This window comes from Oncorhynchus nerka, linkage group LG23, assembly GCF_034236695.1.
Source record: "Oncorhynchus nerka isolate Pitt River linkage group LG23, Oner_Uvic_2.0, whole genome shotgun sequence".
Lineage (NCBI taxonomy): Eukaryota > Metazoa > Chordata > Actinopteri > Salmoniformes > Salmonidae > Oncorhynchus > Oncorhynchus nerka.
In genome coordinates, this window is record NC_088418.1 from 35,738,089 (window position 1) to 35,810,177 (window position 72,089).

The 72,089-nt window shown below is 42.5% G+C and overlaps 2 protein-coding genes and 1 pseudogene across 10 annotated transcripts; all 3 read left to right on the forward strand.

The window, feature by feature from the left end:
- The first annotated feature begins 4,318 nt into the window (after positions 1-4,318).
- brca2 (BRCA2 DNA repair associated) lies at positions 4,319-40,369 on the forward strand. Of its 9 annotated transcripts, none has more exons than XM_065008073.1 (28): positions 4,319-4,415; positions 10,562-10,636; positions 10,762-11,010; positions 13,669-13,729; positions 13,903-13,952; positions 14,038-14,066; positions 14,161-14,272; positions 14,361-14,422; positions 14,661-14,751; positions 14,861-15,616; positions 15,749-19,474; positions 22,732-22,830; positions 22,942-23,011; positions 23,197-23,717; positions 23,986-24,164; positions 26,048-26,232; positions 26,595-26,765; positions 27,235-27,363; positions 27,612-27,870; positions 29,417-29,572; positions 29,886-30,033; positions 30,448-30,599; positions 31,123-31,327; positions 31,550-31,719; positions 33,898-34,036; positions 37,628-37,902; positions 38,099-38,215; positions 39,488-40,369. In XM_065008073.1, the coding sequence occupies exons 2-28, from the start codon at positions 10,585-10,587 to the stop codon at positions 39,794-39,796; spliced, it is 8,472 nt and encodes a 2,823-aa protein (XP_064864145.1). In that variant the 5' UTR covers positions 4,319-4,415; positions 10,562-10,584; the 3' UTR covers positions 39,797-40,369. The 9 variants fall into 9 exon arrangements, with proteins under 9 accessions (XP_064864145.1, XP_064864144.1, XP_064864143.1 ...); XM_065008072.1 differs by lacking the exon at positions 4,319-4,415 and adding an exon at positions 4,638-4,737; XM_065008071.1 differs by lacking the exon at positions 4,319-4,415 and adding an exon at positions 4,768-5,523.
- A 2,525-nt stretch (positions 40,370-42,894) lies between these two features.
- LOC115106222 (breast cancer type 2 susceptibility protein homolog) lies at positions 42,895-45,850 on the forward strand. Its single transcript, XM_065008079.1, has 3 exons — positions 42,895-43,387; positions 43,585-43,701; positions 44,967-45,850. Exons 1-3 carry the CDS (start codon positions 43,073-43,075, stop codon positions 45,345-45,347), a joined length of 813 nt encoding a protein of 270 aa, XP_064864151.1. The 5' UTR covers positions 42,895-43,072; the 3' UTR covers positions 45,348-45,850.
- A 2,020-nt stretch (positions 45,851-47,870) lies between these two features.
- Positions 47,871-48,493, forward strand: LOC135564001 (putative uncharacterized protein DDB_G0294196; annotated as a pseudogene).
- The last annotated feature ends 23,596 nt before the right edge of the window (positions 48,494-72,089 follow it).

Genomic DNA, 72,089 nt, shown 5'->3' on the forward strand with positions numbered 1-72,089 from the left:
AGAAACTAAAACAAGAGGCTCCCACGCTGAGGACTGTCCAACGCTGGTCAGACCAAGCTGCTGACTCTACACTCCAAGACTGCTTCCATCACGTGGACTGGGACATGTTTCGTATTGCGTCAGATGGAAATATTGACGAATACGCTGATTCGGTGTGCGAGTTCATTAGAACGTGCGTCGAAGATGTCGTTCCCATAGCAACGATAAAAACATTCCCAAACCAGAAACCGTGGATTGATGGCAGCATTCGCGTGAAACTGAAAGCGCGAACCACTGCTTTTAATCAGGGCAAGGTGTCTGGTAATATGTCCGAATATAAACAATGCAGCTATTCCCTCCGCAAGGCTATTAAACAAGCTAAGCGTCAGTACAGAGACAAAGTGGAATCTCAATTCAATGGCTCAGACACAAGAGGCATGTGGCAGGGTCTACAGTCAATCACGGACTACAAGAAGAAACCCAGCCCAGTCACGGACCAGGATGTCTTGCTCCCAGGCAGACTAAATCACTTTTGCCCGCTTTGAGGACAATACAGTGCCACTGACACGGCCTGCAACGAAAACATGCGGTCTCTCCTTCACTGCAGCCGAGGTGAGTAAGACATTTAAACGTGTTAACCCTCGCAAGGCTGCAGGCCCAGACGGCATCCCCAGCCGCGCCCTCAGAGCATGCGCAGACCAGCTGGCCGGTGTGTTTACGGACATATTCAATCAATCCCTATACCAGTCTGCTGTTCCCACATGCTTCAAGAGGGCCACCATTGTTCCTGTTCCCAAGAAAGCTAAGGTAACTGAGCTAAACGACTACCGCCCCGTAGCACTCACTTCCGTCATCATGAAGTGCTTTGAGAGACTAGTCAAGGACCATATCACCTCCACCCTACCTGACACCCTAGACCCACTCCAATTTGCTTACCGCCCAAATAGGTCCACAGACGATGCAATCTCAACCACACTGCACACTGCCCTAACCCACCTGGACAAGAGGAATACCTATGTGAGAATGCTGTTCATCGACTACAGCTCGGCATTCAATACCATAGTACCCTCCAAGCTCGTCATCAAGCTCGAGACCCTGGGTCTCGACCCCGCCCTGTGCAACTGGGTACTGGACTTCCTGACGGGCCGCCCACAGGTGGTGAGGGTAGGCAACAACATCTCCTCCCCACTGATCCTCAACACGGGGGCCCCACAAGGGTGCGTTCTGAGCCCTCTCCTGTACTCCCTGTTCACCCACGACTGCGTGGCCATGCACGCCTCCAACTCAATCATCAAGTTTGCGGACGACACAACAGTGGTAGGCTTGATTACCAACAACGACGAGACGGCCTACAGAGAGGAGGTGAGGGCCCTCGGAGTGTGGTGTCAGGAAAATAACCTCACACTCAACGTCAACAAAACTAAGGAGATGATTGTGGACTTCAGGAAACAGCAGAGGAACACCCCCTATCCACATCGATGGATCAGTAGTGGAGAGGGTAGCAAGTTTTAAGTTCCTCGGCATACACATCACAGACAAACTGAATTGGTCCACTCACACTGACAGCGTCGTGAAGAAGGCGCAGCAGCGCCTCTTCAACCTCAGGAGGCTGAAGAAATTCGGCTTGTCACCAAAAGCACTCACAAACTTCTACAGATGCACAATCGAGAGCATCCTGGCGGGCTGTATCACCGCCTGGTACGGCAACTGCTCCGCCCTCAACCGTAAGGCTCTCCAGAGGGTAGTGAGGTCTGCACAACGCATCACCGGGGCAAACTACCTGCCCTCCAGGACACCTACACCACCCGATGTTACAGGAAGGCCATAAAGATCATCAAGGACATCAACCACCCGAACCACTGCCTGTTCACCCCGCTATCATCCAGAAGGCGAGGTCAGTACAGGTGCATCAAAGCTGGGACCGAGAGACTGAAAAACAGCTTCTATCTCAAGGCCATCAGACTGTTAAACAGCAATCACTAACATTGAGTGGCTGCTGCCAACACACTGTCATTGACACTGACCCAACTCCAGCCACTTTAATAATGGGAATTGATGGGAAATGATGTAAATATATCACTAGCCACTTTAAACAATGCTACCTTATATAATGTTACTTACCCTACACTATTCATCTCATATGCATATGTATATACTGTACTCTAGATCATCGACTGCATTCTTATGTCACTAGCCACTTTAACTATGCCACTTTGTTTACTTTGTCTACATACTCATCTCATATGTATATACTGTACTCGATACCATCTACTGTATGCTGCTCTGTACCATCACTCATTCATATATCCTTATGTACATATTCCTTATCCCCTTACACTGTGTATAAGACAGTAGTTTTGGAATTGTTAGTTAGATTACTTGTTGGTTATCACTGCATTGTCGGAACTAGAAGCACAAGCATTTCGCTACACTCGCATTAACATCTGCTAACCATGTGTATGTGACAAATAAAATTTGATTTGATTTAATTTGTCCTGGGATGTAAACGTTGAGTTGTTATTTTACCTGAAATGCACAAGGTCTGACAATTAATCCACACATAAAACGGTCAACCAAATCGTTTCTAGTCATCTCTCCTCCTTTCAGGCTTTTCCTTCTTTGGACTTTATATGGGGATTGGCATCTTAACTTTCATAATAAGGTATATTACCACAGCCGACCAACCGATCTCAGTTCATCTTCAATCACTCACGTGGGTAAAACCAATGAGATGGCATGTGGGTATATGCTTCTATAAACTAGGAGATGGGACAGGCAGGACTTGCACCGCGTTCAGCGTCACAAATAGAACTGACTTCTATTTTAGTGCTTGGAAACGCAGACACTCGTTGGCGCTCGTGAGCATTGTGGGTGCAATGATTGAATAACATGTATGTGTACATTTATTTGGAACGTGAGCGGTGTGGTCAGCATATAATGGTCATCACGCGCCAAACTGCATACGTAAAGGCCGTCAAATCAACTCAACTGCATTCCTTCGATATAAAGTTGTTTTGATGAAAATGAAAATGTGTCAAGTTTGTTACTTTCACAAGGTTGGAGTAAAAACATGTTAAACTGCTTTAGACATTGGCTCAAATCTAGGTTTTGCCTTTGGATTTCAAGAAAATTAACAGCTAAAGGGGGAAAAAATATTTATTTATTTATTGTACCTTTATTTAACTAGGCATGTCAGTTACGAACACATTGTTATTTATAATGACGGCCTACCCCGGCCACACCCGGACGACAGTGGGAGAAGTTAAGTCAAAGACAGTGGTTAAATGTTCTGACTATATTTTTTTCATTCAAGTACAGTGGGGCAAAAAAGTATTTAGTCAGCCAGCTATACTTATTTTCCACCATCATTTGCAAATAAATTCATAAAAAATCCTACAATGTGATTTTCTGGATTTTTTTCTCATTTTGTCTGTCATAGTTGAAGTGTACCTATGATGAACATTACAGGTCTCTCTCATATTTTTAAGTGGGAGAACTTGCACAATTGGTGGCTGACTAAATACTTTTTTTGCCCCACTGTATCTCAGTTTTTCGCCCACTCAGTTGGTGGTGGCAATACATCTTTCTGGATGAAATCCAATAAAATCTTGAAGAAGAAGAAGCAGCATGTTCTGACTAGAGGTGAGGCCAAATGTGAGACAAGAGCCTTTTTGATAGACGTGTGGCAGGAGAGACAGGACTCTGAGCCCAAGGGCCGGCATTTATATGCCCTCCAAGAAAGGTCGGTGGACCAAAATTCAAAGGTCAGATTAGGAAGGAAGAGGTGGCATTTGCTAGATTGCGCCTAGGACATTGTACAAAAGCTCATAATTAGTTATGGTTGGCAAGCATGTGAATGGCACAGATAGAACAACGAGACAGATATTTCACTGGATGTATAAATATGTAGCATCCGCTTGGTGTTTCCACCAAATATGGTAGTGAAAGGAGGCCCAGCGGCCAGCAGTTGGAGAAGACAGATTTTGGCCTACATTCTGCAAATGTCATAGATTAAACATTGGATATCAATAGTTTTCTGTTTAGCTTATGCCAAAGTATATATTTTTATTTTAAATGCGTTATTTAGGAGTGCAAAGAGGAATTGAACTATTGAACACGAGTATTTCACAGACTAGGTGTTCCCTAACGGAAATATGCAGATGTCTGCTAGAACGGGCCAATAAAATCCAAGCACTAACTAGCGAGATCTTATTGGCCCGTTCGTGCTTGCCTTTGCCCACCTCCTTGATTGTTCTGCCCACAAGGACTAATTTGTTACCATTGGAAACGACAGGCTGTGGTCTATCTTGGTTTAGTTATAAAACATGTTTGTTAATATGTCGTTATATTGTTGTAAGTATTTTGAAGTGACTGAAAGATTGAAGTGAAGGGTCACTGAGGTTGGACGAGATTTTGAAGATGGGCCTATTTGAAGAGTAAGGGCTCTTTTTTATTTTCTCAGAAGTATTGAGTTAGGTAGGAGGATTTAGAAATGTGGCGCTAATGTTGTAAATCGTAATTGACCCACACACTCCAGCAGAGTAGGTGTCGGCATGCACCTTAAACGTATGTTTGCGGACCGCCCATTGCACCATAGAAAAAGAAGGTTCTGACTGATACAGTCTGACAAACATTTTACGTTACCTTATTAAGCAGTCAAAGGAAGTCATAGCTATCGGTCTGTTTTCTGTGTAAGGACTGCTAGCTACAGTGCACTCTCATGTTTACCCCTGCTGTGAGGAGAAGGAGAACGAGACAGTTATGTAATTTTTTAAATGTTATCTCTTGCACCTAGCGTAGCTTGCTAGCTGTCATCACTTTTTTTTATCAGTGTTGGTTTGTTGTTAGCTAACGTTAGATGTCTTTATGTAACGTTACCAATCTTCATATCGTTAACTTTTCAGCTTACTAACGTTAGCTCTCTCTAGCTAAGTATGGACTAACAGTGGTAACTCGTTATCTGTTCTTAGCTATCTTGCTAGTTATCTTTAGATGTCTTTACGTAACGTTACCAAGCTAGTAAAATCTCCATATCGTTAACTTTTCAGTTGACTAACGTTAGCTCTCTAGCTAAATATGGACTAACAGTTAGTGGTAACAACTCCTTGTGACAACTTTATTAGTTAGCTACTAAGCTAGGTGCGTTTTAGCAACGATAGTATTTAACTTACGAACTAGTTGTTTGACCCCCTGAAAAGTCTGCCGGAAGCCAGCAGTGAAATACAGTTCAATTTCAATTTACTATGTGGATTGTGTATATAGTTGATCATTATGCAGGGGGAATATGGAACATATACCGTGGGTCTTGCAGTTCCTCCGGGAGGTCAGTTCCTTACTGCTTACCTCAAGTCAAAGTCCCCCACAATGTCTTGCTTTTTTTGTGCCGTTTATGGCGCACTTGCAGGACTGTTATTTTGACATGAGGGTAAGCGGAGAGGAAGTGGGTCTACAACTGACCCATGTTTGGAAAGTTTAATGTTCTATTATATGCTTTTTCTCAACTTCCCCCCATCATAAGGACCAACCTTACGGACAATTGGCAGAGTAAGTTGAAATTAAATTTTTATTTAACGAATGGCTTCCGGCTATGGAACGCCGTTTGGGTATTTGCGTGTCAAACAATATACACGTCAAAAAATATATGCCCGTCAAAACACTATTTGACTCGTCAAATAACACAATTCTATTATAGAAGGTTGTGTGTACTGAATTTTCACGTGCAGGCCACATCTAAAGACGTGCACGTGCGCCACCACTGTCAAAGCTGTACAAAAATACGCCTGTAAACAAGTACACCATCCACGAACGATGTGTTTACCATACCGTGTTGGTAATAAGTAATTATTTGTTCGACCGAATGGGATAACGTCTGTGTGAGCATTTTTAAATAAGATAAGGATCCAACGAACATGATCAATGTTTGCAAGTATATTTGATAATGATGTTATTAGCAACTTCTGGGGTAGCTAGCTTTAGCTTGGTACCTAGCTTGCACCAATGCAACCAGCTTGAAAACAATGACCAGTAGAAACTGCAGTCATTATACATTTTTTTAGCAATGATTTAGGAATCCATGTGAGTAAGTGTTTGCTAGGTTGTCACTTGTTGTTCTATTAAAATCGAACTTCAGTTCATGAAAATAACTAGCTAGCCAGCTACTTAACCTTGTTGCCCAAAGCTAACGTTATAAACAGCCAGCTAGCTGAATTTGGCTAGTGAGGCTTGACCAGACCGGGTTATTGTGTTGTGAAGTTAGCCACAATAGTGGAATTTGCTTTTCACCTTCAAAATAAGTCCCTTTTGAAAGTGACGCAGAAGGTTACAATTGATGGAATCATGCTTAATTTAGACAAAATAATGTTAAACAAGGTTGGAATGTGGAGCAATGAAATGGGTTATCAGTCTTCGGTGACACCCACAGAACACAACTGAAGAGTTGACGCAAATATTAGCATCATAGCTCTTATTAAATTAAAGGTTAAATAAAATAAAAAGTAAAACATATACAACAAAAAATGCAGGACTTTGACTGTGGGAAATTACCTCCCCGGTCAGAGTATTGACATTACTATTGCACTGTACCGCCTTACCCCCTCAGAGTAATCAGACTCCAAAACATCCACATTGAATTGTTTTTCCTCTGGAATAGTGTTCAATACACATAGTAGGTTGACTGGTACAATAAATGTGGCTCAATTCAGTGGTTTCAGAGTCCCGCAATAAAAACTACAACGTTAATGTTCTCTGGTTGTCACTGAATAGACTGATAACCCACGTCATTGACCCACAATCCATAGGTAAGGCTGTACAGTTAAATAAGTATGCCTTCAATGGAATTTGAAAGTCTACATCTAGTGTGATTTCAACAGATTGTCAAATTAACAAATTGTCTTGTTTTAATTGATATAACATTCCAACCTCGTTTAGCACGATCTTTTCCATTATGGCATGATACCACTATTTGTATTAAATTGTATCACTTTTAATGAGACTTATTTAGAAGTGAACTGCAAATTCCACTATTGTGGCTAGCTTCACATAGGTGGGTCTGACCACCATTAATCAAATAAGAACTGTCTTATAAATTAGGAGTATTTTAGATGACACCCAGCTAGATAACTATAGCTACTGAAACGGATTGTGGTTTTGCTATGTTTTTGAGGAAGAACATTGTTTGCATCCATCAGCTAGCTAGCTTTTTTTTAATGACCAGCACTGTCCAGAGTTTAGGAAGTGTGTCTGCATTCTTGCCGCAGGTGCAAGAGACAACTTTACCAGCATCATGGCATTCGTATCATTGTGACAATTGAAATACGAGTGATGGTTTAATGAATGTATAACAACTATGCAAAACATTTATGAATGTGTTAAATTATGTGACTTATTCAGGGCCTGATTAGTCAACAAGCTTATATGACGAGTCAGTGTTATTTGATGTATTTTTTTGACACGTAAAGACCCGAACGTTGTAATATTAGCATTTCTCAAAGTATCTATCAGTTACCTAATATTAGCAAGCTAACTACCTTGCCTAGCTTGCCTTGTAAACATCATGCAGTGAGGTAGCTAGCATACCAACCTGGTCTCAGCATTTCATATGATTCTGTACGTAAATCCGGGACATCATACTAAATGAACTGTTACATTTCAAATGGTAGGTATTATTTTGTGAATGTTTATCACAATTCATATTATGTTCCAAGTTTGCAAAATGTACAATATGTTGTACATTTGCAAAACATATGTCACAAATTCTAGTTAGGTGGCTATGGTTAGCTGATATTAGCTAGAGAAAAGGGTTAGCTAACATGCTAAGTAGTTGCAAAGTATCTTAAAAGTAGCTAATAAAATGCTAAAATTGTCTGTGAGATTCTAACTTGCAAGACGTTACTGTTATATGCCCACCTACCCACCCCGACCAACCACCCAGTAACCATTTGTCTTATGTTATATTTGGTATGGTTATATTTGGTATGGTTACATATCAAACTAATGTGAGTGTCCCGGATTTACATTTACTATGTCTCGTCTATAAGAACAGGCTGAGCTAACAGATGGCTTGCCACAGAGTGTATTTAGAAAGTATTCAGAACCCTTGACTTGTTACAGCCTTATTCTAAAATGGATTAAATAGTCTTCCGATCACATCTACACAAGTAGCTTTACTCAGTACTTTGTTGAAGCACCTTCTGGCAGCGATTATACAGCCTTGATTCTTCTTGGGTATGACACTACAACCTTGGCACACCTGAATTTTGGGAGTTTCTACCATTCCGCTCTGCATATCCTCTGTCAGATTGGCTGGGGAGTGTCGCTGCTCAGCTATTTTCAGGTCTCTCCAGAGATGTTAGAACGGGTTCAAGTCTGGGCACTGGCTGGGCCACCCAAGGACATTGAGACTTGTCCTGAAGCCACTTCTGCATTGTCTTGGCTGTGTGCTTAGGGTCGTTGTCCTGTTGGAAGATGAACCTTTGCCCCAGTCTGAGATCCTGAGCGCTCTGGAGCAGGTTTTCATTAAGACCTCTGTACTTCACCTCTCTGACCAAGGCCCTTCTCCCCCGATTGCTCTGATTGGCCGGGGGGCCAGCTGTGAGAAGAGTCTTGGTGGTTACAAACTTCTTCCATTTTAAGAATGATGGAGGTCAATGTGTTCTTGGGGACCTTCAATGCTGCAGACATTTTTTGATACCCTTCCTCAGATCTGTGCCTCGACACAATCCTGTCTCAGAACTCTATAGACAATTCCTTCGACCTCATGGCTTGGTTTTTGCTCTGAAATACACTGTCAACTGTTGGCCCTTATCTAGACAGCTGTGTGTGCTTTTCCAAATCATGTACAATCAATTGAATTTACCATCTCAAGGATGATCAATGGAAACAAGATGCAACTGCGGTCAATTTTGAGGGTATACTGCGGTCAGTATTCAGGGTCTGAATACTTACAGTACCAATCAAAAACACATATGGAATCATGTTGTAACCAAGAAAGTGTTAAACAAATCAAAATATATTTTATATTTGAGATTCTTCAAAGTAGCCACCCTTTGCCTTGATGTCAGCTTTGCACACTCTTGGCATTCTCTCAACCAGCTTCACCTGGAATGCTTTTCCACATATACTGAGCACCTGTTGGCTGCTTTTCCTAAACTCTGCGGTCCAACTCATCCCAAATCATCTCAATTGGGTTGAGGTCGGGTGATTGTGGAGAACAGGTCATCTCATGCAGCACTCCATCACTCTCCTTCTTGGTCAAGTAGCCCTTACACAGCCTGGAGTCAAATGATATTCCCGCTAAGTGCAAACCAGATGGGATTACATATTGCTGCAGAATGCTATGGTAGCCATGCTGGTTAAGTTTCCCTTCAATTCAAAATAAATCACTGACAATGTCACCAGCAAAGCACCACCACCTCCATGCAGTGGGAACCACACATGCGGAGATCATCCGTTCACCTACCCTGCGTCACAGGCACGGCGGTTGGAACCAAAAATCTCACATTTGGATTCAACAGACCAAAGCACAGATTTCCACCAGTCTAATGTTAATTGCTTGTGTTTCTTGGCCCTAGCAAGTCTCTTATTGCTGTCCTTTAGTAGTGGTTTATTTGAATCAATTTTACCGTGAAGGCCTGTTCCACACAGTCTCCTCTGAACAGTTGATGTTGAGATGTGTCTGTTACTTGAGCTCTGAAGCATTTATTTAGGCTGCAATTTCTGAGGCTGGTAACTGTTGAACGTATCCTCTATAGCAGAGGTAACTCTGGGTCTTCCTGTCCTGTGGCGGTCTTCATGAGAGCCAGTTTGATCATAGCGCTTGATTTTTTGCGACTGCACTTGAAGAAACTTTCAAAGTTCTTGAAATGTTCTGCCTTGACTGACCTTAATATCTTCAAGTAATGACTCTGTTGTTTCTCTATGCTTATTTGAGCTGTTCTTGCCATAATATGGCCTTGGTCTTTTACCAAATAGGGCTATCTTCTGTATTCCACCTCTACCTTGTTACAACACATCTGATTATTTCAAATGCATTAAGATGGAAACAAATTCCACAAATGTAATTTTATCAAGGCACACCTGTTAATTGAGATGCATTCCAGGTGACTACCTCATGAAGCTATTTGAGAGAATGCCAAGAGTGCAAGTCTGTCATCAAGGCAAAGGATGGCTACTTTGAAGAATCTCAAAAATAAAATATATTTGGATGTGTTTAACACTTTTGGTTACTACATGATTCCATATGTTAGTTAATAGTTGATGTTTTCACTATTATTCTACAAAGTGGAAAATGTTAAATAAAATAAATACCTTGAATGAGTAGGTGTTGTCAACCTTTTGACTGGTACTGTATGTAAATAAGGTCTTCGTTTTTATTAATGTCTAAACTTTCGCTTTGGCATTATGGGGTAGTGTGTTTAGATTGCTGAAACATTTTAATTGATTAAAGTTTAGAATAAGGCTGTAAAATAACAAAGGGTCTGAATAGTTTGCGACTGCACTGTAGGTTTGCCAGTCGTGAATGCTGCATATAGACTAGCTATTTGCTTATCTAGCCAAGTAAACTTTAATAATCAACTCGTTTCAGGCATACCACAGATGACCTAAGACATGAACATAAGGAGAAACATGTTTGATGCTTTCAAGGATCAAATATGGGAAGGTAGCAAGTCATATTTTTAACTTTGCATCTAATTTTCTCATTATAATCATTAATGTACCTGCTAGCAATGATATTGTCATATAATTTATACTGACTCTTCTCTATTCCATATCCTCTCAATGAAGAGTTGGGACCTCTGAACCCAAACTGGTTTGAAGAGCTCACTGCTAAAGCTTCCAGTCGGGATTGGGGTGATACAGAGAAAGATAATCCCAGTACTGCAATATCTTGTGGACAAGATGGCAGTTTCAAAACACCATTGGGGAAATGTCCCCTTGATGGTGATATGTTCTCTACCCCGAAGATTTTCAGGCAGAGAAGACTACAGTCTCCTGAGACGTTGATAGAAGATGCAGTGTTTTTTCCTGATCAAGGTAGAGAAATATTTGTTTGCACTGTTATAATAAACTATTCTAAATTTCATCATTGACTTACCCTAGCCCAACATGTACTGTTAAGGATTGTTGGCAAGCCTACTCCTTTCACATCCAAGGACCTACACTACTGTTCAAAAGTTTGGGATCACTTAGAAATGTCCTTGTTTTTTAATTTGAAAGAAAAGCATAACAATTGTCAATTTTAAAATAACATCATATTGATCATAAATACAGTGTAGACATTGTTAAAATTGTAAATGACTATTGTAGCTAGAAACACCTTTTTTAAATGTTTTTTTTTTTTGAATATCTAAATAGGTGTACAGAGGCCCATTATCAGCAACCATCACTCACTTCCAATGGCACGTTGTGTTAGCTAATCCAAGTTGATCATTTTAAAAGACTAATTGATCATTAGAAACCCCTTTTGCAATTGTTAGCACAGCTGAAAACTTTTGTCCTGATTTAAAGAAGCAATAAAACTATTGAGATGCAACTTACATCTTGATGTTGGTCACACAGAAAACATTGGTGAAGTTAAATGAATAACTTATTTAAAAAATGGAAAAGTGATGCATGCATATGTATTCACCCTTTTGCTATGAAGCCCCTAAATACGATCTGGTGCAACCAATTACCTCCAGAAGTCACATAATTATTTAGATTGCACACAGGTGGACTTTATTTTAGTGTCACATGATCTCAGTTTACATAGTTGAAGTCGGAAGTTTACATACACATTAGCCAAATACATTTAAACTCAGTTTTTCACCATTCCTGACATTTAATCAGTTAGGATCACCACTTTATTATTCTGACATTTCACATTCTTAAAATAGAGTGATTTCTTTCAGCTTTTATTTCTTTCATCACATTCCCAGTGGGTCTGAAGTTTACATACACTTAATTAGTATTTGGTAGCATTGCCTTTAAGTTGTTTAACTTGGGTCAAATGTTCCGGGTAGCCTTCCACAAGCTTCCCACAATATGTTGGGTGAATTTTGGCCCATTCCTCCTGACAGCTGGTGTAACTGAGTCAGGTTTGTAGGCCTCCTTGCTCACACACGCTTTTTCAGTTCTGTCCACAAATTTTCTATAGGATTGAGGTCAGAGCTTTGATGGCCACTCCAATACCTTGACTTTGTTGTCCTTAAGCCATTATGCCACAACGTTGGAAGTATGCTTGGGGTCATTGTCCATTTGGAAGACCCATTTGCAACCAAACTTTAACTGATTAACTGATGTCTTGAGATGTTACGTCAATATATCCACATAATTTCCTGCCTCATGATGCCATCTATTTTGTGAATTGCACCGGTCCCTCCTGCAGCCAAGCACCCCCACACCATGATGCTGCTACCCCCGTGCTTCACGGTTGGGATGGTGTTCTTCGGCTTGCAAGCCTCCCCCTTTTTCCTCCAATCATAACGATGGTCATTATGGCCAAACAGTTCTATTTTTGTTTCATCAGACTAGAGGACATTTCTCCAAAAAGTACAATCTTTGTCCCCATGTGCAGTTGCAAACTGTCGTCTGGCTATTTTATGGTGGTTTTGGAGCAGTAGGTTCTTCCTTGCTGAGCGGCCTTTCAGGTTATGTCGATATAGGACTCGTTTGACTGTGGATATAGATACTTTTGTACCTGTTTCCTCCAGCATCTTCACCAGGTCCTTTGCTGTTGTTCTGGGATTGATTGCACTTTTTGCACCAAAGTACGTTTATCTCTAGGAGACAGAACATGTCTCCTTCCTGAGCGGTATGATGGCTGCGTGGTCCCATGCTGTTTATACATGCATACTATTGTTTGTACAGATGAACGTGGGAGCAATTTCCAAACGCCTGAAGGTACCAAGGATGAGCCAGACTTGTGGAGGTCTACAAAAAATATTTTCCCCTGAGGTCTTGGCTGATTTATTTTTGGAATATTCCATGATGTCAAGCAAAGAGACACTGAGTTTGAAAGTTGGCCTTGAAATACAGCCACAGGCATACTTCCAATTGACTCAAATCAAAGGCTTCTAAAGCCATGACATTTTCTGGAATTTTCCAAGCTGTTTAAAGGCACAGTCAACTTAATCTATGTAAACGTCTGACCCACTGTAATTGTGATACAGTAAAATAATCTGTCTACACAATTGTTGGAAAAATTACTTGTCATGCACAAAGTAGATGTCCTAACCGAGTTGCCAAAACTCTAGTTTGTTAACAAGAAATTTGTGGAGTGGTTGAAAGACGAGTTTTATTGACTCCAACCTAAGTGTATGTAAACTTCTGACTTCAACTGTAGATAATTAGAACTGATGGGCGCCTCTCTTCCGTAAAGCTTTAACATGGAAATATTCCTTTGTGGGAATCTTGTTAAAAAGGTGTCGTAATTTTACAATTTCTTTCATGAAAATAAATGAAAGTGAAGTTCCAAAAGTTTCCAAAACCGTATTGCCAGTGAGGATCTTAAACATGTGGACAGAGTGTCAGAACAGTTGTACAAATTCCTGCTCCGTCATAAGTTCTTTAACTGAGAACCCTTCTTTGGTGAACGAGTGCTAGACCTACCTCTAACCAGTTGGCCTATCTCCTTTTTCCTGATTTTCTATGTTATCCCTGATTACGTGGCTGCGGAATGTGTGCACTGGTATTTTCCATTTTGCTGCTCAGGAACCTCTGCAACTGAAAAAATGGACACAAGCCCATGCTTATTTGGAAAATCAATAGACAGGTGAGAATGTCTGTCTCTTTTGTGCTGATACGTTGGCTTTTGACAAATGTGCTACTCTAAAACTATACCTTGCTTTGCTAATGCCTGGATCCTGATATTCTGACCACCTGCTCAGAATGTGATGTCAGAACACCTGCTCTTGTGATGGTTGACATCAGTGGTTCTATTTTCAGCGGGACCCCTAGTAAATCCTATAGAACAAGGCTGCATGGAGACAGTTTTGGTAAGCTGACTGGTGACTTTTCAGTGTTGATCGATGTTTATATTTATTATATTGATTTAAAATTTGCACAACTTTCTTTTTACAGGGCTGCTTGACACACCGAAACACTCTACGGTAGGTGCAGCTGTTCTTGGGAAATCTTTTTAAAACCAAACTAGTGTTTTAAAAGTTCCAATACACTTTTTTTATTAAGATCTTTTTATTTCAGCAGGCACACTCTGCCAAACGTATATCTGAAAGTCTTGGTGCACAGTTAGACCCTGATATGTCCTGGACCAGTTCTCTCAATACACCTGTCATGTCGCCCACCATAATTTTGAGTAAGTATGATACTGTATGAATTTGGGGTTTTATTATAATGGGAGTTTTACATTGGTTGTCTAAAATGGCATGTCCTCACCCTTGCAGCTAAAAGTGAGGAGCATAGTCTTATGTGCCCAGTAAGAATTGCTACGGAAGAGCAGGTTATGGTGAGTATTCCATACAATCCTAGAAAAACTCATGGCAGGTTAAGGATAAACAGATTTTTCTTCCTCTAAAGATGTCTAATGCTATTGACTTGCTGTAATTTTAAAAACTAAATTGGATAAATAGTACAATATTGCTCCAGTACATTGGTGTCCCCTTGATTACACTTGGATACTCTACCCATGCTCAAGGCATTTGTGTATCAGACTTGTAGAGAAGGATTTGTCTGCCCTCATATAGTTTGTGCGAAAGCTTTTCCCTTCGGCCAAGGAGTCTAGAAGCACAATGCTGTCACCAGAACAGAATGATAGACCTCTCTGTCAACACAATGGTGAGTATTTGTTGACTGGTAACTACGGTAGTAAATATTGTAGAAGTTACTCTGCACAATAACACTGTAACAGCTACAAGTACTGATTATTTCTCTGATATACCAACAGGACTGGATTCCCACTTGCCTGGTGTGATTGACATCTCCCCTGGCTTTCAAGACACGTTACCTGGTGACAGTGGCAGCCATTGGAAACAGACTTTACCAGATGCTATTGAGGACGGAGAAATCTGCAGCACAATGACCGGTGTCGTAGATGGAGCCGAGGATGTCCTCTCCATATTCTTCAGCAACAAAAGTTTGGCTTTACAACGGGTGAAGACCAACGAGAGAATCAAAAGGAAGCCAAGTGGCGCAACTAAGGAACACGTACCTACTTCTACAACGGAACATGACAAAGTATCCAGTGAGGGAGCAGGAGAATACCAACACACCAGGGAAACCTCTGAGCCTCTTGAGTCCAGGACTGACATGAAGTCTGGGGATTTGGTGACTTCTCAGTGGACTCCAATAAATGTACCTGACTTTTCAGGCTATGATATGGATTCATTTCACCATGAGGGGTCTTCCTCTACTAAACACATACTTCCAAAAGGTGGCAAAGGTGAAACATTCCGTGACTTCACTGGAAGCCAGCAGGAAGCCACTGTCCAGGTGGAGTCTGCTCTTTCCAGAAGAACATTACTATGCACCAGCCAGCCAGAGGGATCTCAATTGACAGGGTCTGTAGTCGAAAGCTCTCTAGAACACACCTTTCCCAGGAAAACAAGGACATTTGTTTACTGTGTCCAAAATCCACTTCTGTCAGTGCAAGAGAAATATGTTACTCAGATGTTACCTGCATCACCTGGAACTGCTCCCAGAGGTAAGATTGTAATGCTGTTTTTTAATCTCATTCCATTTATTGTATTGATTTCTTTCATTCAATGAAACGATTTCACTGATATATATTTATATATATTGATACATATGCTTTTATTCTCTTCCATCATGTTAGGTGAAAATCAGAACATGAAACAAAGTAAAACCATACCAGATGAAGCTGAGTTTAATAATCTTAACAAAACTGCCTTGGATGGGAAAAAGCCGCTAGTTCAGAAAAGTGCAGCTGAAGAAAATATTGTTTCACAAGCACCAAGCAAAGACCCTGATCTTGATATGTCACAGCTTTGCAGGGTATTTGCGCAAGATTTTAGCCAAGTAATTGACTACAGTCAACCATGCAGCAAAAGAGCAGATGCTATTAAAAATGGCTTCTCTGCATCAGCTTGTCTCTCAGCAATGAGACTAAGGAACAGAAAACTGTTGAATAGACTAGAATGGGGTCAGAAACCTGAACATTTTAACTCTGGCATCAGTGATGAAATGCATATTCCTGGTTCTCAGTTTAGCAACTCTGCAAACACATCTAGAATGAAGAGTACAGTGTGTGATAGCGGCTTCCCCCCCTCCACCCTTTCTGATGTCACACAAACAGAATCATCCAACGTTCACCCTAGCTCTGAAAAAAGTTATGGAAATCAATCATCTAGAGGGTTTAAAACGGGTAACAACTGGATTATCTCTTTGCCTCCAGAAGCAATAAAGAAAGCGAAAGCATCATTAGATTACTTAATTGAGGAAAATATGACTGATCTTGTTACTGCTGCCAGTGAAGTGAAACCTGTGTTGTCATGTGTGACAGGAAGCCGACTGTCCACAGAAGTGAAGTTCATTAGTCCACTCAACATTGCCAAAAGGTCAAAGCAAACCAGCGTAAAATTTAATGGTCAAGTTCATGTTCCGACCCATCAGAGCATCAATGTTTCGGTTTCCTCACACCCTGGGTCTGGTTTCAAAATGGCCTCCAATAAGAAGATACATTTTTTTTCAGCAAATCTGGAGAAAGACGAGGATCTGTTTAAGGAGATTGAGGATGAAATACCTGCAGTCAATATTCCTGAGATAAGCCTTCCTGAGGAAGGTAACATGTCATGTGGATTGGAGCTTGTTGATGGATCTCATTTACCACCTCTACTCTATACACGCCAGAGGTCTGTTAATAGCCAAGGTCCATTGACAGCCTCACAGAGAGCTGATGTTTCAGAATTGTGCAGTCTCTTAGAAGCTGCAGACAGCCAATTTGAGTTCACACAGTTTAAACCAGCAAAGCTGAACTTTTATGTTCCAGATGGTAGCCCCCCTCGTCAATCTGAGAAAGAATTGGATCCCGACTTTCTCACAGGCATAGATTTTGATGACAGTTTCAACTCTGATGTTGAGAAGCAATCTGTGAAGATGGTCACCCCTGACAAAAAGATAACTATTTCTCATTGCAAGGAAATTTGCCAAGTAACCACCAAAATTAAATCTAGTGGGGCATCATCCAGCAATTCAACAGAGAAATCCAAAGAACATGTTATCCACAGAAGAGTACTTTACATTCCCAGTTATAGCTCTGAAAACATAGCTGAGCATTCCTTTGGTTTGTTGACAAAATCCACAAACAAGAACCATCTACTCGATATGGATACGAACACCAGTGGAATGGAGTGTGAACGCAAAAATCTCCCCAAGTTGGATGTGGGTTTTAAAACTGCTGGCGGAAATGCTATGATAGTTTCAGAGAAGTGTCTGAGCAAAGCAAGGGCCTTGTTTGCAGATTTTGAGGAAAAAAACTGTGCCCCCAAGTGTGCAGTGAAAAATACGGAACAAGTTGAAATTTCACCTGTTCAATATAGAGGCGAAGTTGACACACATGTTGATTCAAATGTGACACATTTTCATGGCCCTGAAAAGAAAGTAGATCTGAAGGAACCACATGATGAATACATTGACAAGATTAAAGTGGACTTTACACATTCTCACACACATGGGGATGGTGGTTTCCAGACAGCCAGTGGTAAAGGGGTGACCATCTCGGCAAAGGCCCTTCAAAAAACAAATGCAGTCTTCAAAGACTGTGACGCTATGGAAAGTTCAGGTTGTGCGTCAGAAAAGCTGAGCAAAACAAGTGTTGTATCAGAGACTGGCAGCAATAATTTTGAGAGAAACAATTGTGGCTTCAGCACTGCTCGAGGGAAGAGACTTGATGTTTCTGCAAAATCTCTACTGACTCTCCTGAATGACTGTGGTGAATTGGAAAATTCTAAGCCAGGGAAAATCCCCAGCTTGAATGCAAAGATACCAAGTCAGAATATTCAGCAGAAAAGTGACTGTGATTTTAAGAAACCCAGTATTAAAGCAGCCTCTATATCAGCAAGGATCCCTTTTACAGCAAAAACTCAATTTGATAGTGGCATGTCACATGATGTTCTAGGGGCAAAGAGCAAAATGCTTGAACCAGAAAATTCTCAAACCCATGCTAAAGATCCTTTGAAAAATGGATGTGGGTTCAGCACTGCCAGTGGTAAAATGGTGTCTGTGTCAGAAGGGGCGCTATTGAAAGCACAGGCTCTTTTGAGTGAATGTAATGTAGATGGAGAGGAACTTTCTAAATCAAAGAAAAAGATCAGAGTAGATCTTCATAACCCAACACAGAAGCAGAGTGGATTTAAGACTGCTGGTGTCAAAGAAGTTACCATATCACCTAAGGCCCATAAGCAAGCACAGGCTCTTTTCAACAACTGTGATTTCAATATGGACAGCTTAATCAGTGCTGAAGCAAAGCAAGGGAATATAGACGTAAAGTCTGCTGATGGTCTGATGAACAATCCAGGGAAAAGCTATTGTGCCTTCATGACAGCTGGTGGAGAGAATGTGCATGTATCTGAAAAAGGTATTTTGAAGGCGAAGAGCATTCTGAATGAAAACCTTGATAACTGCACAGACTCAAATGCCATTGAGGAGGCTTGGTTTTCAGATGGTAGATTTTTGTTACTCACTGAAGATGGTACAGGTGTCAAAAAAGGAGCAAGGAACAAATCAAATTATTCTGACCTCAACGGGGATGAAAAGAGCTGTGATTTCAGCACTGCCGGTGGGAAGACTGTGCATATGTCCGATGGAGCACTCCAGAAAGCAAAGTCTATTCTGAACGAATGTGATGTAATTGAAAATCCACAACCTGAGAATGGCCACAACGTGCATCTGGAAAAGATTCCAACAAAGGAAACGCATGAAATCTCTCATGGTAGTGCAGCCAGTGGGAAAGGGGTGTTTATTTCAGAAAAGGCTCTTCAGCATGTGAAGTCTGTGTACGTTCTGGGTGAGACTGGTAATGTAAAATATTCAGTTGGCAGTAATCCAGTCGGAAGCCATTTTGGTTTTAGCACAGCCAGTGGTAAAGGACTGTCTGTTTCAGAGAAGGCACTTCAAGAAGCGTGTGATGATACCCTTGCCAGGGATACTGACCCTCACAAAAGATCTGAAGAAAATAGGCCACTGAAGGTCCCTTCTCCCCATATTAATGTTCAGCGTGTGCCGGTCAAAGCAGTTCGACTGGAGGACCGCGAAGTGATCCAGACCATTGTTGGAATGGAATGTAAGTCTTCGTCTGTAGAATGTCAAGCGGAGTCTTCCTTGTTAAATTTTGAATCCCTTGGATTCAGTGGCTGCTCTGTGACCCAGAGGAGGTACTTTGCCCAGGAGGCCATGGATTGTACCAAGGCTCTTTTAGAGGACGAAGACTTGACCGATCATTGTCCTGGAACACCAATCCAAGCTAACCCCATGTCCTGCAAGGGGGGTTTTGAGATGAGAAGTGGAATTTGGAAAAGGACGGCAGAGGATTTAGGGATGACAGGTAAGATATACAGTACCAGTCAAAAGTTTGGAAACACTAACTCATTCAAGGGTTAGTTTATTTATTTTTTAAATTACATTGTTGAATAATAGTGACTACATCAAAACTATGAAATACCACATGGAATCATGTAGTAACTAAAAAAAAGTGTTAATTAAATCAAAATATATTTTAGATACTTAAAAGTAGGGTTAGTTCCTTGTCAATCATTGGCTCATTTGTGAAATTAGCCTTCAGACTATCTTTAATTAAATCATTCTAAAACCTTTATTAATGCAATTGCAGACACATAAGTTGACAACAGGAACATAGCATGCATGTTTCCGAGTAAGTTCTGCAAAATAGAAAGGGGTCCGAGTTGTTTTATTATTCCTACAGTCATATATCTTAGTGATGTCACTGCCTACGTCATTACCTTCTACTCATGAGACCAAAACCATGCCTACACAGCTATATGAACAAGTTTTAGTGTTATCTAAAAGCTCCGCAGTAAATGTCCACTCCCCAAGTTGATTTATAGTGGAATGTCTGACTAGTCTCTTATCTCTTAACTTCTTATGGTATAGGGGACGGTTGCGTCCCACTTATAAAAAAAAACTGGGAGAATGCAGATTCAAAAAATGATATAAAAATCACATGTAACATACTCAATTAAAGCTACACTCGTTGTGAATCCAGCCAACATGTCAGATTTTTAAAAGGCTTTTCGACGAAAGCATAAGAAGCTATTATCTGATGACAGCACAATGTCAACCAAGAGAGTAGCATATTTCAACACTGCAGGCGCTACACAATGCTGAAATAAAATACAAAACATGCATTACCTTTGACGAGCTTCTTTTGTTGGCACTCCACTATGTCCCATAAACATCACAATTGGACCTTTTTGTTCGATTAATTCCGTCCATATATATCCAAATTGTCCATTTATTTGACGCGTTTGATCCAGGAAAAAACTTTGCCAAAATATTTGAAACTACTTTTGTAATACAACTTTAGGTATTTTTAAACGTTAATAATCGATCAAATTGTAGACGGCGCAATCTGTTTTCAATACAGGAAGTAAACAAACCATGCTCCTTTTTACGTCTTACACTATCGAGAGTTGCGTAACGTTGTTGCTGGATGTGCTTCTTCATTGCACAAATGAATAACCTCAACCAAATTCCAAAGACTGGTGACATCCAGTGGAAGCGGTAGGAAGGTTCCTAAGAAATATCCCATGGCAATGACAACTCAGTGAACAGTCAGAGGCAGCAAAAAAAAAAAATCTGAACAGTTAGTCCTCGGGGTTTTGCCTGCTACATAAGTTCTGTTATACTCAGACATGATTCAAACAGGTTTAGAAACTTCAGTGTTTTCTATCCACATCTACTAATAATATACATATCTTATATTCCTGGCATGAGTAGCAGGAAGTTGAAATTGGGCACGCTATTTATCCAAAAGTGAAAAAGCTGCCCCCTATACCTTAGAACGCTGCAGGGGAGTTGTTGTCTCAGTCACGCATTTCTCAGACAGTTTCTTAATAAGTGGCAGAGATTAGAAAAGCTTGTGGATCAATATTAAATCTTTATAATGAATATATATAAAATCTGTAGTCTAGGACCCTATAAATGTAAGGAGGGAGGGGTCTTATAACCCCTCCCCTTCTATTAATACAACATAAGCATAATCAATTATTATAATAGATCAAACATTAGGTACAGCCCCTATCATGTTCCCAAGGTGAACCCAGTAGCCACCCCTTGCCTTGATGACAGCTTTGCACACTCTTGGCATTCTCACAACCAGCTTCACCTGGAATGCTTTTCCAACAATCTTGAAAGAGTTCCCACGTGCTGAGCTCTTGTTAGCTGCTTGTCCTTCACTCTGCGGTCCAACTCATCCCAAACCATCTCAATTGGGTTGAAATTGGGTGATTGTGGAGATCAGGTCATCTGATGCAGCATTTCATCACTCTCCTTCTTGGTCAAATAGCCCTTACACAGCCTGGAGGTGTGTTGGGTCCTTGTCCTGTTGAAAAACAAATGATAGTCCCACTAAGCGCAAACCAGATGGGATGGTCTATCACTGCAGAATGCTGTGGTAGCCATGCTTATTAAGTGTTCCTTGAATTCTAAATAAATCACTGCCCGTGTCACCAGCAAAACACCATCACACCACCACCTCCATGCTTCACGGTGGGAACCACACGTGCAGAGATCATCGGTTCACCTACTCGGCGTCTCACAAAGACACTGTGATTGGAACCAAACATTTCAAATTTGGACTCCTCTGACCAAAGGACAGATTTCCACTGGTCTGTCTATTGCTCGTGTTTCTCGGCCCAAGCAAGTCTCTCCTTATTATTGGTGTCCTTTAGTAGTGGTTTCTTTGCAGCGATTCGACCATGAAGGCCTGATCCACGCAGTCTTCTCTGAACAGTTGATGTTGTCTCTGTTACTTAAACTCTGTGAAGCATTTATTTGGGCTGCAATTTCTGAGGCTGGTAACTCTATTGAACTTATCCTGTGCAGCAGAGTTTGGGTCTTCCATTCCTGTGGCGGTCCTCATGAGAGCCAGTTTCATCATAGTGGTTGATGGGTGTTTGCGACTGCACTTTCAAAGTTCTTGAAATGTAATTGAAAGTAATGATGGACTGTCGTTTCTGTTTGCTTATTTGAGCTGTTCTTGCCATAATATGGACTTGGTCTTTTACCAAGTAGGGCTATTTTCTGTATACCACCTCTAGCTTGTCACAACCCAACTGATTGGCTCAAACGCATTTAAGAAAACAAATTCCACAAATGTACTTTTATCAAGGCACACCTGTTAATTGAAATGCATTCCATGTGACTACCTCGTGAAGCTGTTTGAGAGAATGCCAAGAGTGCAATGCTATCAAGGCAAAGGGTGGCTATTTTGAAGAATCTAAAATATCTAAATATTTGGATTTGTTTAACACTTTTTTTGTTTACCACATGATTCCATATTTGTTATTTCATAGTTTTGATGTCATCTATTATTCTACAATGTAGAAAATAGTAGGTGTCAACTTTTAACTGGGACTGTGTGTGTGTGTGTGTACACTGTGTATCTATCAGATCTAAAATAAGAAATGTGATCAGATATTGTAATTGGGAGGAGCCTAGAGGAGTATTGTTAGACAACTTTTTACTTGCATATATATACAGGGTTGTGTGTTTACCAATCTAATATTGTTTTGAAGAAAATTATTTACAGCATTGTCCTTTATGTGATATTATATTCAATAGACCAGCCTCCTCTGAAAAGAAAACTCTTGACCAAATTCGACAGAACTGTGGATTGTATTCGACGGTCAAAACTCACTCCAGCTAAAAGCAGTTCAGATGGTAAGACACTTGACCTTTTCTAAGTAACGAATTATCAAGTAACACAATTCCCTGTACAATGAAAATGAACATTGACAAGATGGTTCATCAATGCATATTTGATTGTTTCAGGTATATTTAAAGACAGGAGAGTCTTCAAATATAATGTGGCTCTTCAACCTAATGTCACGAGGCCATATCGGTAGGTAATCAATTTTAAACAAAGGTATTTCTGAACTAGAGTACAGTACCTGTGTGTATTTGTTGTTTTCACGTAGTTCAAACAACATATGTATTTTGAAATTATTTATCAAATAAAATGCATTCATTCATTCACATAGCATGAAATCTGTGTCATATTCTCATCACCTATGTTTGTCTTTCCAGCGCTAATCAGAGATGTGTAGACACAAGGCTGAATAAGCCCGAGCCACAGAAGACAACGTCAGATCCAACTGCCGAAGACCGTAAACCAGTTGGCTCCAAGACAGCTGTATTTGTCCCCCCATTCCGGAAGAATGTCAAGCTTGAGCCACAGGGGAGCAGTGGTCTTCAGGACAAGACTAGAGCGCCTGGTGTATTTGTTTCCCCGTTTCGAAAAAACAACCGCTTAACCAGGGAGGGTTCCTTTAAGCCTTCAGAAGATAATCATTCTCCCTTCATCTCTGAAATGCCTACCAAGACCACATCTGTTCCACTTCCTGAGTACAACCCCATCACTGACACTGGTAGTGATAACGCAAAGGAGTCCATTAAGGACCCACAAAATATTGACAAAACGGACCGAGGTGATGATTGTGGCCATTGCCTTCCTGTCACCCTAGGAGGAGAGGATGCCACTGCAGAGGAGTCTATTGCAGGTCAGCTAGCCCCTGATGCCACCGGTACCCTTCTAGATGTTGTTTATGGTACAAATATAATAATTTATCTTGCCTTTTTATCATCTTTGGGATATTGTAAACAATATTATTAGTTTCAACATGGTGTGACAACACATGAAAGAAATTATGCTGATCAATTCACTGGCTTGGCACTAAATGTGTGTACTGAATCAGAACATGTATTTATCCGAAAGTAATTAACAAAAAGGCATTTGTATCGGGACTGATAAATTGTAACCGATGTGCACTTATCAGGAGTTGACTTAATGTGAAAAAGTAATGTGTGTGTTTGCAGATGCAGAGTGCTTGCAGCTTGCCCGAGACATGCAGGACATGAGGATCAGGAAGAAGAAGCGGCAGACCATTAGACCTCTCCCCGGCAGCCTGTACCTGGCCAAGACATCTGGGGTGGCCAGGCTGAACCTCAGGGAGGCTGTTGGAGGTTGGCACCCTGTACAACACACACACAAACAGGTACTGTAACTAACACACACAAACATACTTTTTTTTGCCACTATGTGAACCCTTTGGAATGATCTGGATTTCTGCGTAAAATGGTCATAACATTTTGATCTGATCATCATCTAAGTCACAACAGACAAACAGTCTTCTTAAACTAATAACACACACATTATTGTGTTTGTTTCTTGTCTTTATTGAATACATAATTTAAACATTCACAGTGGAGGTTGGGGAAAGTATGTGAACCCTCAGGCTAATGACTTCTCCAAAAGCTAATTGGAGTCAGGAGTCCGCTAACCTGGAGTCCAATCATTGAGACGAGATTGGAGATGTTGGTTAGAGCTGCCCTGCCCTATAAAAAAACACTCAAAACATTTTAGTTTGCTATTCACAGAAAGCATTACCTGATGTGAACCATGCCTCGACAAAACCGATATCAGAAGACCCAAGATTAAGAATTTTGGACTTGCATAAAGCTGGAAACGGTTACAAAAGTATCTCTAACAGCCTTGATGTTCATCAGTCCATGGTAAGACGAATTGTCTAGCACTCTTGCTACTCTCCATAGGAGTGGCCGTCCTGCAAAGATGACTGCAAGAGGACTGCGCAGAATGCTCAATGAGATTAAGAAGTGTCAGCTAAAGACTTACAGAAATCTCTGGAACATGCTAACATCTCTTTTGAAGAGTCTACGATACGTAAAAAACACTAAACAAGAATGGTGTTCATGGGAGGACACCACGTAAGAAGCCACTGCTGTCCAAAAAAAAACATTGCTACATGTCTGAAGTTCGCAAAAGATCGTCTTTATGTTTCACAGCGCTACTGGCAAAATATTCTGTGAACAGATGAAACTACATTTGAGTTTGTTTGGAAGGAACACACAACACTGTGTGGAGAATAAAAGGTACAGCACACCAACATCAAAATCTCATCCCAACTGTAAAGTATAGTGAAGTGAGCAACATGGTTTGGAGCTGCTTTGCTGGCTCAGGGCCTGGACAGCTTGCTATCATAAACTTGGGAATTCATTTTTCTGTTGACCAAGACATTTTGCAGGAGAATGTTGGGCTATCTGTCCTCCAGTTGAAGCTCAACAGATGTTGGGTGACTCAACAGGACAACGACCCAAAACGCAGAAGTAAATCAACAACAGAATGGCTTCAACAGAAGAAAATATGCCTTCTGGAGTGGCCCAGTCTGAGTCCTGACCTCAACCTGATTGAGATGCTGGGGCATGACCTCGAGAGCAGTTCACACCAGACATCAGAAGAATGTTGCTGAACTGAAACAGTTTTGTAAAGAGGAATGGTCCAAAATTCCTTCTGACCGTGTAGGTCTGATCCGCAATTACAGAAAACATTTGGTTGAAGTTATTGCTGCCGAAGGAGGGTCAACCAGTTATTAAATCCAAGGGTTCACATACTTTTTCCACCCAGCACTGTGAATGTTTACACATTGTGTTCAATAAAGACATAAACACATATAATTGTTTGTGTTATTAGTTTAAGCAGACTGTTTGTCTATTGTTGTGATGAAGATCAGATTAAATTGTATGATCAATTGATGCAGAAGTCCAGGTAATTCATAAGGGTTCACATACTTTTTCTTGCCACTGTAACACACACAAACAGATATTGTAACCTACACAGACAAACAGGTAGTTGAACACAGACTGACAAACGGGTGTTGGAAGACACACACACAGACTGATACTGTAAAAACAGACCGATAAACACACTGGATTGGTAGAGGTGGAACAGTGCTTTTGAAGTCTGATTTAGAATATGAACAATGGTGAGGGGCTGGGGGCTTGTCTGTTGAACTTGATAAGTGTGTTTTTTTGGGGGGGGGGTAATGACTGATGTCTAATCCTCATTGTGGATATTACTCAGCTGTATGGCTATGGAGTGCACCGGCATGTTTGGGATATCAGCAGTGAGAGTGCTGAGGCGTTCCGCTTTGTTTGCCGACACTTCTTCAGACGCGAGGCGTTTGTAGAGGGGTGCATTCAGCTGGCCGACGGGGGTTGGCTCATTCCTCGCAACGATGGAACTGCAGGGAAACATGAGTTCCACAGGTACGGTTTTATTGATTGTTTGGGACAGGTAGCATTCGTTCCAACTGATGAAGTTGTTAATTTTCAACTTTGCTATGTATTCCCTTGAACATATTTATTATTAATTTGGATTAATGTATGTATATAACAGGTATACTGATGCTCCATCTACCGCTATATCGAAATAGTTTTTAGAAACAAATTTAAATAAATTTGTACTTAAATAACTAGTTAATCAACTTGAATAAATATTTGGTTTATAGGTTACATCACTGATGCTGCAGTTAACACTACATCGCAATACTTTGATGGTGAACTTGATAAAAATGTATACATTTTTAAATAATGAATTAAACTGAACATAAGCTCCCCCTCTACTTCAGAGCGTTGTGTGACAGCCCTGGCGTGGACCCCAAGCTGATCAGTGAGGACTGGGTGTTCAACCACTACCGCTGGGTGGTGTGGAAACGGGCCTGCATGGAGAGGGCATTCCCAGAGGTGATGGGCAGCCTCTGTCTCACACCAGAACAGGTGCTCCTACAACTGAAATACAGGTACAGCAGCAACCAAAAAGTTAGCTCTGGTGCAGGTCGTTGGTGCACTTTCCTTTACTAACGACCTGTATCAATGTGCGCACATCGGTACAGGACGATAGTAGGGGAATGCGCACTCACGCCCTGGACCAGAGCTACCAGCAAGTAACCTCATACTGCGTAAGAACATTAAATGATTTTGGATAAAGAGTGTGTATGTGTTTTGTGTAATGTACATGCCTATTCAGCCTTTTATGTGACCAGGATATTTCAATTTCTGTTTTTATATGGTGAACCCATAACAATGTGTACAGTGCAGTGAGGTTGAAGAGAAACTTGCATACATAAACTGCAGACAAAACAAATTATTGTGCGAACTAAATGTAACACTTATTTGTGTGTGTGCTACACACAAATAAGTGTGCTGTGATTTGTGCTGTGAACCACAGCAGCAAGTAGCAAGGCTATTGAATGTGTGTGTGTGTGTCAGGTACGACTTGGAGGTGGACAACAGCAAGAGGTCAGCTCTAAGGAAGATCATGGAGAGAGACGACACTGCAGTCAAGACCCTGGTGCTTTGTGTATGTGGTGTTGTCACCAAAGGCCATAACCCAACAAGGTGAAACGGAGTAGAAAAATAAATGACTTTGTTCAATGTGAAGTTTGCCAAAATAAGTCGATTGACTTATTCAAAATTGACTTCATGTCATATAGTTCTGTAGAAATTGTTATGTTATTATTGTTTATAACCTCGGTTCTATGAAGGTCGAGAAGGAAATGCAAACAAACCGGTGTGGAGCTTGCTTCCCCATGAGTGTGTTGCATTTAGTAAGCCGACTGAAAGAGAACCCTATGTGCATCACATAGGCAGAGCTGGAGTGAGACCAAGACCAAAACCCCACCCGGGAGCGCCGCAGGGTCTAAAGCGAAGTCGTCCCCTGTAGGCTTGATCTGGCTGACTGATGGCTGGTACGCCATCAAGGCCCAGCTGGACGTCCCACTGACCGCCATGCTCCACCGGGGCCGCCTGGCGATTGGGGGAAAGGTGCTGGTCCACGGGGCCGAGTTGGTGGGATCTCAGGATGCCTGCTCCCCACTAGAGGCTCCCGACTCCCTCATGTTGAAGGTAAGACCTGGGTTGTGTTCATTAGGCACCAACCAGAAGAAAAGAGACTGTAACTGGGAGGAACTGCTTGCACTTGTCTAATAAGAAACGCTGTTTTCCTTTGCGCCCCGCAATGAACTCAAATGTAAGAAGACAATATAGCCAATATGGGCTTAGAAGACACTCAGTATTCAGAATGATATATTCCAACTACATATTACTGCATGTAAATGTACTGTAAATTCCTTTAGAATTCAGTCTGACTGTGCTACCAGTAGGGCTGGCACGGTAATTCTTTAATCGTGTAACTGACGATTATTGAACGTGATAAATCTTTGTTGCTCCTTGTTTTAGCAAGGTGTTGTAGCAAAAAAGTCTTCAGTTGCCTAGGCAACACACCTCTCCCTGCAGCAGCCAGGAGTGGAGGAGAGTAGAAAATGTGTGTAAACCAGGCTTTGTTGATAATTTTTTGTGTGTGTATGTATATATATATATATGTGTGCGTGTATATATTATATAATATTATATATATATATATATATATATATATATATAAAATTGTTCAAATAGCAATTATTAACTGTGACCGACAAATAATTCATCCAAAATTCCAGAACTGTCACATCCCTAACTACCAATAACAGCTAGTACCACTACTACTACTACTACTACGGATCTTCCCGGGTCATTTTCAGTAGGGCACACGAGTCCTGCACAGGCATGATTTTTAAGCCCTATCCATGCCCGATTGCTTCTGCCAAATTTAAGGCCTTGCCCAAAATCAAAAATAACTTCCTCCATTAGTAAATCCATTAGCTGTTCCTTTCTGTCATTCGCTCTCTGAACGCAGCTCGCTCTGCTCATGGATGCTCAATGACGAGACATGAGAGAGCAGTTAGCTGTTAGCTACTTTTCGTCACTCTAAAATCGGACAACTCAAGGACCGTTATTCTTTTCTGTGAAATAATCTGTCCTGTTTTATACTGTATTTGACGAGGTTGAAGCACTTCTGACACCATGTCATGATCTTAGTCAGATAAGACCGCAGCAGAGCACGAGCAAATGTGTCCGCTTTAAAATGTTAGGGATCAATTTAGTGATATTTGAGCCCTACATGGACCTAAACCGATATATAATGTCGGGCTCGGTTCGAGTAGGAGAGCTCTGTAACAAAACATTTTGCCACTGCTGTCGGTGTATGCACACTAGGGACCCCAATGATATAGCAACAAGTTGGGTTGTACCCACCCTCCATTAGCCTGTATTTCCATTAACAGTATTGTCCCTTACACACTCCTTTTGGATTAGTTTGGGATTGGGCATAACCTAAGCGAAACATTTTTGTTTTGTTTCAGCAGCGATTTTGAATGCAATTGCTCTTACCAAGCTCCGGGGACAAAAGCAGTTGATAGGCTACAAGGTGGAAGCTGTAAGATAATGAATTTAACTGATTGGAAGTGTCTCTTATTGGTTAAGTTCCGATGGTACCTCCGCATTACACTCCATTTTGGACCTATTTCTTCTGTTTTGTGCCTAATGAACACGACCCTGATGTATGTGGTTTCAGATTGGGGCCAACGGCACCAGAGCGGCGCGTTGGTACACCAGGCTAGGGTTCTACAGCAACCCTAGTCCGTTCCTCCTCCCCCTCTCCTCCCTCTACAGCAACGGAGGCCCCGTGGGCTGTGTGGACATTGTGGTGCTGAGGAGCTACCCTACCCAGGTGTGTTTCACTGTACACATTAGCTCTGGTCCATTGTGTTAGTGTGCGTTTACCATTTAGTGGAGGAACATGCACTAACGACCTGAACCAGAGCTAGGCACACATCATCCACTTAATGAATCACCTAAGAAGGCATTGCTAGGGTTAGGAATTTTTCCCAGATCACGTAACCTGAACAAGGAGAAACTCTGGACCCCTAGCTGTGAGTGATGTACTCTGAGAGGGCGTGTTACATATGTATAACTTAGGCCCAGGTAACACTCCTGGCCCTTGGTGAGAGGTTTATTCAGAGAGGTTGTGTGTGTCCCTCCAGTGGATGGAGAAGAAGTCGGATGGAGGGTTTGTGTTCCGCGCAGGCCGTGCAGAGGAGAGGGAGGCACGGCGTCATGGCAACGCCAAACACAGAGCCATGGAGATACTGTTCGCCAAGATCCAGACCCAGTTTGAGAAGGAGGAGGATGGTAGGAAATCCTGGTTCCATCTCAAATGGCAACCTATTCCCTATACAGTGCACTACTTTTGATCAGGGTCCATAAGAAATAGGGTGCCCCTATTACTGTCTATTATTACTGACAGGGATTGTTGAGGTTAGATGAGATCTGTCAATCATATTAACAGTTACATTTTCTAGTTTAATTTAGTCCATAGACTTGTTCAGGTTCCTATATCTCAAATATATTTACAATATTATTTTCATGTTCCTGCATGTATTATGTATTGCAAATTCTTGTAGAATTTAGTCTGACTGCTACCAATAACATCAACTACTACTACTTCCTACTAATCTTCCAGTCATTATCAGCAGGGCACACTAGCAAAACAGTTTGCGATGTACATCTGTGTAAGTTCAGGTCCCGCCTCCCCGTTTCACTCAGTTACAAAACCTTTTCCGCCTACTGAACATCACCCAACAGTTTGCGGTAAACCCAGAGGCCGGAGACGGACCCTGCGTGGTCGAGACATGGAGACACTGCTGGACGGGGAGGAGCTGTACGACGCGGTGGAGAATGACCCAGTTTATTTGGAGGTGACCATAATCACCCTGTCCAAATCCATTTGATCAACATTGGTGGGTTTAAATAAAGGATCAGCCTAATGGGACCTGATCAAAAGTGGTGCGCTAAACATACAATAGGGTGCCATTTGGGGCATAACCCTTGCTAGGAAGGAGTCTTAGTTATGGTTAAGGATACATGACTGACCATATCAAATCAGTTATGTATAGTCACTTTTATATGATGCTTTATTTCAATCCCACCAATGTTGATCAAACTGATTTGGTTAGATGGATGTCTGAAACAAGTGTAAAAAACAAAACAAATTATGACAGACAACCATCCATGATTCTGGTGTTTGATGTTGACAAAACATGACTCTTTTTGGTCTCTTTGTGTCAATATATCCTCATAACAGTTGAGCAAAACATAATAATTTCATACATTTATTTATACAGGGAAAAATGCCAAGTGTACAGTTAAGTTCTTTTAATTCCCAATTTATATTTTTGAGTCCTAAGTAGACCTACTGACTTTCATATTGTTTTGTGCTAGGGCCGTCTGAGTGAGCAGCAACGGGAGGCGTTGAACAGCTATAGGCTTTGTGTTGGTGAGAGGAGGCAAGAGGCACTGCAGGAGCGGTTTCGCCAGGCTCTGGAAAGCACCCAGGAGGGCGAGGGCAGGAACTGTCACAACCGAGACGTGACCCCCATCTGGAAGCTCCACGTCGCTGACTCCAGGGCCAAGCCGGGCAGCAATGGTGTGAATGGATCTTTTGTATATAGCACAATCAGGGATGTAGTGGAGCCTTTTTTTCAAACTTTATTCAGACCAAGGAGAAAGTAAAAGGGATACAGATATGGGAAAAGAGAAAGTTATAAGGTCAACAAAGGGATTTAACCCTGGACCCCGAAGGGGTAGTAGACCAGCGTCGTCCTTGTTTAATTCTTGGTTCCTCACCTAACCAACACACTCCTTCCAGCAGTGTACCTGTTGAATATCTGGCGCCCCTCCATGGATCTGCAGTCCTTGCTGAAGGAGGGCTGTCGATACAGGGCCTACCACCTATCCACGTCGGAGGGCAAGAAACGAGCCGGTAATACCTCCATTCAGCTCACCGCCACCAAGAAAACCCAGTTCCAGAATTTACAGGTAACACTGAACTTAAACGACAGTGTGCGAATACAAATGTAAATTCTAAAATGATTTCCCAATCTCAAATCAACCCTAGGCACTTGTGTATACACTCACCGACCATTTTATAAGGTACACCCATCTAGTATTGGGTCGGGCCTCCAGAACAGCCTGAATTCTTTGTGTCATGGATTCCTTCCAGGAAAACATTCCCCACACCAGTAAACCACCAGCCTGTACCAGGCAGGATGGGTCCATGGACTCGTGCTGCTTACGCGAAATCCTGACTGCTGTTGCTATGATGCAACAGGAACTGGGACTTGTCGGACCAGGCAACGTTTTTACACACCTCAATTGTCCAGTGTTGGTGATCGTGTGCCCACTGGAGCCGCTTCGTGTTTTTAGCTGATAGGAGTGGAACCCAGTGTGGTACTCTTCTGCAATAGCCCAATATGCCCTTCTGCACACCGCGGTTGTATTGGGGCCCGCCTGTTAACTTGCACGATTCTTGCCATTCTTGCCATTCTCCTTCGACCTCTCATCAACAAGCTGATTTTGAACACAGGACTGCCACTGACTGGATGTTTTTTTGTTCGTTGCACCATTATCTGTAAACCCGAGACAGTCGTGCGTGAAAAGCCTAGGAGGACGCCCTTATCTAACAATCAATCAAACAGTAACTGAATGCCTTGATGCCTGTCCGCCTGCTTTATATAGGAAGCCACGGCCACGTGACTCACTGCGGTGAACGGGGTGGTGTATGTAATAAACTGGCCGTTAAGCATAAACAACCTTTTGACTTTTTCCACATTTTGTTGTTCCTAGGTGGAATTAAGTCTCTAAGAGTGTTCCACACATGGATTGTGCAACATTTGTCCATTAATCTTAAAAATAAATAAAAAGTCTGGCTCTGTTACATTGGTTGTTGACCAGTAGCTAGGTTTAAATCCAATTCGCTACAGATTTTCATGCATAAATACAATATGGTTATATCAATATTTGTGCATAAAAGCACAAAGATTTAAGTCAAAACACATTGTAGAAGTCTTGAAAATTTTACTCGGCCACTCACAAACATTCACAGTCTTCTTGGTAAGCAACTCCTGTGTAGATATTGCCTTGAGTCTTAGGTTAATGTTCTGCTGAAAGGTGAATTCAAGCAGGCTGAACCAGGTTTTTCTCTAGGATTTTTTTTTATCCTGGAAAAGTCCTTAACAATTACTAGCATACCCATAACATGATGCAGCAACCACTATGAGTGAAAATATGGAGAGTGTTACTTACTAATGTGTTGTATTGGATTTGCCCCAAACATAACACTTTTGTATTCAGGACAAAAAGTGAATTGCAACAAGGCACTAAAGTAATGCAGCAAAACATGTGGCAAAGGAAACAGAATGCAGATTTTTGATTATTTTTATTCTATACAGGCTTCCTTTTCGCTCTGTCAATTAGCTTAGTATTGTGTAGAAACTATTGTTGATCCATCCTAATTTTCCCCCTCACAGCCATTAAACTCGTTTTAAAGTCAGTTGGTCTCATGGTGAAATCCTTGAGCGGTTTCTTCTGGCAACGGCGTTAGGAAGGATGCGTATCTTTGTAGTGACTGGGTGTATTGATGCACCATCCAAAGTGTAATTAAGAACTTCACCATGCTCAAAGGGACATTCAATGCTTTTTTTGTGCTTTTTTTTACCAATAGGTACCCTTTGAGGTATTGGAAAACCTCCCTGGTCTTTGTGGTTGAATGTGTTTTGAAATTCACTGTATGTGTGGGGGGTACTAACAGAGTCATTCAAAAATCATGTTAAACACCATTATTGCTTACAGTGAGTCCATGCAACTTATGTGACTTGATAAGCAAATGTTTACTCCTGAAATTATTTAGGCTTGCCATAACAAAGGGGTTGAATACTGACTCAAGGCATTTCAGCTTTTCATTTGTAAAAAAAATAAAAACATAATTCCACTTTGACATTGTGTGTGTAGGCCAGGGACCAAAAAATCCAAATGTATTTATTTTGAATTCTGTCTTAACACAACAAAATGTGGAAAAAGTTGAGGGGTGTGAATACATTCTGAAGACACTGTATTACACTGATTTGATCCTCCCAGGTCCTCACAAGTGCCTAGTGGCAAGGGTTTTAGGGATTGATTTGGAATTGGTTGTCTCGTGTCATTTTCTCCATCACCCAGGCTTCTGCAGGGTGGTTGTCTGAGATTTTCCAAGCCCGAGAGGCGGTCGGCTTTCGCGTTCTCCTGAACCGGGACTTAAAGCCGCTCTGTGGAGAGGTGGATCTGGTAGGCTACGTCATCTCCATCACAGACAGACAAGGTGGGTTGTTCATCAGGGCACACAACTGAAATGTCCATTTAGGAAGCAACACTGATTGACAATAAATTTCACATGCTGTTGTGCAAATGGAATAGACAACAGGTGGAAATTATAGGCAATTAGCAAGACAACCCCAATAAAGGAGTGGTTCTTCAGGTGGTGACCACAGACCACTTCTCAGTTCCTATGCTTCCTGGCTGATGTTTTGGTCACTTTTGAATGCTGGCGGTGCTTTCACTCTAGTGGTAGCATGAGACTGAGTCTACAACCCACACAAGTGGCTCAGGTAGTGCAGCTTATCCAGGATGGCACATCAATGCGGCAAGACTGTTTGCTGTGTCTGTCAGCGTAGTGTCCAGAGCATGGAGGCGCTACCAGGAGACAGGCCAGTACATCAGAAGACGTGGAGGAGGCCGTAGGAGGGCAACAACCCAGCAACAGGACCGCTACCTCCGCCTTTGTGCAAGGAGGAGCAGGAGGAGCACTGCCAGAGCCCTGCAAAATTACCTCCAGCAGGCCACAAATGTGCATGTGTCTGCTCAAACGGTCAGAAACAGACTCCATGAGGGTGGTATGAGGGCCCGACGTCCACAGGTGGGGGTTGTGCTTACAGCCCAACACCGTGCAGGACTTTGGCATTTGCCAGAGAACATCAAGATTGGCAAATTCGCCACTGGCGCCCTGTGCTCTTCACAGATGAAAGCAGGTTCACACTGAGCACATGTGACAGACGTGACAGAGTCTGGAGAACGTTCTGCTGCCTGCAACATCCTCCAGCATGGGTCAGCGGTGGGTCAGTCATGGTGTGGGGTGGCATTTTTTGGAGGGCCTCCATGTGCTCGCCAGAGGTAGCCTGAGCCACTTGTGTGGGTTGTAGACTCCGTCTCATGCTACCACTAGAGTGAAAGCACCACCAGCATTCAAAAGTGACCAAAACATCAGCCAGGAAGCATAGGAACTGAGAAGTGGTCTGTGGTCACCACCTGCAGAACCATTCCTTTATTGGGGGTGTCTTGCTAATTGCCTATAATTTCCACCTGTTGTCTATTCCATTTGCACAACAGCATGTGAAATGTATTGTCAATCAGTGTTGCTTCCTAAGTGGACAGTTTGATTTCACAGAAGTGTGATTGACTTGGAGTTACATTGTGTTGTTTAAGTGTTCCCTTTATTTTTTTGAGCAGTGTATATACACATATATATGTGTGTGTGTGTATATATGTTTTTATATAGATGTGTATTTATATGTATATATATATATATATATATGCATATTTGTGTGTGTGTATATATATGTTTTTATATAGATGTGTATTTATATGTATGTGTGTAACAATTAAGTACCTTGTTGCTGAAAAGCAATCACATTACAAGCAATTTCTCAAGCAAGATTTTTGCTGGAGTGGTCTGAGTGGGGAGGGGAAAACTGAAAACCAGCTGTTATTGGCAGAGATGTTTGGAACTGTCTTTCTTATTGGTCTATTAACTAATTTAATGCTAGGTGATGTCAGCAGTCCGGACAAAACTCCATCCCACCAAGACAGGCTAAAATTTCAGGCGGTCTTTTCAAACCGCTCTTATTCTAAAAAGGCATAGTCATTTACATTTACATTTAAGTCATTTAGCAGACGCTCTTATCCAGAGCGACTTACAAATTGGTGGGGGGGGGGGGGGGGGGGGGGGGGGTGAGAAGGATTACTTTATCCTATCCTAGGTATTCCTTAAAGAGGTGGGGTTTCAGGTGTCTCCGGAAGGTGGTGATTGACTCCGCTGTCCTGGCGTCGTGAGGGAGTTTGTTCCACCATTGGGGGGCCAGAGCAGCGAACAGTTTTGACTGGGCTGAGCGGGAACTGTACTTCCTCAGTGGTAGGGAGGCGAGCAGGCCAGAGGTGGATGAACGCAGTGCCCTTGTTTGGGTGTAGGGCCTGATCAGAGCCTGGAGGTACTGAGGTGCCGTTCCCCTCACAGCTCCGTAGGCAAGCACCATGGTCTTGTAGCGGATGCGAGCTTCAACTGGAAGCCAGTGGAGAGAGCGGAGGAGCGGGGTGACGTGAGAGAACTTGGGAAGGTTGAACACCAGACGGGCTGCGGCGTTCTGGATGAGTTGTAGGGGTTTAATGGCACAGGCAGGGAGCCCAGCCAACAGCGAGTTGCAGTAATCCAGACGGGAGATGACAAGTGCCTGGATTAGGACCTGCGCCGCTTCCTGTGTGAGGCAGGGTCGTACTCTGCGGATGTTGTAGAGCATGAACCTACAGGAACGGGCCACCGCCTTGATGTTATTTGAGAACGACAGGGTGTTGTCCAGGATCACGCCAAGGTTCTTAGCGCTCTGGGAGGAGGACACAATGGAGTTGTCAACCGTGATGGCGAGATCATGGAACGGGCAGTCCTTCCCCGGGAGGAAGAGCAGCTCAGTCTTGCCGAGGTTCAGCTTGAGGTGATGATCCGTCATCCACACTGATATGTCTGCCAGACATGCAGAGATGCGATTCGCCACCTGGTCGTCAGAAGGGGGAAAGGAGAAGATTAATTGTGTGTCGTCTGCATAGCAATGATAGGAGAGACCATGTGAGGTTATGACAGAGCCAAGTGACTTGGTGTATAGCGAGAATAGGAGAGGGCCTAGAACAGAGCCCTGGGGGACGCCAGTGGTGAGAGCGCGTGGTGAGGAGACAGATTCTTGCCACGCCACCTGGTAGGAGCGACCTGTCAGGTAGGACGCAATCCAAGCGTGGGCCGCGCCGGAGATGCCCAACTCGGAGAGGGTGGAGAGGAGGATCTGATGGTTCACAGTATCGAAGGCAGCCGATAGGTCTAGAAGGATGAGAGCAGAGGAGAGATAGTTAGCTTTAGCAGTGCGGAGGGCCTCCGTGATACAGAGAAGAGCAGTCTCAGTTGAATGACTAGTCTTGAAACCTGACTGATTTGGATCAAGAAGGTCATTCTGAGAGAGATAGCGGGAGAGCTGGCCAAGGACGGCATGTTCAAGAGTTTTGGAGAGAAAAGAAAGAAGGGATACTGGTCTGTAGTTGTTGACATCGGAGGGATCGAGTGTAGGTTTTTTCAGAAGGGGTGCAACTCTCGCTCTCTTGAAGACGGGAGGGACGTAGCCAGCGGTCAGGGATGAGTTGATGAGCGAGGTGAGGTAAGGGAGAAGGTCACCGGAGATGGTCTGGAGAAGAGAGGAGGGGATAGGGTCAAGCGGGCAGGTTGTTGCCCGCTTGTTGCCCGGTCATTTATTATTATTATTCCAACCTTGTAGTATGGAAATATGTAAAACACAGGAAAATCACATTTTTGACTGCACTTGGCATTTAAGTACTTTTGTGTGAGCATTTTTTAGATGTTCGAATATAATTAGTTGTAAATACATGCCAATACTTTCCACATGTTTTTTTCCAAATTACATTCCAATGTTCAACTACTTGTATTTTCAAAGATATTTTGTCTAAATACTTACTTCAAAATGTGATCACAGGTCTTGGACAGGTCTTGGACAAATACATAACCATATATGGCAATGGTATATCAAGAACAAGAGTGAACAGATGGATTTGACCAACTCTGTTGACATGCTGTTGCCTGCAGGTCACTCTCCAGTGGTGTATCTAGTGGATGGCTGGCTGGACTTTGTCAAGGTGCGCTGCTGCAGCAGTCTGGTCCAGCAGGGCTTGGAGGAGGTGGTCAAGCCTCTGGCTCTGGTGGCCCTCAGTAACCTTCAGCTCAGAGCCCATCCCTTCTCCCCCACCCCCATCCGCAGCGCCATCCCTGGCCTATATGCTGGAGATCTAGTCTCGTTTTCCACCAACCCTAAGGAGCCACATCTACAGGAGGCTGCTGCTCAACTCAGGACCCTTGTCCAGGTAGGTAGGGATTGAGGGCATTTGAAGGTTTCAAACATCACAATCAAACCTGAAGTGTGATAGACAGAAAAGCTATTATACAGGGAAATTGGACACGTTATTCCTGTGAGGTCAAGATTTGTCTTCCTCACTGCTGCTGATTTGAGGATATTTGCAACAAACTGATGTTTGAATCTTTTGTGTGTGGTTTGAGCAGGGCCAGGAACACTTCTTCAGGACTGCAGAGGAGAGGTTATCTAACTTAGTCCAGGTGTCTGTCCAGTGTCTTCCTCCGCTGCCATGGAAAGCAGCCAAACCAGATTCAAGGACTACTGTGAGTTTTTGTTGGTTTCCCAATCAGACAACTATTCTGGTCAACCTGGAATGACAGTTGATAATAAAATAAATAATAATGTACATTCCTATGTACATAACACAAGTCTGTATCAATGTTATTCACCACTACACATAAAGTCACATCTACACATTGTACATTCAATTAACAAAGAATGTGTGTCAGGGTTCGCAGAAGGTGCTTGAAGTACTGGAATTTGGCACTCTGAAAATCAGACATATTCTCAAGTTGGTAATTGAAAAGTACTTGAATTCAAATGAGAGAACAGACAATGATTTTTTTTTTTTTTAATTAAAAATGTATTGGTCTTGCGAATTAATTTCCGGGCAGACTACAAAGTATTATTTCCTCGTGTTTCGTGCTGTCGTTGCCAGGCGAGCTCGCTGATTCTACCCACACTGCCACTCAGCCAGGAAGGTACAGAACTGACTGATTAGGTGCTGCCAAATGTCACATCGATAGCTAAAATGCTGGGTAGATACAAGCCTGCCTTTTATGGGTATGTCTGGGATCTTTCATTTCAGCTCATGAAACATGGGACCAACACTTTACATGTTGTGTCTTATATTTTTGTTTTGTGAGCATGGGTGAATTGGCCCTGAAGAGTCACATGAAGGGGGGGGGGGGGGGGGAGACAAATTGTGACTTTCTCAAAACAACCTCCTGAGATTTTTTGCCAATCGCCTCATTCATATATCAAGCGGGTTCTGGTGACTGTTCACATGCCGTTTTCCTCACACAGCCCACCCACCCTTCTCCCGCCGGCGACACTAAAGCTGCCACTCGGAAGCTAGGCGCTTTTTCGTAGCTATTAAGTAGGAGATTCAAAAAGTCATTCAGCTGTAATGGGACTCCCAATCACGGCTGGTTGTGATACAGCCTGGAATCTAACCATGGTCTGTAGTGACGCCTCTAGCACTGAGATGTAGTGTCTAAGACCGGGAGTAATGTAAATATGAAATGTGTGTTCATCAGTAGGCATCTCCCAAAATCATCAGTACTGACTTAACACTCATGTATATGTAGTGAAGCAACATATTATTGAGTAGAACTTGTAAGGTAGTGATGAATCGTTAGAATTTTTCCATGAGGTTGTCGATCTACTGGCAGCAACGAGAAACAATTGCATAGTACTAACTATTACAAATTGATGGTCCTTGAAAATAAATATTAGTGCTTGAAAAAGTACTTAAGTCCTTGAATTTGACTTGCCACTGTCTGTACGAACCTTTAGTGTGTGTTGTCTTCCAGATGACACCCCAGCAGTCAGTTCGAAGCGTTGGCCCCTTCACCCCTCTGAACAGCGTCGTCCCCCCTCCACCCGCCTGCTTCTCAGGGGGGGACAACAAAGACCCCAAGAGCTTGAAAAGAAAGAGGGGCCTGGACTACCTGTGTCGCATCCCCTCTCCCCCTCCACTCTGCCCCTTGGGCACCATGACATTACCCTCGCCGTGCGTCAACAAGACCTTCAACACCCCTCGCAGGACTGAGACCCACCGGATCCTAAAGACACCTCTAGCCCCCCGCTCCACAGCATGTCCACCTGCCCCTAGAGGATGAGTGGGTGGAGGATGAAGAGCTGGTCATGATTGACACTCAGGCCTTACACGATGGCATAGAGAGAGACACGTGACAGAGAATGTATTGGACTGTTATTTTAAAGGTTTCAGGAAACATCAGCACAAAGCTGGTCAGCTTCTCCGAGCCCACATGTTGAATTTGTGTGTTGGGAATCCACCTGGAAAGATGTAGTGCCTTTTGTAAGCTACGGGAGGGGGATTTTAGAGGCTAACCATGACATGATTGGTGCCAGGTGAATGTTAACACTAGCAAATGTTGGAAAATTATCATATGGAGTTGTTTGTAACATCAGGCTGAATCAAGTTAGGATTTGGTCCATCTTGCCTTTTGGGCCAAGGTATTGATGCCAACAAGGAGCCCAACAAAATGCATCGGACAGAAAAGGGGTTGTCTTGGAGAACTCCTGAAATAGTTTAGTGAAATGGCATTAGAAGAACCGTCACGAACTGTATAATATAAATGAAAAAATACTGTAACATTTACGTCCTTGTGTTTATGACCGTTTGTGCTCACATCTGCATGTTCACAATAAATGTTCTAATGTATTGGTAATATGAGTATTTTGTGTAATTTATGAACAGGATTTTACTGGTGTGGTCAAACACTTAAACAACAGCAGGTGGCGATGTTGCTGCGAAACTGTCTCCATTTTTTTCACAAACAGTCGGTCTTTATGATAATTTCCATTAAAATAATGTTACCTAGCTAATTTAAAATCATGAAAATGTAACATGTAATACTTCGTCACTTTATGGTAAGTAGCTAATATATTAGCACAATTCTGGCAGCTGCCTATGGCTATTTTATCAGTTATCAAAATCTTGCAACGCAGTTACTTTGCAAGACTTGCTTTAACATTGGCTAGCTTGCTAATGTTTGTAGCTATACTCTGTTGTAGCTGTATGCTCTTAGTTTCATCTAGATTGTATATTTTGAATTGCTTTAACTAATATAAATATGTTTTCTCATGTTTTGTCTAGTTAACTAACCTCAGCCATTCTTTGAAACTAGCTATAGTTAAAGCTTGATGCTTTGTCAATGAAGTGCAGAAATAATGTTTCTTTAAAAAATATCTTAACTTTCTGGCACTGATTTCAGCTTTAACTAACAAGCTAACTTGCTTGGCAAGTATTTGCTAAGTATTGCTAATCAAACCCATGAACTACAATATGTAGTAGAGGGATTTTTTTCCTTCGTAGCATGCTGATTCAAAGGATTTACCCCAACTTCTCGATGGCATTTCCGTAAGACAAGTCTGAAACTTCTCTCACTGGAAAAAATGGAGAATGGCTGGAGTGTTTAAAAGTGGAGACGAATGGAGCCTCTGCAACAGACAGGTCCCGGCATAAAGGGCAGAGCCAGTTATCAAAAAGCTTGTTACCAGCTGCGCTGCCTTCATTGGACCTGTACAGTTGAAGTTGGAAATTTACGCACACCTTAGCCAAATACATTTAAACTCAGTTTTTCACCATTCCTGACATTTAATCCTAGTAAAAATTCTCTGTCAGTTAGGATCACCACTTTATTTTAAGAATGTGAAATAATGGTATAGAGTGATTTATTTCAGCTTTTATTTCTTTCATCACATTCCCAGTGGGTCAGAAGTTTACATACACTCAATTAGTATTAGGCAGCATTGCCTTTATATTGATTAGCTTGGGTCAAATGTTTCGGGTAGCCTTCCACAAGCTTCCCACAATATGTTGGGTGAATTTTGGCCCATTCATCCTGACAGCTGGTGTAACTGAGTCAGGTTTGTAGGCCTCCTTGCTCGCACAGGCTTTTTCAGTTCTGCCAACACATTTTCTATAGGATTCAGGGCTTTGTGATGACTACTCAAATACCTTGACTTTGTTGTCCTTAAGCCATTTTACCACAACTTTGGAAGTATGCTTGGGATCATTGTCCATTTGAAAGACCCATTTGCGACCAAGCTTTAATTTCCTGACTGATGTTGGTTCAATATCCACAATTTTCCTCATTGTGATTTTCCTCATCTATTTTGTGAAGTGCATCAGTCCCTCCTTCAGCAAAGCACCTCCACAACATGATGCTGCCAACCCTGTGCTTCACAGTTGGAATGGTGTTCTTCGGTTTGCAAGCATCCCCCTTTTTCCTCCAAACATAACGAAGATCATTATGGCCAAACAGTTCTATTTTTGTTTCATCAGACCAGAGGATGTTTCTCCAAAAAGTACGATATTTTTCCCCATGTGCAGTTTCAAACCGTAGTCTGGCTTTTTTTTTAATGCCGATTTTGAAGCCGTGGCTTCTTCCTTGCTGAACGGCCTTTCAGGTTATGTCGATATAGGACTCGTTTTACTGTGGTTATAGATACATTTGTATCTGTTTCCTCCAGCATCTTCACAAGGTCTTTTGCTGCTGTTCTGGGATTGATTTGCACTTTTCGCAACAAAGTACGTCCTTCCTGAGCGGTATAATGGCTGCGTGGTCCCAATAGCATACTATTGTTTGTACAGATGAACGTGCTACCTTCAGGCTTTTAGGAATTTCTCCCAAGGATGAACCAGACTTGTGGAGGTTTACAATTTTTTTACCATAACCGACCTACTGTAATAACGAGCCTTGCCCACACTGGTATGACAACGAGCTATTCCAGCCCAGGAGACTGATGCCTTGGGGGACCAGCTATGGTCCTAACTCCAATCACTGGCAACCTCCCCCACCTTTCCACACTCAGCCATACCCCAGGTTCCACAGACTTCCACACCACCTCCCGCCACCACCTCCAAACCCCTGCCTCCCGCCACCGCCTCCCGCTGACCACCAGTAACACCCCCAAAGAGAGGGCTCCCAGCAGGTCCTACATTTCCACAAGTTCCCTGTCCCTGATGGGTACAGGAACTCTCCAGACTTGGATGACCATGGTTTTCCCCCACAGCACTCTAAAAGAGAGAGGGGGCTATGGTTGGAGTGATGAGTATGAACAGCATACTACAACCTTGTAGTATGGAAATATGTAAAACACAGGAAAATCACATTTTTGACTGCACTTGGCATTTAAGTACTTTTGTGTGAGCATTTTTTAGATGTTCGAATATAATTAGTTGTAAATACATGCCAATACTTTCCACATGTTTTTTTCCAAATTACATTCCAATGTTCAACTACTTGTATTTTCAAAGATATTTTGTCTAAATACTTACTTCAAAATGTGATCACAGGTCTTGGACAGGTCTTGGACAAATACATAACCATATATGGCAATGGTATATCAAGAACAAGAGTGAACAGATGGATTTGACCAACTCTGTTGACATGCTGTTGCCTGCAGGTCACTCTCCAGTGGTGTATCTAGTGGATGGCTGGCTGGACTTTGTCAAGGTGCGCTGCTGCAGCAGTCTGGTCCAGCAGGGCTTGGAGGAGGTGGTCAAGCCTCTGGCTCTGGTGGCCCTCAGTAACCTTCAGCTCAGAGCCCATCCCTTCTCCCCCACCCCCATCCGCAGCGCCATCCCTGGCCTATATGCTGGAGATCTAGTCTCGTTTTCCACCAACCCTAAGGAGCCACATCTACAGGAGGCTGCTGCTCAACTCAGGACCCTTGTCCAGGTAGGTAGGGATTGAGGGCATTTGAAGGTTTCGAAACATCACAATCAAACCTGAAGTGTGATAGACAGAAAAGCTATTATACAGGGAAATTGGACACGTTATTCCTGTGAGGTCAAGATTTGTCTTCCTCACTGCTGCTGATTTGAGGATATTTGCAACAAACTGATGTTTGAATCTTTTGTGTGTGGTTTGAGCAGGGCCAGGAACACTTCTTCAGGACTGCAGAGGAGAGGTTATCTAACTTAGTCCAGGTGTCTGTCCAGTGTCTTCCTCCGCTGCCATGGAAAGCAGCCAAACCAGATTCAAGGACTACTGTGAGTTTTTGTTGGTTTCCCAATCAGACAACTATTCTGGTCAACCTGGAATGACAGTTGATAATAAAATAAATAATAATGTACATTCCTATGTACATAACACAAGTCTGTATCAATGTTATTCACCACTACACATAAAGTCACATCTACACATTGTACATTCAATTAACAAAGAATGTGTGTCAGGGTTCGCAGAAGGTGCTTGAAGTACTGGAATTTGGCACTCTGAAAATCAGACATATTCTCAAGTTGGTAATTGAAAAGTACTTGAATTCAAATGAGAGAACAGACAATGATTTTTTTTTTTTTTTTTTAATTAAAAATGTATTGGTCTTGCGAATTAATTTCCGGGCAGACTACAAAGTATTATTTCCTCGTGTTTCGTGCTGTCGTTGCCAGGCGAGCTCGCTGATTCTACCCACACTGCCACTCAGCCAGGAAGGTACAGAACTGACTGATTAGGTGCTGCCAAATGTCACATCGATAGCTAAAATGCTGGGTAGATACAAGCCTGCCTTTTATGGGTATGTCTGGGATCTTTCATTTCAGCTCATGAAACATGGGACCAACACTTTACATGTTGTGTCTTATATTTTTGTTTTGTGAGCATGGGTGAATTGGCCCTGAAGAGTCACATGAAGGGGGGAGACAAATTGTGACTTTCTCAAAACAACCTCCTGAGATTTTTTGCCAATCGCCTCATTCATATATCAAGCGGGTTCTGGTGACTGTTCACATGCCGTTTTCCTCACACAGCCCACCCACCCTTCTCCCGCCGGCGACACTAAAGCTGCCACTCGGAAGCTAGGCGCTTTTTCGTAGCTATTAAGTAGGAGATTCAAAAAGTCATTCAGCTGTAATGGGACTCCCAATCACGGCTGGTTGTGATACAGCCTGGAATCTAACCATGGTCTGTAGTGACGCCTCTAGCACTGAGATGTAGTGTCTAAGACCGGGAGTAATGTAAATATGAAATGTGTGTTCATCAGTAGGCATCTCCCAAAATCATCAGTACTGACTTAACACTCATGTATATGTAGTGAAGCAACATATTATTGAGTAGAACTTGTAAGGTAGTGATGAATCGTTAGAATTTTTCCATGAGGTTGTCGATCTACTGGCAGCAACGAGAAACAATTGCATAGTACTAACTATTACAAATTGATGGTCCTTGAAAATAAATATTAGTGCTTGAAAAAGTACTTAAGTCCTTGAATTTGACTTGCCACTGTCTGTACGAACCTTTAGTGTGTGTTGTCTTCCAGATGACACCCCAGCAGTCAGTTCGAAGCGTTGGCCCCTTCACCCCTCTGAACAGCGTCGTCCCCCCTCCACCCGCCTGCTTCTCAGGGGGGGACAACAAAGACCCCAAGAGCTTGAAAAGAAAGAGGGGCCTGGACTACCTGTGTCGCATCCCCTCTCCCCCTCCACTCTGCCCCTTGGGCACCATGACATTACCCTCGCCGTGCGTCAACAAGACCTTCAACACCCCTCGCAGGACTGAGACCCACCGGATCCTAAAGACACCTCTAGCCCCCGCTCCACAGCATGTCCACCTGCCCCTAGAGGATGAGTGGGTGGAGGATGAAGAGCTGGTCATGATTGACACTCAGGCCTTACACGATGGCATAGAGAGAGACACGTGACAGAGAATGTATTGGACTGTTATTTTAAAGGTTTCAGGAAACATCAGCACAAAGCTGGTCAGCTTCTCCGAGCCCACATGTTGAATTTGTGTGTTGGGAATCCACCTGGAAAGATGTAGTGCCTTTTGTAAGCTACGGGAGGGGGGGATTTTAGAGGCTAACCATGACATGATTGGTGCCAGGTGAATGTTAACACTAGCAAATGTTGGAAAATTATCATATGGAGTTGTTTGTAACATCAGGCTGAATCAAGTTAGGATTTGGTCCATCTTGCCTTTTTGGGCCAAGGTATTGATGCCAACAAGGAGCCCAACAAAATGCATCGGACAGAAAAGGGGTTGTCTTGGAGAACTCCTGAAATAGTTTAGTGAAATGGCATTAGAAGAACCGTCACGAACTGTATAATATAAATGAAAAAATACTGTAACATTTACGTCCTTGTGTTTATGACCGTTTGTGCTCACATCTGCATGTTCACAATAAATGTTCTAATGTATTGGTAATATGAGTATTTTGTGTAATTTATGAACAGGATTTTACTGGTGTGGTCAAACACTTAAACAACAGCAGGTGGCGATGTTGCTGCGAAACTGTCTCCATTTTTTTCACAAACAGTCGGTCTTTATGATAATTTCCATTAAAATAATGTTACCTAGCTAATTTAAAATCATGAAAATGTAACATGTAATACTTCGTCACTTTATGGTAAGTAGCTAATATATTAGCACAATTCTGGCAGCTGCCTATGGCTATTTTATCAGTTATCAAAATCTTGCAACGCAGTTACTTTGCAAGACTTGCTTTAACATTGGCTAGCTTGCTAATGTTTGTAGCTATACTCTGTTGTAGCTGTATGCTCTTAGTTTCATCTAGATTGTATATTTTGAATTGCTTTAACTAATATAAATATGTTTTCTCATGTTTTGTCTAGTTAACTAACCTCAGCCATTCTTTGAAACTAGCTATAGTTAAAGCTTGATGCTTTGTCAATGAAGTGCAGAAATAATGTTTCTTTAAAAAATATCTTAACTTTCTGGCACTGATTTCAGCTTTAACTAACAAGCTAACTTGCTTGGCAAGTATTTGCTAAGTATTGCTAATCAAACCCATGAACTACAATATGTAGTAGAGGGATTTTTTCCTTCGTAGCATGCTGATTCAAAGGATTTACCCCAACTTCTCGATGGCATTTCCGTAAGACAAGTCTGAAACTTCTCTCACTGGAAAAAATGGAGAATGGCTGGAGTGTTTAAAAGTGGAGACGAATGGAGCCTCTGCAACAGACAGGTCCCGGCATAAAGGGCAGAGCCAGTTATCAAAAAGCTTGTTACCAGCTGCGCTGCCTTCATTGGACCTGTACAGTTGAAGTTGGAAATTTACGCACACCTTAGCCAAATACATTTAAACTCAGTTTTTCACCATTCCTGACATTTAATCCTAGTAAAAATTCTCTGTCAGTTAGGATCACCACTTTATTTTAAGAATGTGAAATAATGGTATAGAGTGATTTATTTCAGCTTTTATTTCTTTCATCACATTCCCAGTGGGTCAGAAGTTTACATACACTCAATTAGTATTAGGCAGCATTGCCTTTATATTGATTAGCTTGGGTCAAATGTTTCGGTAGCCTTCCACAAGCTTCCCACAATATGTTGGGTGAATTTTGGCCCATTCATCCTGACAGCTGGTGTAACTGAGTCAGGTTTGTAGGCCTCCTTGCTCGCACAGGCTTTTTCAGTTCTGCCAACACATTTTCTATAGGATTCAGGGCTTTGTGATGACTACTCAAATACCTTGACTTTGTTGTCCTTAAGCCATTTTACCACAACTTTGGAAGTATGCTTGGGATCATTGTCCATTTGAAAGACCCATTTGCGACCAAGCTTTAATTTCCTGACTGATGTTGGTTCAATATCCACAATTTTCCTCATTGTGATTTTCCTCATCTATTTTGTGAAGTGCATCAGTCCCTCCTTCAGCAAAGCACCTCCACAACATGATGCTGCCAACCCTGTGCTTCACAGTTGGAATGGTGTTCTTCGGTTTGCAAGCATCCCCCTTTTTCCTCCAAACATAACGAAGATCATTATGGCCAAACAGTTCTATTTTTGTTTCATCAGACCAGAGGATGTTTCTCCAAAAAGTACGATATTTTTCCCCATGTGCAGTTTCAAACCGTAGTCTGGCTTTTTTTTAATGCCGATTTTGAAGCCGTGGCTTCTTCCTTGCTGAACGGCCTTTCAGGTTATGTCGATATAGGACTCGTTTTACTGTGGTTATAGATACATTTGTATCTGTTTCCTCCAGCATCTTCACAAGGTCTTTTGCTGCTGTTCTGGGATTGATTTGCACTTTTCGCAACAAAGTACGTCCTTCCTGAGCGGTATAATGGCTGCGTGGTCCCAATAGCATACTATTGTTTGTACAGATGAACGTGCTACCTTCAGGCTTTTAGGAATTTCTCCCAAGGATGAACCAGACTTGTGGAGGTTTACAATTTTTTTACCATAACCGACCTACTGTAATAACGAGCCTTGCCCACACTGGTATGACAACGAGCTATTCCAGCCCAGGAGACTGATGCCTTGGGGGACCAGCTATGGTCCTAACTCCAATCACTGGCAACCTCCCCCACCTTTCCACACTCAGCCATACCCCAGGTTCCACAGACTTCCACACCACCTCCCGCCACCACCTCCAAACCCCTGCCTCCCGCCACCGCCTCCCGCTGACCACCAGTAACACCCCCAAAGAGAGGGCTCCCAGCAGGTCCTACATTTCCACAAGTTCCCTGTCCCTGATGGGTACAGGAACTCTCCAGACTTGGATGACCATGGTTTTCCCCCACAGCACTCTAAAAGAGAGAGGGGGCTATGGTTGGAGTGATGAGTATGAACAGCAGGGTAATGACCAGCAAGGTTCTTCTCAATGGCAGCAGAGGTTTGACAGAGGATCAGCACCAACCACCAGAAGATACAACATATGACTATGATCCTTCTCTGGTTCTCATTCTGATGAGGGGAGCCCCGGGATCTGGGAAATCAACACTGTCCAGGTGTGTTTTTATCAGGGAAACATTGTCGGGTAACAAAGGTTTTAGAAAAAGTATATAGACCGTTCAATAATCAGTTATAAAACTGTTGTAATTGGTTGAAATTGTGATTCTCTATTTGTCAAGCATCAAAATGACAAAAACTCCCTTGCCCTTTTCGGGTGAGGTTTCTGACCCCCCCCCCCCCCCCCGTTGGTGCATAAAGAATATGATATCAGTTCTGTTGGTGTCTGGGACATTATATCTGATGATAGGATGACATAAATTGTATCTTGGAAAGTCAGATTCACATGGAATTGTTGTGCAATTTCAATGTTTAAATATGAAACTATTTGTGAAAAGATTAAATGTAATTTTAGCCTCCTAAATAAGATAAATGTTTCATTGTAAAATGTAGGTCCACTCAGTGGCCACACCCAAGTGAACAGACATTGCTTGAGAACTATGAAACACGCCCTTCTCTCCCCCAGTACAAAAGCCCGTTGACGGAAGCCAAACTTATTTCACGATGACCTGAGGACTGGTGTCCGCACGTTTTAAAAGGGCTCATTTCAACGTGGAGGTGATGATGACCACGCTGGAATGGTGAATTTCATCTAGACCAGCCAGAATTCAGCACGAGCTGATTATGGCAGCTTGGTATGAACTTTGAACAATTTTTCACAAAAGAAGTGATAACTCGACATCTTGGACGTATCAGCTGCAGCTGTAAACGTACGTGGCCTAGGAAAGGACAGGAAATCTCAGAAGAATGACAGGGTACTTCAACGTATCCGCTCTACAACACTACGACCAGAAATATTCTTCAAAGGACAACGGCGATCTCTGCTGGGTAAACCAGTCTTCTAACTATGGAAGCTCAGTGTAAATTTATATCTTGCATTTTCCTTTTCCAAATGGGCGGTTATTAGAATGCATAAGATTCTGTATTTATGGTAGCATAGCTTCTCAATGGCCGATAGACCCAATCCCTTTGTCCCTCAGTCTTCCCGCTCTTTCATTCAAACCCAACCCCCTTCCTTTGTGTAACCAGCCGTCATATCAGGTTAGCCCACTAGGTGCTTGTCATGACATGATTAGTAATCAATGTATAATCTATCGTGTGTGTGATTTATTTAGTAAATAAATAATTAAGCCAATTTGTGTATTGCTGATTCAACTTGTTAGCTAGGGTTCGTGCAGATAACCGAGTACTTACGACAATCAGAATGAGACCGATCGAGGTGACGATTAATATTGATATAAAAGATCTTCAAGAGTGGATTCAGGAGATAACCGCTCTGTATAAATTAATGCTTCCGTGGTGCCCCAGGTTATTAATGGTTTACTTGTTGCATGGTTTAATTCAATCACGTAATCAATTAAACGTTAGGTTATCGATTTGATAAAATAGCATGTCATATAATTAATCATAGAGACTCTACTCATGTTTGAATGTGTTTCTCTCTTTTTTTTCAAGCATTTGTTTTGAGCCATTGCATGTGTGTTACTCTAGGGAACTGCTGTCGACAGGCTCCAATGGGCTGAGTACAGATGACTACTTTTCCCTGGAGGAAGGCTACCCCTACGACCCCAGTCTGCTTGGGGCCGCACACTATTGGAACCAGAACAGAGGTTGGCTCATAGCAGTGTCTTTGCAAAAGTCCATCGTTGCTATAGTTTTAAAATGTGTTTTTAAGCTATATTCTGATTTTATTGAACACCCAGAAAGAGAGAATGACAGTGGGAAAGATAGAAATTGTGTCAAAGGGTAGTAGGCCTGATTCAAACCTATGCCGATACTGAAGACGCATGTTGGAAGCTGAGGCATTCATGTTAGACCAGCCAGGCCACCATCATTGGTACTAATATTATGTATTGTTTAATTGGATATAGTGTTTGTTTTGTAAACATGTACAAAAGATGTATGGATTAATAGTTTTACATCAATGCTTTGTATTCTTTCAGCCAAAGAAGTCATGTGTAAACGCTGTTCTCCTGTCATTATTGATAACACAAACATGCAAGCTTGGGAAATGAGGCCATACGTTAAACTGGTAAGTTTTTATCCTGTTATATTGTCTGTTGCAGAATCCATTGTTCAGTTATCAAAAATCGACCCATTTTATGTACATTTTTATAAATATGATGAAAACGTATTTTTCACAATGCAGGCCTTGGCGAGAGGATCAACTTTAATGAGCCTCACACCAGTTGTAAATTTGATCCCATAGAGTTAGAAAAGTAATTCTGTCCATGATTGTCTGCATTAAAAGATACCTGTACTAATGTCATGTAAGATGCCATGCCCATGTATTTAGAGAATATGCATTGTACAAATTATATACAGTACATCAAAGGTCATTCACTCGCTAGAATGCAGAGGAAAACTGGTCAATTTAAGAGTGTGCTACTAAATTAATGTCAACCTAGTTTTCTTTGCCCCATGTCATAAATCACATACAATTATTCATTACATTATTCTCTACAATATTATAACCTTACTTAGCAGTGATGATGAAATAAGAACGTTTGTTTTTTTTGTGACCATGCAAGTTTAGACTGACTGTCGCTATCAATTTCGGCGTTTGAACGTGGTAACATTTGGAGGCGTTTCCACACTGGACCAATCAAAATTAACTTGATACCCTGGTCAGTTTCATCTCCAGATCATTGGCTTTCTTTGGCTATAACCACGATCAATCTATGTTGAGAGGCTGTTTATATGGTGATTTATACGCCCACACCAGCAGAAATACACTTTTTCGATCTGAAAGACGAAAGTTTACCCATGTTGTAGTACATCGAAATATTTCAAAAGGTTGTCATTTTAGCCAAAGTATGATAAAGTTGGAAATCCGAAGTGAGACATTCGTGTAAATCTGTCAATGCGCTGTCTTTTCTTATGAGATGACATGTGTCGTGGAAATATTCAGTCAATAATATTTCTCAAATACCGGAGCCTGAGCCGAGCTGGTTCATGAAGTAACTCCCTTTCCAGCCTTGGCACACACAGGTTTCATCCTTACACATAATAACTCATCTTTATGTTAATGATTCATCCCCTCTGGCATTTAGCCACCATTATCTTTTTGCCTTGCACAAATTTTAGTTTGGTTTCATTTTAGGGCATAAAAACATTAGAGCCATAGCAATGGTACAAAAATAAACAGACATGCCCACTCCCAAGACAGGTGCATGTCTAATGCCGTCTAATGACCTAGACACACAGAGTGCACTGATTTTACTCTAAGGTGTATGTATATGTACTAGAAAATGTCCAATACGTGCAATTTATTTTTAGCCTGTTATATTTCATGGCTGGGTTTTATTTGAATGTTCGCAGCACTGCATTGGTTATTAATCAGAAATACCTGAAAAGTTATTCCTCTTTACAACTGAGTGGAGCTAAACAGCCTTGCAACCACTTAGCTGCCTGAGCCCATTGTACAAATTAAAACAGTGGTTGCTAACTTGTGTTTTTGTACCTACACTTTTTTTTTACCAGAATTATTCTAATCCATTGGATAATTTGTCCATTTTCACTTATTTTCTAGCTCGTCTGTATTAATTATATATATCTAACCATTTTATAAATGGTGTAAATGCGTTATATGTTTGCATTTTGTATCCCCTCTCCCCCCGTTGCCCCAAGATCAATGTTTTTGACGCCGACAAGTTTTTCTTTACTACATGCTCAATCACTGCTTTGATTGTGTCTATCCTATAATGAAAAGGCACCCGCTAAAGAAAATTCAAGGAACTTGTTTATATACACATTACCAAAAGTATGTGGACACCTTCTCATCAAACTTCTCATTCTAAAATTATGGCCATTAATATGGAGTTTTGCTGCTATAACGGCCTCCACTCTTCTGGGAAGACTTTCCACTAGATGTTGGAACATTGCTGCAGAGACTTGCTTCCATTCCACCATGAGCATTGGTGAGGTCAGGCACTGATGGTGGGCGTTTAGGCCTGGCTCGCAGTCAGAGTTCCAATTCATCCCAAAGGTGTTCGATTGGGTTGAGTTGGGGGCTCTGTGCAGGTGTTGGGGTTAATTTCCTTGTTCCTTGTCAATCATTGACTCATTGGTGAAATTAGCATTATGACTCTTTAAATCATTCAAAAACCTTTAATGCAATTGCAGACAGAAGTTGACAACAGGGACATAATGCATGTTTCCGAGTAAGTTCTGCATTAAAGAAAAGGTCCCACATTATTTTATTAAAGTGCTTTGATGCACCTGTACTGACCTCACCTTCTGGATGATATGATAGCGGGATGAACAGGCAGTGGCTCAGGTGGTTGTTGTCCTTGATGATCTTTATGGCCTTCCTGTGACATCGGGTGGTGTAGGTGTCCTGGAGGGCAGGTAGTTTGCCCCCGGTGATGCGTTGTGCAGACCTCACTACCCTCTGGAGAGCCTTACGGTTGTGGGCGGAGCAGTTGCCGTACCAGGCGGTGATACAGCCCGACAGGATGCTCTCGATTGTGCATCTGTAAAAGTCGTGGGGGAACCCGGGAGTACAGGAGAGGGCTCAGAACGCACCCTTGTGGGGCCCCAGCGTTGATCAGCGGGGTGGAGATGTTGTTACCTACCCTCACCACCTGGGGGCGGCCCGTCAGGAAGTCCAGTACCCAGTTGCTCAGGGCGGGGTCGAGACCCAGGGTCTCGAGCTTGATGACGAGTTTGGAGGGTACTATGGTGTTAAATGCTGAGCTGTAGTTGAAGAACAGCATTCTCACATAGGTATTCCTCTTGTCCAGATGGGTTAGGCAGTGTGGTTGCAATTGCATCGTCTGTGGACCTGTTGGGGCGGTAAGCAAATTGGAGTGGGTCTAGGGTGTCAGGTAGGGTGGAGGTGATCAAAGCACTTCATGATGTCGGAAGTGAGTGCTACGGGCCGGTAGTCGTTTAGCTCAGTTACCTTCGCTTTCTTGGGAACAGGAACAATGGTGGCCCTCTTGAAGCAAGTGAGAACAGCAGACTGGGATAAGGTTGATTGAATATGTCTGTAAACACACCAGCCAGCTGGTCTGCGCATGCCCTGAGGACGTGGGTGGGGATGCCGTCTGGGCCTGCAGCCTTGCAAGGGTTAACACGTTTAAATGTTTTACTCACGTCAGCTGCAGTGAAGGAGATTGCGCAAGTTTTGGTAGCGGGCCGTGTCAGTGGCACTGTATTGTCCTCAATGCGAGCAAAGAAGTTATTTAGTCTGTCTGGGAGCAAGACGTCCTGGTCCACGACGGGGCTGGTTTTCTTTTTGTAATCCGTGATTGACTGTAGACCCTGCCACATACAGTGGGGCAAAAAAGTATTTAGTCAGCCACCAATTGTGCAAGTTCTCCCACTTAAAAAGATGAGAGGCCTGTAATTTTCATCGTAGGTACACTTCAACTATGACAGACAAAATGAGAAAAAAAATCCAGAAAATCACATTGTAGGATTTTTTATGAATTTATTTGCAAATTATGGTGGAAAATAAGTATTTTGCCACCTACAAACAAGCAAGATTTCTGGCTCTCACAGACCTGTAACTTCTTCTTTAAGAGGCTCCTCTGTCCTCCACTCATTACCTGTATTAATGGCACCTGTTTGAACTTGTTATCAGTATAAAAGATACCTGTCCACAACGTCAAACAGTCACACTCCAAACTCCACTACGGCCAAGACCAAAGAGCTGTCAAAGGACACCAGAAACAAAATTGTAGACATGCACCAGGCTGGAAAGACTGAATCTGCAGTAAGTAAGCAGCTTGGTTTGAAGAAATCAACTGTGGGAGCAATTACTAGGAAATGGAAGACATACAAGACCACTGATAATCTCCCTCGATCTGGGGCTCCATGCAAGATCTCACCCCGTGGGGTCAAAATTACCACAAGAACGGTGAGCAAAAAACCCAGAACCACACCTAGTGAATGACCTGCAGAGAGCTGGGACCAAAGTAACAAAGCCTACCATCAGTAACACACTACGCCGCCAGGGACTCAAATCCTGCAGTGCCAGACGTGTCCCCCTGCTTAAGCCAGTACATGTCCAGGCCCGTCTGAAGTTTGATAGAGAGCATTTGGATGATCCAGAAGAAGATTGGGAGAATGTCGTATGGTCAGATGAAACCAAAATATACCTTTTGGTAAAAACTCAACTCGTCGTGTTTGGAGGACAAAGAATGCTGAGTTGCATCCAAAGAACGCCATACCTACCGTGAAGCATGGCGGTGGAAACATCATGCTTTGGGGCTGTTTTTCTGCAAAGGGACCAGGACGACTGATCCGTCTAAAGGAAAGAATGAATGGGGCCATGTATCGTGAGATTTTGAGTGAAAACCTCCTTCCATCAGCAAGGACATTGAAGATGAAACGTGGCTGGGTCTTTCAGCATGACAATGATCCCAAACACACCGCCCGGGCAACGAAGGAGTGGCTTCGTAAGAAGCATTTCAAGTTCCTGGAGTGGCCTAGCCAGTCTCCAGATCTCAACCCCATAGAAAATCTTTGGAGGGAGTTGAAAGTCCATGTTGCCCATCAACAGCCCCAAAACATCACTGCTCTATAGGAGATCTGCATGGAGGAATGGGCCAAAATACCAGCAACAGTGTGTGAAAACCTTGTGAAGACTTACAGAAAACATTTGACCTCTGTCATTGCCAACAAAGGGTATATAACAAAGTATTGAGATAAACTTTTGTTATTGACCAAATACTTATTTTCTACCATAATTTGCAAATAAATTCATTAAAAATCCTACAATGTGATTTTCAGGATTTTTTTCCCTCATTTTGTCTGTCATCGTCGAAGTGTACCTATGATGAAAATTACAGGCCTCTCATCTTTTTAAGTGGGAGAACTTACACAATTGGTGGCTGACTAAATACTGTTTTGCTCCACTGTACCTCTCATGTCTGAGCCATTGAATTGCGACTCTAGTTTGTCTCTATACTGACGCTTAGCTTGTTTGATTGCCTTGCGGAGGGAATAGCCACACTGTTTGTATTCGGTCATGTTTCCGGTCACCTTGCCCTGATTAAAAGCAGTGGTTTGTGCTATCAGTTTGGTGCGAATGCTGCCATCAATCCATGGTTTCTGGTTGGGGAATGTTTTAATAAATGCTGTGGGTACAACATCACCGATGCACTTGCTAATAAACTCGCTCACAGAATCAGCGCATTCATCAATGTTGTTGTTTGACGCAATATGGAACATTTCCCAGTCCACGTGATCGAAGCAATCTTGAAGTGTTGAATCAGATTGGTCGGACCAGTGTTGAACAGACCTGAGCGCGGGAGTTTCCTGTTTTAGTTTCTGTCTATAGGCAGGGAGCAACAAAATGGAGTCGTGGTCAGCTTTTCCGAAAGGAGGGTTTGGGAGGGCCTTATATGCGTTGCGGAAGTTAGAATAACAATGATCCAGGGTTTTACCGGCCCTGGTAGTACAATCGATATGCTGATAGAATTAAGGGAGTCTTGTTTTCAGATTAGCCTTGTTAAAATCCCCAGCTACAATGAATGCAGCCTCGGAATATGTGGTTTCCAGTTTACATAGAGTCAAATGACGTTCGTTCAGGGCCATCAATGTGTCTGCTTGGGGGGGAATATATGCGGCTGTGATTATAATCAAAGAGAATTCTCTTGGTAGATGCGGGCGGCATTTGTTGTGAGGAATTCTAAGTCAGGTGAACAGAAGGACTTGAGTTCCTGTATGTTGTTATGATCACACCACGTCTCGTTAATCATAAGGCATACCCCCCCAGACCTTCTTCTTACCAGAAATATGCTGGTTTCTGTCGGCGCGATGCGTGAAGAAACCAGCTGGCTGTACCGACTCCGATAGCGTGTCTCGAGTGAGCCATGTTTCCGTGAAACAAAGAATGTTTCTCTGGATTGCTACCCTTGCTCGACTTTCATCTACCTTGTTGTCAAGAGACTGGACATTGGCGAGTAGTATGCTCGGGAGCGGTGTGCGATGTGCCCGTCTCCGGAACCTGCCCAGAAGACCGCTTCGTCTGCCCCTTTTACGAAGTCGTTGTTTTGGTTCGCCGGCTGGGATCCGATCCATTGTCCTGGGTGGTAGGCAAAACCGAGGATCCACTTCGGGAAAGTCATAATGTTAGTGAGTTGACATTGCTCTTATATGATTATAATACTCTGTCTGTTCCTTCCTAACCTGCGTTTGCAGCTGCTGTTGCTAACTCAACGGCTAGGAGGTATCACTTCTGTCGTGAATAAGAGTTCAAAGTTCATACCATTCGCAACCAAAGCTCACGCTGATGTTGGCTTCGTTCTGTAGTTATTATCTGAACCATTCTGACATTGGACCGTCGTCCTCCCATCCTCGGAACAGGAGGTTATATTGTCGTCAAGGCTTTATATAGGAATGGAGAGGAGGGTGTGTTTGAAAAGTTTTATAGCCCATGTCCCTTCACAGGGGCGGACCACTGATTGAGCAGAGCCCTAACCTTATAAAAACCCAATTCTCACATTTCATCCCATCACAAATAATTTCATATTCAAACATTTAAATTGAACAACAATTCCATGTGAATCCGATAACTCTGATGTGTAGACTTTCCACTGTAGAGTTTGTCATCTTATCATTGATGAGAATGTGTCAGATGACAACCGAACTGATATCATATCCATTAAGTACCACCGCATATGTTCAATTGGTCGGATTACCAGAAAATAGTTCATTTCCCCCCACCTTCTGATGTTCCCAGAATCTCTATGTTAACCAAGGTGTTTGCAAATGTAACATTAGTAGGGTAGAGAAAGGAAAAAGGGGGGAAGAGGAATTTATGACATAAACCTACCCCCAGGCCAACGTCATGACACCAGCCTTTCAAAGCACTTCATGGCTACAGATGTGAGTGCTACGGGTCGGTAGTCATTTAGGCAGGTTACCTGAGTGTTCTTGGGCACAGGGACTATGGTGGTCTGCTTGAAACATGTTGGTATTACAGGGAGAGGTTGAAAATGTCAGTGAAGACACTTGCTAGTTGGTCAGCGCATGCTCGCAGTACACGTCCTGCTAATCCGTCTGGCCCTGCGGCCTTGTGAATTTTGACCTGTTTAAAGGTCTTACTCACATCGGCTGCGGAGAGCGTGATCACACCGTCTTCCGTAACAGCTGGTGCTCTCATGCATGTTTTAGTGTTATTTGCCTCATGGCGAGCATAGAGGTAGTTTAGCTCGTCTGGTAGGCTCATGTCACTGGGCAGCTCGCAGCTGTGCTTCCCTTTGTAGCTGTGCTTCCCGTCTGGGTTAGAGTCCCGCTCCTTGAAAGTGGCAGCTCTACCCTTTAGCTCAGTGCTTATGGTTGGGGTATGTACGTACAGTCACTGTGGGGACGACGTCATCGATGCACTTATTGATAATGCCGATGACTGATGTGGTGTACTCATCAATGCCATCAGAGGAATCCCGGAGCATATTCCAGTCTGTGCTAGCAAAACAGTCCTGTAGCTTAGCATCTGCTTCATCTGACCACTTTTTTTTATTGATCGAGTCACTGGTGCTTCCTGCTTTAATTTTTGCTTGTAAGCAGGAATCAGCAGGATATAATTCTAATCAGATTTGCCAAATGGAGGGTGAGCTTTGTATGTGTCTGTGTGTGGAGTAAAGGTGGTCCAGAGTTTTTTTTTTTTTCTCTCTCTCTCTCTCTCCTCTGGTTGTTTATTTAACATGCTGATAGAAATTTGGTAAGACGTATTTAAGATCCACTGCATTAAATTCCCAGGCTACTAGGAGCGCTGCCTCTGGGTGAGCATTTTCCTGTTTGCTAATGGCGGAATACAGCTTGTCAGTGCGGTCTTAGTGCCAGCATCAGTCTGATCAGGAGGCATTTCCGCACTTTGGACCAAACAAAATCAACTTGATACATTCATTTTCATCTTCTGATCCTCTAATCACGGTCAGTCAATGTTGAGAGGGCCGTTTCTATGGCAATTTTAAAAGGGAAGACAATCAAATCTGGAACAGATTTTTATCAGGGATGGTACATAATGAAATTCAGTCTGTTAGCTCTGTTATTCCCTGTATTTCATTTAGAAAAAGCCCATGCTATCACACACAAACCTGCAGCCACAAGCTAGCTTGTCAGTTGGTGATCGAAGTTGATGCTGTTCTGCCCACCGAGCAGTGACAGAGTTCTATTGAGCAGAGAACACTTTTTGACCATGTTCGTAATAACATTCTTTTCACTTTAATCATGCTAAATTCACTGATGAAGTAGTAAAACTTTTGAGCTATATATGGTAGAGACCTAAGGTTTTTCTGGTGCAGTTTATTTTCATAAACATACAATTATTATTTCATTCTATGGATGAACACCCCATAATATTAACATTTGACATATTTTGATAGACCAAAGTATTAGCTATCTCACCATGTAAAAGAACAAGCTAATATAATGTTGTTCCTTAAATGCAACTAACTGGATTTATTTAAACTCCTTCAGACACCATAAAAGGCATTTCATTTGTACAATTACTGTCCAACAAGTATTTAAAGGCCTTGATTGTTTAATTCTAACAATAGATTATTCAAGTATGTAATACAAATATCCAAACTTAGTTTTCTTTCATAGCACTATTAAAAGCTCCAGGGCTAATTTCGTTAGCATTTTGACATGTTTTTTTATTTTGTTTAGAACATAAAACATTTCACAAAGTATAATTTATCAATGATGTCGCTCTTTCTGCGGGTGATTCTTTGATCCACCTCTACACAGATGACACCATTCTGTATACATCTAGCCCTTCTTTGGACACTGTGTTAACAAACCTCCAAACGAGCTTCAATGCCATATAACACTCCTTCGTGGCCTCCAACTGCTCTTAAATGCTAGTAAAACTAAATGAATGCTCTTCAACCGATTGCTGCCCGCACCCGCCTGCCCGACTAGCATCACTACTCTGGACGGTTCTGACTTAGAATATGTGGACAACTATAAATACCTAGGTGTCTGGCTAGACTGTAAACTCTCCTTCCAGATTCATATTAAGCATCTCCAATCCAAAACTAAATCTAGAATCTGCTTCCTATTTCACAACAAAGTCTCCTTCACTCATGCTGCCAAACATACCCTCCTAAAACTGACTATCCTACTGATCCTTGACATGGACGATGCCATTTACAAAATAGCCTCCAACGCTCTTCTCAGCAAACTGGATGCAGTCTATCACAGTGCTATCCGTTTTGTCACCAAAGCCCCATATACTACCCACCACTGCAACCTGTATGCTCTCGTTGGCTAGTCCTCGCTATACTCATCACCAAACCCACTGGCTCCAGGTAATCTATAAGTCTTTGCTAGTTAAAGCTCCGCCTTATCTCAGCTCACTGGTCACCATAGCAACACCCACCCATAGCACGCGCTCCAGCAGGTATATTTCACTGGTCCTCTCCAAAGCCAACACCTCCTTTGGCCGCTTTTCCTTCTAGTTCTCTGCTGCCAATAACTGGAACGAATTGCAAAAATCACTGAAGTTGGAGACTTATATCTCCCTAACTAACTTTCAGCATCAGCTGTCAGAGCAGCTTACCGATCGCTGCAGCTGTACACAGCCCATCCGTAAATAGCCCATCCAACCAACCTCATCCCATATTTGTTTTTGTTTTTCTTCTCTTTTGCACACCAGTATTTCTACTTGCACATCCTCATCTGCTCATCTATCACTCCAGTGTTAATCTGCTAAATTGTAATTACTTCGCCACTATTTATTGCCTTATCTCCTTACTTCATTTGTACACACTGTATACAGATTTTTCTATTGTGTTATTGACTGTACGTTTATTTATTCCATGTGTAACTGTTGTTTTTGTCGCACTGCTTTGCCAGGTTGTAGTTGTAAATGAGAACTTGTTCTCAGCTGGCCTACCTGGTGAAATAAATCAAGTAAGGTCTAGGTCTAGCACAGCAAATACATCAATTGTTTAAGCATATGTTGCAGAATGGTGTTAAAAAAAAAAAATCTGAATACTGCCAAAAACATATAGTCTCCATCAGTGACGGAGTTAACAGATACTCAAAATACATTTTTGTCTGTTTAATACAAACATTTGGAAATTACCCAATAAAAACAACCATTCTGTCTGATCTTTCAGCACTTTGACTGAGTTGATGTTGGACAAAAGTCTGACTGAGTTGAAGTTTCACACTTGTCAAAAAAATGTTTTCTTAATTCAGGAGGTATACACAGTAGCAATTTATTCTGAACAAAAATAAACGCAATATGCAACAATTTCAAAGATTTTACTGAGATACAGTTCATATAAGGAAATCCGTCAATTGAAATAAATTCATTAGGCCCTAATCTATGGATTTCACATGATGGAGAATACAGATCTGCATCTGTTGGTCACAGATACTTAAAAAAAAAAAGTAGGGGTGTGGATCAGAAAATCCAGTCAGTATCTGGTGTGACCACCATTTGCCTCATGCAGCGTGACACATCTCCTTCGCATAGAGTTGATCAAGCTGTTGATAGTGGCCTGTGGAATGTTGTCCTGCTCCTCTTCAAAGACTGTTCAAAGTTGCTGGATATACCATACACGTCGATCCAGAGCATCCCAAACATGCTGAATGGGTGACATATCTGGTGAATATGCAGGCCATGGAAGAACTGGGAAATGTTCAGCTTTCAGGAATTGTGTATAGATCCTTGCAACATGGGGCTGTTCATTATCATGCTGAAACATGACATGATGGTGGCGGATATATGGCATGACAATGGGCCTCAGGATCTCGTCACGATATCTTTGTGTATTCAAATTTCCATCGATAAAATGCAATTGTGTTCGTTGTCCATAGCTTATGCCTGCCCATACCATAACCCCACCACCACTATGGGGCTCTCTGTTCACAATGTTGACATCAGCATACTTCTCACCCATACAACTCCATACACAATGTCTGCTATCTGCCCGGTACAGTTGAAACGGATTCATCTGCACACTTGTCCAGCAGCGCAGTGGCCGTTGAAGGTGAGCATTTGCCCACTGAAGTTGGTTACGACACCAAACTGCAGTCATGTAAAGACCCTTGTGATGACGAAGAGCACGCAGATGAGCTTCCCTGAGATGGTTTCTGACAGTTTGTGCAGAAATTCTTTGGTTGTGCAAACCCACAGTTTCATCAGCTGTCTGGGTGGCTGGTCTCAGATGATCCTGCAGGTGAAGAAGCCAGATGTGGAGGTCCTGGGCTGGCGTGGTTACACGTGGTCTGCGGTTCTGAGGCCGGCTGGACATACTTCCAAATTTTCTAAAATGACGGAGGTGGCTTATGGTAGAGAAATTATCTGGCAACAGCTCTGGTGGATATTTCACCAGTCAGCATGACAATTGCACGCTTCCTCAAAACTTTACATCTCTGGCATTGTTGCGTGACAAAATTCATGTTTTAGAGTGGCCTTTTATTGTCCCCAGCACAAGGTGTACCTGTGTAATGATCATGCTGTTAAATCAACTTCTTGATATGCCACACCTGTCAGGTGGATGGATAATCTTGGCAAATGAGTAATGCTTACTAACGGATGTTTTTGTACAACATTTCTGGGATCTTTTATTTCAACCCATGAAACATGGGACCAATACTTTACATATGGTATTTATATTTTTGTTAATCTTTTAATAAATATATCACACACTACATGACCAAAAGTATGTGGACACCTGCTCGTTCAACATCTCCTTCCAAAATCATGGGCATGGATATGGAGTTGGTCCCCCCTTTGCTGCTATAACAGCCTCCACTCTTCTGGGAAGTCTTTCCACTAGACGTTGGAACATTGCTGTGGGGACTTGCTTCCAAGGTACAATTTAAGTTGTCCTATCTTCAGATATAATGTCCCAGACACCAACTGATCTGACATCGTATGCTTTATGTTCCAATGGACACTTTCAACTGGTTGAGAAATTGAAATATTGTTCCATTCCCCAACCTTTTGATGCTCCCATAATCTCTCTGTTAAAAAAGGGCTTTCCAAGAGTCCATTCTGTAGAGTGGAGAGAAAAGGGGGAAAGGTATTTTATTGGGGGGGTCATAAACCACACCCAACAGGGCAACGTCATGACATTCCCCCTTTGGTGGGTTTGATCTTGCGATTATCCTGCAAGCTGCAAACTAACATATAAATGACGGTGGATTGTCCTGGTTCTGTACCATTGTTGTGGTCGCCCTCTGGTGGTTGACCCAGGTAGGGTTTCTGCGAATGAAGCAGGCCGCTCCAAGGCTGGGCAGCAGATGTCCAGTTGGTGATCGCTATTGCGACCCCTGTTCTGGAAGTTGCAAAGCACAACAGGAATGGCCAGGGGATGTCCGGGTTGGGGATCACCGTTCCAGACCTGTCGTCTGGTCATCCAAACTAGAAGATCTGGCAGTAACTTAGGCAGATGTTAACCACAAACACACACTAAGGAAATATATCATTACATTTCCTCCCAAATGAGTGGCGTTGTTGCACTAATTGATGGTTGTATGGGGAAGTTGTTTATGGTTCTATCACTTCGTAAGTGTCAAAGAAAATGAATTAAAGCATAAGCAAAATAAATAGTTATCACACCTTAATCATCTAATTGGACTGTATTCTATATACGTCCAAGGTCTTGGCAACATGACTATCATGGCATTGTCTCTAATGTCATGTCTAGGGCATTCCTAATTTGCGGTGTGTTGCTTAGAACACTATCCTAAGTTGATAACTACATGATAAGTCTACAGCTATAAGGTACTCGTTTTGGGCAGTCTACAGGGATGACCTATGAACTTCTGGTTATAAACTGGTGAGTACGGTAGCTGTAGGGTCAAAGGCCTCAGGGTAAATTTTCAATTTTACCCAGTCTGACGTTTTGCTCGGACTCTTAAGTGATCTTGGCATAAATCCTAATTGGTTGTTCCATTGTACATGTGCGTTTATGCTTACACAAGCACGCATGTCAAAGGAAGAAAACCAAGTATCCTGGTAGACTACAGCTTGTTCAGAATGAGTCTGAAGTAATCAGGTAATTTTCAGGTCAATGCCTGGATGTCAGTCAGAATTGGTGTCGAGGAAGTCTGTAGTGGTTTTACTGCAAGTCACGGTGTCTTCCAAAATTGTAGTGGTGATAGGTATGAAGAAGTCTATTTCATAGCTATGTTATCCACGGAGGAGCAAACCTTACGACGGAAGTACTCTCTAAGCACTGAACCAGTGGTTCATGACTTCTAATAACTTCCCTCCTGAATGGAGGGTTCTATTTATTAGTGGCATGTGTGTTGAACATCAGAAGAGTGTTCTGGAGATTCTCTTACACATGTTGCAATCTGAGTGACTACTAACGCCTCTGTAGCTATTATCAATAGCAATTTGTCTTGTGTGGTCTCTAATCCTCTGACTGATAGTTGCTGGACTGACTGTGGTATTGGTACTGGTATTCAAGGGAACCAGTTGTCCTAACGATTTATTCTGAAATGTTATCCTACAGGAACACATGATTAGAGCATTTTGCTAATATTGTAGTTGAACCTACACATGGCAAGGCTTTGCTATTTTTGCCATTTGTATTGGAGGCGGAAGTCCACTGGACTTCTTTTATGACCAGTGTGGTACACCTCAGTAATATCTTAATGTTGTCATGACGTTGCCCTCTTTGGGTACAGCGAGCACCATCCCCTTCTCTCTGCACCATCCCCCTCTCTCTGCACCAACCCCCCCCCCACCCCCTCTCTCTCTCTCCTACACCCAGGCTGCTGTTAGGCAGGTCATACATTCCTGGAGGAGATTCTTCCTCATGGCCAGACAGTATAGAGAGTGAGTTTTCATAGAGAGAACAAAGGAACTTCTTCCACCTCACAGAACTTGTTCTGGAGAATTTATAAAATGTCAGTGAAGTAGCCAGCTACTAACTGGTCCGTTTGGTACAATTTTGTGAAATTCATGAGAGACAATACAGCCATATTACCATAACCCTGTTTATACAAGAGTCTCGGTTGTGGGGCTTGCATCTAATTGTTGTATGGGATGAATGAGTAAAGATTAAACTATTTTTGCGAAATTATGTAATCTTATTTTAGACTGTTTAATGAAGGAAACTCCAATTCGCTTTGGAGTTTAACTAAATCATAGGCCTGCCCCATGAGCACAGACATTGATCTGGCGTCGTGGGACAGCCCCTTTCTGCTCTCCCGAATATAACCACCAACTTGGGAATTTATCTTCAGACCATGCTTCTCTCAATTACGAGAGGGCTAAGGTTTGAGTAGAGACCATGCTTCTCTCAATTACGATAGGGCTAAGGTTAAGGAGTCATTGCTGAATTCTTAACCATACCACGTGGTTAAACTCTGAGACTATCGAACCGACAGAATAATAAGAACAAATCTTTGATACTAATTACTAGTCTGCAGCTAGAAATTCGGTATCATTGAACGCAAAGACCGACATCCGCCGAAACATCTATTCTATAACAACATTGCTGAATGTTATGCTGAAATATCCATTCTAACCACAGTAGAGAGAGAGAGGGCGGGCAAACTCTCCAACAGAGATCCCGACGACACACTGAGCGTAAATATATATATTGATTGCAATTATTCCCGAATGAGTGAGCGTTCATGTGCAAAGTATTAGCATTTCAATTGTTATAATTATTAACTTTGTAGTGTCTTATCTCAGTCGACCCCCACTTCCCTTTTGTCCACCAAGCCGCGATGCCGGTTTAGCCCACTAGGGCACATTCCCCTATCATTTCCTTGTACCAATATCTACTTGTTTGTTTGTGCATTTCTGTGATTATTTAGTTAGTAAATAAAGGATTTAAGACAATTGATGTATGGATGACTCATAGTGAAGACTGGGTTTGTGCAGATAACCAACAATTTACGATGCCTGGAATGAGACTAACGTGAGGTAAAGAATAACTCATTAATTAGAAGACTAATTGATCAGATATTAAAATATCTGAAAGTTATATTAGGAAAATTATAACTTTGTAATCTGAATATTTTCCTTGGTGCCCCGACTTCCTAGTTAATTAATCACGTAATATTAATTCGATAAATAAAAAATAAGTCTTGAGTTTAATGATGCCAAAGACACGACAATGTGTTCTAAGATTATCCCTGTCTAGGGGCCTGTCTGCTCCTCACTGTTCTCATTGTGGAGTTACGGTACGGTTTTGCAAGTGGTCTCGACGAGGCTTATCATGGGCGAGTATTCCCCCCCTTTGTGTCTCGGGACCCCCCCACCAGCGGGTGATGTTGGTATCCGAGGCACAAACGAAAAGGTCGGACCCTATGTACAAGTTGTCAGCGACTGCGTCATGAGAATGGCTGTAACCTTTTCACCAAATCTCCTGGTGTTTGTGCTTCAAAACACTCAGTGGCTGTCGAGGCCTGTCAGTCACCACAGCATCTGCGTTTGGCAACCTCTTCAGTACCTGGGAACTGAGACAAGGATATCTTTCTGTGATATTGCAAAGTGTTTCACCAGTGGGAGTCAAACCAAATCAAATTTTATTTGTCAGATACACATGGTTAGCAGATGTTAATGCGAGTGTAGCAATGCTTGTGCTTCTAGTTCCGACAATGCAGTAATAACCAACAAGTAATCTAGCTAACAATTCCAAAACTACTACAAGTGTAAGGGGATAAGAATATGTACATAAAGATATATGAGTGAGTGATGGTACAGAGCGGCATAGGCAAGATACAGTAGATGGTATTGAGTGCAGTATATACATATGAGATGAGTATGTAAACAAAGTGGCATAGTTAAAGTGGCTAGTGATACATGTATTACATAAAGATGCAGTAGATGATATAGAGTAAGGTATATACATATACATATGAGATGAATAATGTAGGGTATGTAAACATTTATATTAGGTAGCATTGTTTAAAGTGGCTAGTGATATATTTTACATCATTTCCCATCAATTCCCATTATTAAAGTGGCTGGAGTTGAGTCAGTGTGTTGGCAGCAGCCACTCAATGTTAGTGGTGGCTGTTTAACAGTCTGATGGCCTTGAGATAGAAGCTGTTTTTCAGTCTCTCGGTCCCAGCTTTGATGCACCTGTACTGACCTCGCCTTCTGGATGATAGCGGGGTGAACAGGCAGTGGCTCGGGTGGTTGTTGTCCTTGATGATCTTTATGGCCTTCCTGTGACATCGGGTGGTGTAGGTGTCCTGGAGGGCAGGTAGTTTGCCCCCGGTGATGCGTTGTGCAGACCTCACTACCCTCTGGAGAGCCTTACGGTTGTGGGCGGAGCAGTTCCCGTACCAGGCGGTGATACAGCCCGACAGGATGCTCTCGATTGTGCATCTGTAGAAGTTTGTGAGTGCTTTTGGTGACAAGCCGAATTTCTTCAGCCTCCTGAGGTTGAAGAGGCGCTGCTGCGCCTTCTTCGCGATGCTGTCTGTCGGGGTGGACCAATTCAGTTTGTCTGTGATGTGTACGCCGAGGAACTTAAAACTTACTACCCTCTCCACTACTGTCCCATCAATATGGATAGGGGGGTGTTCCCTCTGCTGTTTCCTGAAGTCCACAATCATCTCCTTAGTTTTGTTGACGTTGAGTGTGAGGTTATTTTCCTGACACCACACTCCGAGGGCCCTCACCTCCTCCCTGTAGGCCGTCTCGTCGTTGTTGGTAATCAAGCCTACCACTGTTGTGTCGTCCGCAAACTTGATGATTGAGTTGGAGGCGTGCGTGGCCACGCAGTCGTGGGTGAACAGGGAGTACAGGAGAGGGCTCAGAACGCACCCTTGTGGGGCCCCAGTGTTGAGGACCGTCAGGAAGTCCAGTACCCAGTTGCACAGGGCGGGGTCGAGACCCAGGGTCTCGAGCTTGATGACGAGCTTGGAGGGCACTATGGTGTTAAATGCCGAGCTGTAGTCGATGAACAGCATTCTCACATAGGTATTCCTCTTGTCCAGATGGGTTAGGGCAGTGTGCAGTGTGGTTGAGATTGCATCGTCTGTGGACCTATTTGGGCGGTAAGCAAATTGGAGTGGGTCTAGTGTGTCAGGTAGGGTGGAGGTGATATGGTCCTTGACTAGTCTCTCAAAGCACTTCATGATGACGGAAGTGAGTGCTACGGGGCGGGGCGGTAGTCGTTTAGCTCAGTTACCTTAGCTTTCTTGGGAACAGGAACAATGGTGGCCCTCTTGAAGCATGTGGGAACAACAGACTGGGATAGGGATTGATTGAATATGTCCGTAAACACACCAGCCAGCTGGTCTGCGCATGCTCTGAGGGCGCGGCTGGGGATGCCGTCTGGGCCTGCAGCCTTGCGAGGGTTGACACATTTAAATGTTTTCCTCACATCGGCTGCAGTGAAGGAGAGTCCGCATGTTTTAGTTGCGGGCCGTGTCAGTGGCACTGTATTGTCCTCAAAGCGGGCAAAAACGTTATTTAGTCTGCCTGGGAGCAAGACATCCTGGTCCGTGACTGGGCTGGTTTTCTTTTTGTAATCCGTGATTGACTGTAGACCCTGCCACATACCTCTTGTGTCTGAGCCGTTGAATTGAGATTCTACTTTGTCTCTATACTGACGCTTAGCTTGTTTGATTGCCTTGCGGAGGGAATAGTTACACTGTTTGTATTCGGTCATGTTTCCGGTCACCTTGGCCTGATTAAAAGCAGTGGTTCGGGCTTTCAGTTTCACGCGAATGCTGCCATCAATCCACGGTTTCTGGTTTGGGAATGTTTTAATCGTTGCTATGAGAACGACATCTTCAACGCACGTTCTAATGAACTCGCTCACCGAATCAGCGTATTCGTCAATGTTGTTGTCTGACGCAATACGAAACATATCCCAGTCCACATGATGGAAGCAGTCTTGGAGTGTGGAATCAAATTGGTCGGACCAGCGTTGAACAGACCTCAGCGCGGGAGCTTCTTGTTTTAGTTACTGTCTGTAGGCAGGGATCAACAAAATGGAGTCGTGGTCAGCTTTTCCGAAAGGAGGGTTTGGGAGGGCCTTATATGCGTCGCGGAAGTTGGAATAGCAATGATCCAAGGTTTTTCCCGCCCTGGTTGCACAATCGATATGCTGATACAATTTAGGGAGTCTTGTTTTCAGATTAGCCTTGTTAAAATCCCCAGCTACAATGAATGCAGCCTCCGGATAAATGGATTCCAGTTTGCAAAGAGTCAAATAAAGTTCGTTCAGAGCCATCGATGTGTCTGCTTGGGGGGGAATATATACGGCTGTGATTATAATTGAAGAGAATTCCCTTGGAAGATAATGCAGTCGACATTTGATTGTGAGGAATTCTAAATCAGGTGAACAGAAGGACTTGAGTACCTGTATGTTGTTATGATCACACCACGTCACGTTAACTATGAAGCATAACGCCCCCGCCCCTTTTCTTACCAGAAAGATGTTTGTTTCTGTCGGCGCAATGCGTGGAGAAACCCGCTGGCTGCACCGATTCCGATAGCGTCTCCAGTGAGCCATGTTTCCGTGAAGCAAAGAACGTTACAGTCTCTGATGTCCCTCTGGAATGCCACCCTTGCTCGGATTTCATCAACCTTGTTGTCAATAGACTGGACATTGGCGAGAAGAATGCTAGGGAGTGGTGCACGATGTACCAGTCTCCGGAGTCTGACCAGAAGACCACTCCGTTTCCCCCTTTTACGAAGTAATTTTTTTGGGTCGCCGGCTGGGATCCATTCCGTTGTCCTGGGTGAAAGGCAGTACACAGGATCCGCTTCGCAAAAGTCATATTCTTGGTCGTACTGATGGTGAGTTGACGCTGCTCTTATGTTCAGTAGTTCTTCTCGACTGTATGTAATGAAACCTAAGATGACCTGGGGTACTAATGTAAGAAATAACACGTAAAAAAAACAAAAAACTGCATAGTTTCCTAGGAACGCGAAGTCATCGGGTCAGTTGCTGTAATGACGCCATTAGTGTCCTTGTAAGGGGTTACAGTCCCCCACAAAGCGGCAGATGTATAATCGGAAGCAGAGTACACTTTGCGCGCCGACGCTTTTACTGCTCTGGTGGCTGCAGTGCTTGCGGAAGTGTCCGAAGGACAAGAGCAGTTCATCACAGCAACAATATTGCACGACTCCAAGGAGGAGGGAGGATGCTCATTCACAGAGACTGCTGGCTAGAAATCATGAAAATAATGGTCAATCAGGTTTGCTGATGGAATGTATTGACATCTCGTAATATCTCCTTGGATCGGATTCTGCACCAAGAGGTTTCTAAACGTCTTTTTCCCAAGGGATACTTTCAACACATACCCCTCATGGATGACTGAGCTGCAGCTAGCGTTGGAGGAAGACAATGTGGTCAGTGGAAAAGGCAATGTGGCCTGTGACCATAAATGTCAGTGGGAGTAACCGATCCATAAAGTCTGGTCCAAGTAGCAGGGGTTCAGATTCGAGGCTGGTAACATACACAGAATGAACGAGCAATACGTCCTGGAAGTGTAGTTTCAGCATGACTCTCAATGTGAGAGGCGAGGTAGTCTGAGTGAAACCTCGAAGTGTAGTGTCGCATCGTTCCACTTTTAACCAACGTTTAGTTGGCTTCAAAGCCCTTTTGAGATCATCGAACAATGTTTGAGAGATGAGCGATATTGTCAAGTTGTCAAGCATGACAAGTTAACTTCTTTGGGGTAGGGGGCAGTATTTTCACAGTATTATTATTTTTAAACTGCCTGCTACTCAGGCCCAGATGCTAGGATATGCATATTATTTGGATAGAAAACACTGATATATGTTCTCATATTATTGTGGAACTGGGATTCCTGGGAGTGCATTCTGATGAAAATCATCAAAGGTAAGTGAATATTTATAATGCTAATTCTGACTTTTGTTGACTCCATAACATGGCGGGTATCTGTATTGCTTGTTTTGGTCTCTGAGCGCTGTACTCAGATTATTCCATGGTGTGCTTTTTCCGTAAAGCTTTTTTGAAATCTGACACAGCAGTTGCAATAAGGAGAAGTATATCTTTAATTCCTTGCATAACAGTTGTATTTTCATCAACATTTATAATGAGTATTTCTGTAAATTGACGTAGCTCTCTGCACTGTCACCGGATGTTTTGGAGTTAAAACGTAACAATGCGCCAATGTAAACAGAGATTTTTGTATGTAAATATGAACTTTATCGAACAAAACATACATGTATTGTGTATGATGAAGTCCTATGAGTGCCATCTGATGAAGATCATCAAAGGTTAGTGATCAATTTTATCTCTATTTCTGCTTTTTTTGTGACTCCTCTCTTTGGCTGGAACAATGGCTGTTTTTTTGTGACTAGGTACTGACCTAACATAATCGCATGGTATGCTTTCGTCGTAAAGCCTTTTTGAAATCGGACACCGTGGTGGGATTAACAACAAGTTTATCTTTAATATGGTGTATATACATGTATGTTTGAGGAATTTTAATTATGAGATTTCTGTTTGAATTCGGCGCCCTGCACTTTCACTGGATGTTGGTCAGGTGGGATGTTAACGTCCCACGTACCCTAGAGAGGTTAACCTGTTGCGACTCTAGGGGCAGTATTTTCATTTTTGGAGAAAAAAATGTTCCCGTTTTACACGGGATATTTTGTCAGGACAAGATGCTAGAATATGCATATAATTGACAGCTTTGGGTAGAAAACACTCTAACGTTTCCAAAACTGTAAAGATATTGTCTGTGAGTATAACAGAACTGATGTTGCAGGCGAAAGCCTGAGAAAAATCCAATCTGGAAGTGCCCCATATTTTGAAAGCGCTGCGTTCTGATGAGTCCCTATTGAGCTGTGAATGCCCTATCAACTAGCTTACGCTTTCTACGTATTCCCCAAGGTGTCTACAGCATTGTGACGTAGTTTTACGCATTTATATTGAAGAATAGCCGTAGGCGGCTACATTGCGTAAGTGGTCACATGATGGCTCCTAGGGTGACTCTCGCGTAAAATACAGAGGTAGCCATTACTCCAATCGGTCCTACTGAAAAACTAATTGCCCCGACGGATATATATATATATATTTTTTTTAAATACCTTTATTTAACTAGGCAAGTCAGTTAAGAACAAATTCTTATTTTCAATGACGGCCTAGGAACAGTGAGTAGATGGATAGATATTAGAAAAACACCTTGAGGATTTATTATAAACAACGTTTGCCATGTTTTTGTCGAAATTATGGAACTAATTTGGAATATTTTTCGCCCTTTTCGTGACTGCAATTTCCGGGCGATTTCTCAGCCAAACGTGAAGAACAAACGGAGCTATTTCGCCTACAAAAATAATATTTTGGGAAAAAATGAACTTTGGCTATCTACCTGGGAGTCTCGTGAGTGAAAACATCCGAAGTTCATCAAGGGTAAACTATTTAATTTGATTGCTTTTCTGATTTTCATGACAAGATTGCCTGCTGCTAGCAAGGCATAATGCTATGCTAGTCTATGATAAACTTACACAAATGCTTGTCTAGCTTTGGCTGTAAAGCATATTTTGAAAATCTGAGATGACAGGGTGATTAACAAAAGGCTAAGCTGTGTTCCAATATATTTCACTTGTGATTTTCATGAATAGGAAGATTTATGTCCGTTGCGTTATGCTAATTAGTGTCAGGCGATGATAACGCTCCGGACCTGGGATGGGGAGTCACAAGAAGTTTTAACAAAGCTTTTTACCCTTTTCTTCGCAATCTTTGTATCAGAGTCTATAGACAAAGTCTGTGGGCTTGTTTCTTGATCAAGCAGGCCTTGAGTGAGA

Coding starts and splice junctions, on each gene's coding strand:
- brca2 (XM_065008073.1), top strand. CDS start 10,585: ATGAACATAAGGAGAAACATGTTTGATGCTTTCAAGGATCAAATATGG. Junction 13,953..14,037: donor GCTGCATGGAGACAGTTTTG/GTAAGCTGACTG, acceptor TTCTTTTTACAG/GGCTGCTTGACACACCGAAA. Junction 27,364..27,611: donor AAAGGCCATAACCCAACAAG/GTGAAACGGAGT, acceptor TGCATCACATAG/GCAGAGCTGGAGTGAGACCA.
- LOC115106222 (XM_065008079.1), top strand. CDS start 43,073: ATGGATTTGACCAACTCTGTTGACATGCTGTTGCCTGCAGGTCACTCT. Junction 43,388..43,584: donor AACTCAGGACCCTTGTCCAG/GTAGGTAGGGAT, acceptor TGGTTTGAGCAG/GGCCAGGAACACTTCTTCAG. Junction 43,702..44,966: donor AACCAGATTCAAGGACTACT/GTGAGTTTTTGT, acceptor GTTGTCTTCCAG/ATGACACCCCAGCAGTCAGT.